At 37.9% G+C, this 72,089-nt stretch overlaps 1 protein-coding gene and 1 pseudogene across 2 annotated transcripts; one reads left to right on the forward strand and one right to left on the reverse strand.

Annotated features, from left to right (window-relative positions):
• Positions 1 to 668: 668 nt before the first annotated feature.
• LOC707196 (heterogeneous nuclear ribonucleoprotein K pseudogene) lies at positions 669 to 7,000 on the reverse strand (annotated as a pseudogene).
• Positions 7,001 to 7,008: 8 nt separating this feature from the next.
• PRRC1 (proline rich coiled-coil 1) lies at positions 7,009 to 40,127 on the forward strand. 2 transcript variants are annotated; one of them, XM_028849702.2, is made up of 9 exons: positions 7,009 to 7,152; positions 12,808 to 12,930; positions 13,885 to 14,274; positions 15,975 to 16,135; positions 19,658 to 19,760; positions 23,101 to 23,264; positions 28,911 to 29,014; positions 32,522 to 32,624; positions 36,778 to 40,127. In XM_028849702.2, the coding sequence occupies exons 2-9, from the start codon at positions 12,828 to 12,830 to the stop codon at positions 36,985 to 36,987; spliced, it is 1,338 nt and encodes a 445-aa protein (XP_028705535.2). In that variant the 5' UTR covers positions 7,009 to 7,152; positions 12,808 to 12,827; the 3' UTR covers positions 36,988 to 40,127. The 2 variants fall into 2 exon arrangements, with proteins under 2 accessions (XP_028705535.2, XP_077861265.1); XM_078005139.1 differs by lacking the exons at positions 28,911 to 29,014; positions 32,522 to 32,624; positions 36,778 to 40,127 and adding an exon at positions 27,646 to 28,034.
• Positions 40,128 to 72,089: the final 31,962 nt, after the last annotated feature.

A 72,089-nucleotide genomic window follows, 5' to 3' on the forward strand; every position in this document is an offset into this window, starting at 1 on the left:
GGTATATACTCATACCATTACTCAACTTGTAGTACTGCTCCCCACTTTAGTTCTTCACAACCACTAACATAGAAAATTGTTGAAAAGTAGGGGCAAGCATTTGCAAAATCAAACAAAAAATCGCCAGCTTATTGTAAGCATGAACATGTATGATGGAATTTCTTCCCAGCAGTAGGCTTTCAAACCATCAAGAAATCACCAGAACTAAGTTTGCCAAGTTATTTTGCCTATGTCCAAGAAGAGATGCACTTATATATCCAACAGAGAAGCTGAAAATCAAACTTAGTGTTCAGTTTCGGGGTGAGGTGGGAAATTCAGCCACAATTTTAAAATGACTGTCTTAAAAAAAATGACCACCAAAAATAGGTTCACTAAATTTATTTTAAAAATCATAAAATGTTTCTTTAAAAAGAGCATTACATCCTGCCCACTGCTCTGAACAGATGCCAGGGACATGTGAACTATTGTTACTTTTCCTCCCTGTCCCACTCCCAAATGTTACAGTGGCCACAAAACAAGGTGTTCGCAATAATTACATGGGGGAAATTTTTTAAAAATCACCAACAATAACAAAAAATAAAATCCATTCACTCTGCTGCTGTTTCAAAATTTCAAAGTTAGTTTTTGCACGCCCTTCCCCCCAACCCTATTTGTAAGGAACTAAAACATTACATCTGGTGAACAGCAAATATTTCACTACACCTCAAACGCAGAACACTGATGAAGCAGAGGAATGTTGGCTTTTTAAATAGAAGCAGATAAAAAAAAAAAAAGATGCAGGACTCCTTCAGTTCTTCACTAATCTGAGAAAACTTTCTGGAATACTGCTTCACATTGTTCTGCATCTAATACTGTGCATTCTGTATCTGGTCCTGTGTTCCTGTAATGGTAATGATCCAATTTTCGGATCCTTTTAAAGGCTCATCAGTTTTGATCATAGCTCCCAACTCATGACAGGTTTAATCTGCTGACCACTTTTGCCAATAATAGATCCAGTCAAATCTTTGGGAATAGTTACTTGTATAGTAATAATAGGTCCACCAAGATCACCATATGAGCCACGACCCCCTGCATGGGAATAATCATATCTGGAGCCATCCTGTGGTTCATAAGCATCTGCCATTCTGATGGGCTCCATGTATCTATTGTACAGTTCCAAGTTTCATCAGGACTGAAACCAACCATGCCATCGTAACAGTCTTTAGGTCTCCCTCTTCTGTCACAGGCCATTAGGTCTCCCCACTCTAGGTGGTGGTGGTGGAGGAAGAGGAAGATTCCAAGCTCTGCTACCACCCCGGCCATCTCATCCAGGAGGAGGAGGAGGTGATCCTCGACGAGGGCTCATATCTCTTCTAGATGGAGGCATGGGACGCCCACCCCGACCAGGAGGCATTCTGTCAAAACCACCTCTTCCCCACATCGGAAATCCCACTGGGCATCCAGGGTGGTCATCAAACATCATTGCAAAACCACCATAATCATAGGTTTCATTGTAAAAATTGGGATCATAAGGCTGTACAGGTCCTTTGATGGGAGACTCAGATATAAGATCAAGGATGACCTTTATGCACTCTACAACCCTATTCGGTTTTCCTCCAATAAGAACAACTCTGTCAGTGGGATGAGAACAGCATTCCTAGAAAGGTTTGATGGTTGTTTGAGTGTTCTCTCAAAGTTCTTTGATTTTAGCACCTTTGACCCCAACATTCCTCCTGCTAGACTCTGATGAATCAACAGCCTCAACTCGCAGTCAAAGTCACTTCCTTTATAGTGTTGGTAATTTAAGCACTCAACAGCATCAGAGTCCAGCGGGAGCTGGCTGGTTGCAGTGAGTAATGGCAACTTCATGTCCTCTTCCAAGTTAGGGATGATTTTCTTCAGAATTTCTCCAATTGTTTCAATATCAGCACTGATACTCAGTATGCACTCGGGGCCACTGCTGTCTGAGACTGAAACACTAGCATTGTAGTCCGTACAGAGAGCCTCGATATTCTTGCCTCCTTCTCCAATCACTGCCCCAGCAATCTTGCTCTGAAGCAGAATGCGTAATTCAACCATCTCATCAGTGTTTCTAGATCTTTCAATGCTTGGTCCTATTCCATATCTTCTGCAGGGCATTTACCAAATTCACCATTGGTTTCAGTGTTAGGGAAGGTTTCTTTTGGCTGTACAGTTTCCACTTGTATTAAAGGGACACACCAAGCTATAGGCCAAGAATAAGTGGGACACAGGCCGAGTTTGCTCCTTTAAGGAAAATTAAAATAGACTCTAGTGATGATTATGTGTGTGGGGGCAAAGGACAGGTATTGAAATTTTCACACTAAACTCGTGTAAAAATGAGTGACTTCTTGATATCTCTGTAATAGGATAACCCATAAGTTCTATTGTCCAAATCGTAACACTTTTTAGAATAAAAGGTGGGTACTTTAAAAAATAATGCTGGGACAACAATCCTAAAGTGGGAGTGTCCCAGACAAATTGAGAGGTAGGGTTCCACTATAGCTTATTAAATTTCCTTTAGTTGAAAGCAAACAAGCAAACAGACCTTGATTTGGAAATTACAATTCAGACTCAACCAAATAAAAGTCCTTTTGGTTTAAAATAGTTATCATGAGATGAATATTCAGGCAATTTTAAACTCAAAGAATAAGAGCTAACACTGTGAGTTAGGCACTGTGGTAAGCACTCCACACCTATTAAGTCATTTAATCTTCATACAAAAACTATGAGGTAGGTATTAATATGACTATTTGCCCCACTTTATAGCTGAAGAAATGGAGAGACTGTGTTTAGTGGAAGGTCCAAGGTTAACTGGTGACCCAGCAGAGCCAAGATTCCAATCCAGGTTTTTTGGTGCCAGCTGATGTCCTAGTCCATGCTACATTGCCTCTCACACTCTAAGCTTCAGCTCACTTGCCTCCTAAATTTGAATTTCAGATGAACAATCTTTTTTTTTTTTTTTTTTAGTACAAATGTGTCCTATGCAATGTTTGAGACAAGGCCCCTCCTTCTTCTTGGTTGCCAAAGGAGCTTACTTATCCTCAGCGTGGTTGAGTGCTGAGCGTGGGTGTGGGCTTCTGATCTCTATGTCTCAGCCAATACCCATGGCGCTGAAGTGTTCTTTTTGGTTGTATAACTCACAGCCTGTTCTCACAGCCTAGTCTTCCAGCAGAGCCCATCATTTCTCAAGCCAGAATCAGCTCTGCCTCTACTCCTGGTTATGCTGCAGATGCCTAGTCTCAGCCTCATCTCTTATCTGCCTAGAAATATTCATATGAATATTTTTGAATGTTTGCATATTCATATGAATATTATGAACATTAAGGACTATCTTAAGAATATTTAAGAATAGACCGGGTGCGGTGGCTCAGCCTGTAATCCCAGCACTTTTGGAGGCCAAGGTGGGTGGATCATGAGGTCAAGGGATCGAGACCATCCTGGCCAACATGGTGAACCCCCATCTCTATTAAAAATACAAAAATTAGCTGGGTGTAGTGGCGGGTGCCTGTAGTCCCAGTTACTCTGGAGGCTGAGGCAGGAGAATCGCTTGAACCTGGGAGGCGGGGGTTGCAGTGAGCTGAGACTGCACCACTGCACTCCAGCCTGGTGACAGAGCGAGACTCCATCTCAAAAATGAAAAGAACAAAAAACAAAAAACCAAGAATATTTAAGAATAGACCTAATAAACCTGATTTGGGCTAGAAGAAAAGCCTCAACTCAAATGAGAAAGAGTTTTTTGTTTGCCTATGTTTGTGAGTAAGTAAAGCAAAATTCCACCATAGCGCTTGCTCACTCATTATAGCTCACAAATGAATTCTATCATACGTTAGAGACGTCCTGTAAGGAAGAATTTGATGAGTTGTTAGCAATGACTGAAAAAATAACAAACTAAGCAGCTCGTCGTTCTGCTATAATTTTCCATTGACTCCCTTCATTGTCTGCCACCTAAGAAGAAATCTTCTTACCTTACCACCCACAAAGCAGGCAAGCAGCTGAGGTACAGCCTAAGGATTCTAGGTTCCAACTCCAGCTCTATGCACCATTTTCATAGCCTTAGTTTCCACGTTTCTAATACTGGAATAATAATACCTGCCACATAAAGTGTTTTTGAAGTTCAAATGAAAAGTGGTAAGTAAAACATAAAATATAGTAACTGTAAACCAAGGGTAACTTCAAAGTTCATCTTATACCTCATTGTCCATGTATGGGTTGAATAGTGCCCACCCCCTAAGAAAGATATGCCCACCTGGAACTTGCCACTTTGAACTTATTTAGAAACAGAATCTTCATAAAACCTACAAATATCTTGAGATGATATCATTCTGGATTTAGGGTGGGCCCTAAGCGGAATGAGTATGCACTTACAAGGAAGTATGCTTATAAGAGAAAAGCAGAAGGAGATTTGAGACACAGAGACACAGGGGAGAAGGCCATGTGGAGACAGAGGCAGAGATTGGAGGTATGCTGGCACAGGCCAAAGAACACCTAGAGTCACCAGAAGCTAGAAGGGGCAAGGAAGAATTCTCCACTCGAGCCTTTGGAGAGGCTCTGCTGACACCTTGATTTTGGACTTCTAGCCCCCAGAACTGTGAAGGAATCAATTTCTGCTGTTTTTAGCCAACGGAAACATTAGTTGCGGTAATTTGTTATGATAGTCTTAGGAAACTAATACAGCTTACTCCCAACCCATCAGTAAACCATGACAGCTCCATCTTCAAAATACATCCAGACCGTGTGCCACCTCTACCTCCATTAGGGACACTAAGCCACCATCATCTCGTTACTGGTCATCCTGCATTCATCCTCACATGCCCTGCAGTCACACAGCAATCAGAGTGTGATCAGAAATTGAAGTCAAATCTTGTCAGTCCTCTGCTCGAAACCCTCCACGTGCTTCTCATTTCTCTCAGAATGTAACCAAAGGCTTTCTCATGACCTACAAGGCTAGACACGATCTGGCCCCACTCCCTGTCATCTCTTCTTTATCACTCTCATAGTCCCGCTTCCTTGTTGCTCTGCGCACGTGCCGAGCACACTCCCTCCTTGAGTCTTTGCATGCTCTTCTTTCTGTCCGGATAAGCACAGGTCTGCTGCATTACACATCTTTGCTCACATCTCACCTCTTCAGAGAAGCCTTGCCCCTTCATCCTATCTGAAGTGGTCTACTCCAATTACTGTCAATATTACATCACTCTTTGTTGACTCCTCAAAGTGTACATCACAAACAGTACTTACTTTATTTTCCTGTTCCTACCCTCTCTCCTATTATAAAGAACACTCCCTAGGTATCAAGACCTTGTCTGTCTTGTTCATTACTGCATTTCCAGTACCAATGCTCAGCTCATTGCAGCCACTAATAAATATTTGCTGAAAAGATGGAGAAACCAACATACCTTATAGCTATTAAGGGTGTTCACCGGAGAGGATGAAGGTGGTATCTGTTTTTAGCACCACCCCAAACAGCACGTTCCAGACAATAACCTGGATCTCCACCTACACACAGTCTTAGAGGATAGGAGTCACCGCCGAAGAAAACCACCCATGGTAGTTGCACAGTGAGATCGGGAGTCAGAGTATTGCTACACAGTATTAACTTTTCAGTGAGGTGTTTTAGAATGCTTACAACTGTCAAGTTCAAGAGATAGATTAATGTTAAATCTATAAATGAGTTCCTGAAAAAAAATTGAGAACAACAAAAACAATTGTTTATATCTTTAATGAAAAACAGTTTAAAAAATGTTTTCCGACGGGTGCGGTGGCTCACGCCTCCCAGCACTTTGGGAGGCTGAGGCGGGCAGATCATGAGGTCAGGAGTTCGAGACCAGCCTGGCCAACATGGTGAAACCCCGTGTCTACTAAAAGTACAAAAATTAACTGGGTGTGGTGGCGTGCACCTGTAATCCCAGCTACTCGGGAGGCTAAGGCAGGATAATCGAGCTGAGATGGCACCATTGCACTCCAGCGTGGGCGACAGGGCGAGACTCCGTCTCAAAAAAAAAAAAAAGTTTAAGAAGTTCTCATATGTTCTATTTTATTTGACTCTGTCACCTGCCTGAGTCAGGGATGGTGGACAGTGTTACTCTTACTTTTCAGGTAGAAATATGGAGACTTATGGAGACTAAGTGACCTGTACAAGGTCAGACAACTGCACAACTGGCATTAAAGTAGTCTCGGACTCAAATCAAGACTTCTGATTTGAAGTTCCTTATTTTCCTCTATTGTACTCCATTAATTAATTTATTTAATGTACATTATTGAACACCAACTATTTCAGGTACTGTGTTAGGTGCAGCATATAATGATATGAAAGTTGATAATCTGTCTGCTATTTTGCAATTTAAAAAAAGTGCATACACGTACTTGGGGGAAAAATCAGTACAGTAACTGCTACTCTTCTCCCCTCTCCCTCTTCTCCTAATCCCTCTCTCCTGATATAATCACTGTTATCTGGAAATCTTTGGCTATACAGGCTAAGTCCCCTGTATCTGCAGCGAGGTCCTTCCTGGAGGTGCTGACTGGACTAGATGACCTTGGTTAGATGACGACCAACTAGATGACTTTGGCTAACTCATCTCTATCCCTTGGGCGGCTGTGACACAGGATGAGTGACCTACGCCTGGTAACAAGAGTGCCACTCTCGTGTAAGGGGGCTGCGAAGCAGAAAGGAGGTCAGCCCTTTGGAGAATGTCTCTACAGGGTGTGGGCAGAACCACATCTCGGTGGTTAGAAAGGTCTGGGTACCTAAGTTTAACTTGCCGCGGCCGGGCCAGGTTCACAGCGCGTGGAACAGGCGGGGCGTGGTGACGAGGGGCGGAGCGACGGGGCGCGGGCGGGGCGGGGCGGCGCGGGCGGGGCGGGGCGGCGCGGGCGGGGCGGGGCGGCGCGGGCGGGGCGGGGCGGCGCGGGCGGGGCGGGGCGGCGCGGGCGGGGCGGGGCGGCGCGGGCGGGGCGGGGCGGCGCGGGCGGGGCGGCGCAGCCGACGTGGCAGCCGCAGGAGCATGCGCCGCCAGTGGCCATCTTGTAGGCGGGGACGCGCCGAGGTGAGCTCCAGTGCGCACCTTCGCTGTCTGCTTCAAGCTGTAGTTCTCCGTCCCGACCTGCCTAACATACCCCACTCTTCAGCGACCACGCAGGCATTTTCCCGGTCCCCAGGTGAGCGCCAGGTGGCTGCGACGCGCGTGTATGAGGCGGGTGGCATGGCATGGCATGGCTTGCAGGCGCCAGAGCCAGACCCCGAGAGACGGTGTCCTTGGAAGGTGGGCGGGCCGGCCGGCGCCACTGGACGCCTATGTCGTTTCCGAGACCCCTAGTCGCGCGGTTCGGGCGCAGCCGTGGCGGCGTGCGGAGTGCAGCAGGCAGGAGTGCACGTCGCATGATGAGCAGTTAACGCTGGGGTGGCACGGTGGGCGCGTTTCTAGGGTCTCGCCCCGCGACACTTTGCTCCTCTCCAAGGACCAAGGCTGGAGCGCCTTGGCCCTCAGGCCCCACGTTCCAGTGCGCTGACTTCAGGAGAGACTGGCGGCGACCGCCGGCGGACCTTAGCCCGGCCTGTCTGGCCTGGAGACGTGGCAGAGCCTGAGGGGAGGCAGCTGTCTCCTGAAACAGGATTTCGGCCGCCCTGGCCCTGGAGAGGCCCAGGAGGCTCGAGAGTCATCACACCAGGACAGCGAATGAAAGGAAGCTTATTTTCCCTCAGGTTACCCCATCGGTGCTCAGCGCCACTTGGGAGGGGTTTTGCATTCTCTAGTTTCTTTGTTTGGTCTTGGGACCTGCTTCAGGCAAATTTGCAGGATAGCACGTTTCCTGGATTGACAGAATTTATAGCCAATAGTATTTTTGTCATTCGAAGTAGTTATTTTGAGAGACAACATGTGCATTTGTGCGATCGTGACACATCTTGGCATTCAGTTTAATTCAGTGAAAATTTATAAAATTTTATTTCGGGGTCAGATTAGACTCTAGCTAACGCTCATTGTGTGGTAGTAGAGGCAATCTTGTGGCACGAGTAGGTCAGCAATATTTGCTCTTAATGCTTTAAAGTTTATCAGAGCTTCACTATTCCATTTCTTGTAAACTTGTAAATAGCCATCCACTTTTTTTTTTTAACAGAAAAACCAAGGCACAAGCAAATTGGAACAACAGGGTCTAGCCAAACTGAGAGCTCAGTTTTCCAAATTGTTTTCTTCACTTTTTCTTTACTGTTGATACATAAATAGTACTTTTCGTGACAAGACTTGAGCCCTAAAACAGTTACTGACTCTGACACTTCAGTGGTGTTTTATCATGACAGGTTTTTTTAGTAGGAGGCACTATGTTTATGCATGTAAAATTTACCTTAGTATTGCCATTACGCCAGTTTTCATATTTTAAGCCATTAAAGACAAATAAATTATTGATTCCACTTAATGGCTTTGTAGTCATTGTACAGTTTCTTTTGCAGACACATTTGTTAATGTTAGGGATTCTCTTACAGTAGGACTTCTACTAGTCATTGTAAGGATTGGGGAGCGTCTGTAGTAGAAGGTTGAATGACCAGTAAAAAATTAAATGAAGAAAAGAGGTAGCCTTGGTTGAGGAGTGATAAAATCTCCAAAGGGGCATTTCTGTCTCAGGTTATCAACCTTCGATGTATAGGTACTGAATGAAAGGATTCAGCCTCCCTGTATCCCTGTTCTCTACTTAGTGCCATAGATATTTCCTATGTTCACAGCCAAACTTTTTGAAAGTGTTACGCGTGTTAGTCTCGCCTGCCACTACTCGATTCAGTTTACGCTGGAATCTTTCTTCACTCTTTACATGAAAACCACTCTCCCTAAATTCGTCTCCAGTTTGGCAAATCCATTGAACTTCTCAGACAGTGTCCTATTTGGCTTCTCTGCAGCATTTAATACTGCATTCATACTGCGAAACACGGGCTTTTGGACACCACAGTCTCCTGGTTTTCTTCCTTTCTTTTTGCTCATCTCTTATTCTCTGCAAGCTTGTCTTCCGTCTTACAAAACCAATAATTGGTTTTACATCATTTTCTCCTATCTCTTTCTTGCATAATCCCTCTCAAAACATGACATTAGACTATCAGTACACTGATGACACCCACATTTATATGGTTGCTAAGCTCCAGACCAGGTCAGTGTCTCTACTTAGATGTTTGTTTCAAGGAACTTAAACAGCATGTCAAAGACTAAACATTTTATGATTTCCCCCATCGGACTCCCCCAGAAAGAACATCAAACACATTGGCCTTTTGCAGTGTTTCCTATCTTTGTGCATGGCACCACCATCTATCTAGTTGTGCAAGTCATGCCTCCTTTCCCTGCCTCCATACCCAGTCAGTCACTGAATTTTGCCACCTAATCTTGTCTTGAACTTATTTACTTTTCCCCATCTCTACTATCACTTGAGTCTGGGTCGGAGTTTTTCAACTTTGGCACTATTGACTTTTGGGGCCACTTAATTCTTGCATGTAGGCTGTGCATTGGAGGATTTTTAGTAGTATTCCTAACCTCTTCCTGCTATATGCCAGTAGTAGCCCTCTCGTTGTAACAATAAAAAATGTCTTGGACATTGCCAAGTGACCCGTTGGGGGCATAATCAGCCCCTCCCACTATGAAAATCATTAGTCTAGCTTGTTATATACTTCCGTTGGAACTACTTCTATATCTTCCCTAATGGCCTGTCTGCATCTACTGTGTCTGCCCAGTGGCCTAGTCAACATACTTTGTTTAGATCTTTTCAAAAAATAAATATGAATTGCTAATGACTGGAATCAGCCTAAATGTCCTTCAACAGGTAAATGGATAAACTATGGTACATCTATACAATGGAATACTATTCAGCAATAAAAAGGAACCAACTTGATATTTGCAGCAGCTTGGATGAATCTCAAGAACATTATGTTGAGTGGAAAAAAGCCAACTTCAAAAGGTTATACGTTGTATGATTCGATTTATGTAACATTCATGGAACGAGAAAGTGATAGAAAACAGAGCAGTGTTTGCCAGGGCTTGTGGCTGATGTGAAGGTAGATAAAGGAACAGCCTGAGGAGTTTTCTTTTTAGTGATGGAATAGTTCTATATCCTAGTTGAGGTGGTGGTTATATGAGATTGTGCATATGGTGAAACTTCATAGAACTGTGCACATACACGGTAAATGTAAAAATGTGAAATACAAATAAAGTGTATAGCTAATAGTAATGTACCAATGTCAATTTCATGGTTTTGATCATTGTATTATAGTTATTTAAGATGCTGTTATTGAGAGAAGCTGGGTTTGGGGTACTCAAGAACTCTGCTGTTTTTACATCATTTTTGTGAATCTAAAATTGCTTCAAAACAGTTAAAACAAAAGACAGTTATGCTACCCTAAGCTTGAGTGCCTTACAGTTGTAGAATATAATAAATTTCTCTTCATAGGTTTTAGCCTGTAAATTGTTAAGTACAATGAGTTCTGAGATCTTCTCCAAAGAACCAATGTATCAGTATGTTCAGATCCCCTGTTCTTTGTTCTTCATTTTAAAGTTTAAATTTCTAGTTCTTTATGGCTCCTTGACCCTAGTTTCAGTAAACAACCCCCTTCTAGCCTCTATCAACTGCTCTGACCTTAGTCACCCTTGGTCACCTGCTCTGACCTTAGTAATCCTTGGTCACCTGCTCTGTTCTTAGTCATCCTGGGTCACCTGTTCTGTAACCATCCTTCTTGCCAAACTACTTATCCTGCTGCTCCGGCTCATACCCTTGCTGTCTTTAAAATAGCCAGTCGGAATTAGGTTAGACTGTGTGGTCCAACCCTAGCCCATAGGGGAAAGACACAGCAGTACGGACTAGCTGCATTAGGATAAGAACCCCTTCCCCTCCATTGTTCAGGTGTGCTCTTGACATTGCTCCATCTGTGAGATGCACCCGTCTATAGAAGTAAAATTGCCTTGCTGAGAAAGGCAAGCTGGAGTGCTGTTTATTTTGCGGCACTGAAAATTTATTTCTGATACAGTGACATTCTGTTCTTTAAAAATCCAAGTTTTTTAACCTGGTTTATAAGGCTGAACACCTTCTGGGCTTCTGTTTGTCCCTCCAGTCCTGATTCTTCCGTTCTCTCCCTTCACATGGATTTTCTTGACTGTATCTTGTTCTCCCCAGCTCAGTTGGTATATATATTTGCTATATGTTCACATTTTCTGGACTCTGCCTTTCTTCCCTTTCCCAATTAAGCTCTTATCCTTCAAATCTCGGTTTATCTTTGACTTCTTTGGGGAACCCTTTCCTTACCTCCAAGTCAAAAATCATATTCCTGTTCAAACAAAACTGTGTTCTTACCCTCAGAACACATAATTCAGCTACCATTCGTTGTAAATTGGTTTTATTATTTGATTGTTTCCTGTACTAGACTGAAGTATCCTATTTGTTTTTACTAATCATTGTTATTTCCAGAGGCACTAGTATAGTGCTCGTCAAGCAGTTGACCTTCGCTAAAAACTTATTAAATGAATAAAAATATTAAAAACAAATATAGCATATTTAGAAGTTGGTTCTGTACTTGAGATACACTTCAGGATTTGTAATTTTAAAGAAAGTTTTCTCATATTTTATAATCCATTGTCGTCTATTAGGACCCTGCTATCCGATGGCATTTTTGCTATAGTTAATTTTTCTAAAACCTCAGATATGCAGTTTATCTGTTACTGGATATGGTTTAAATGTGAACTAGGAAAATTGTGAATTAATGTTTTTATCAAATGAAGCACATTTTATTTTATTTTATTTTATTGAGACAAGGTCCTGCTTTGTTGCCCAGGCTGGAGTACAGTGGCATTCTCACTGCTCCCTGCAGCCTCAACCTCCTGGGATCAGGTTATCCTCTCACCTCAGCATTCTGAGTTGCTGGAACCATAGGCACATGTCACCCTGCCTGGCTAATTTTTTAATTTTTTGTAGAGATGGAGTCTTCCTATGGTGCCCAGGCTGGTCTCAAACTCTGGTCTCAAGGGATCCTCCCGCCCCTACCTCCCAAAGTGTAGGGTTACAGTCGTTAGCCACTGTGCCGGGCTTTGTTTTTTTTTTTTTATGTTAATGGGGATATCTTGTACACAGTCCTTTATGAGAGAAGAGGGTGGGCTTCAAAAATATGTTAAATAATTATTTATTTTTAGAGATGAGGTCTTGCTGTGTCACCCAGGCTGGAGTGCAGTGGTGCAGTAATAGCTCACTGCAGCCTTGAACTCCTGGGTTCAAGCCATCCTGCCACCACAGCCTCCCAGAGTCCTGGGATTTCAGGCCTGAGCCACCGTGTCCAGCCTCATTGTTATTTTAAATTTAATAATGACTGAAATTTATATTTATTTACTTGTTTTTGATTTTTAGAAATGAGATCTTGCTATGTTGCCCAGGCTTGTCTCTAACTCCTAGCCTCAAGTGATCCTCACGTCTTGACCTCCCAAAGTGCTGGGATTATAGGCATGAGACACCGCACCTGGCTCAGACAAAACCATCTCTAACATGCATTCATGTGGCAGAAATCAAATTAGTAATTTACTGTTTGAAATGTAGTAGATAATTAGTCGTGTTGTTATTATGAAATTATTTCCCAGTTATAAAGTATCTACATGGGAATGTTACAGATTGTTTGATATTAAATATTCTCATAGATTGCTTTCTTAGAAGTTTGGACAAACTCTTCATGTGGAAATAAGTTGTATTGTAAATAGTAAAGGTGGACGTCTATATCTTGATGATTTTTTTTTTAGTTCTCTATTCAAGCTTTAAAAATATACTTGTGGTTACTGTAATGTTTGTTACATTTTTATATTTTTACAGTATATCATAATTGAAGAAAAATGATGGAAGAGAGTGGAATAGAGACAACACCACCTGGGACTCCTCCACCAAATCCTGCAGGACTGGCTGCTACTGCTATGTCTTCTACCCCTGTTCCATTAGGTACACGTAGTTGTCTAACGTCTCATGTGTTTTGAGAATAGTGAAGATACTATCGTCTTTTCTCAGAGTCAATTAAGAAAAGAATACATATATTAAAACTTCTCTATTAATTTTTAGGATGAAAGGAAATAGCCTTTTTAATTTAAAGAATAGAAAGACTTTTATATTTAAAGTAAGAAAACATCAGTGTTTTGCTTTAGGTAGACTTTTGTTCTTTATGTTTATAATTTTACAAAACATCATTTATATTATGATAAAAGTATCCTAAAAATCATGTGTTAGCTTTGTCTACTGTTCTTTTTCTTTTTTTTTTTTTGAGACGGAGTTTCACTTGTCGCCCAGGCTGGAGTGTAGTGGTGCGATCTCATCTCACTGCAACCTCCGCCTCCCAGGTTCAAGTGATTCTCCTGCCTCAGCCCCCGGAGTAGCTGCGATTACAGGCAAACTTGCCACCATGCTCAGCTAATTTTTGTATTTTTGGTAGAAAGGGGGTTTCACCATTTTGGCCAGGCTGGTCTCAAACTCCTGACCTCAGGTGATACACCTGCCTCGGCCTCCCAAAGTCCTGGGATTATAGGTGTGAGCCACTGCACTTGGCCTACTGATCTATGACTTTGTGGTGATTAACCTATCTGAGGCTTCAGGGCATACGTTTATATGCTCAAACTAGGGATGAAAAATTGCTTTATTTTATTAAAAATACACCAAAACAACCCAAAAAGCAAAAGGGAACAATACCATAGGTTCATACAGCTGCTTCTTTTACTTATGGGGGTTGAAAGTCATTTACACTCAATTACATTTGTTGTATATTTTAAATTACACATTTTAAAAGAATTCTTATGATATGCTCTGGTAAGTTTAAAAATTTTGCAAGGAAATAATGAGATAGTTTGTAAACTAAATAAAAAACATTTCTAATTCTGTGGTTTTATCCTCTCCACTTTTTTCTAGCGGCAACCAGTTCTTTTTCTTCTCCAAATGTATCCTCTATGGAGTCCTTCCCGCCACTCGCATACTCTACTCCTCAGCCGCCCCTTCCTCCTATGAGGCCTTCAGCGCCATTACCTTTTGTGCCTCCTCCTGCAGTTCCTTCTGTCCCACCACTTGTTACTTCTATGCCACCTCCTGTTTCTCCATCAACTGCTGCTGCCTTTGGTAATCCTCCTATATCCCACTTCCCACCTTCAACTTCTGCTCCAAACGCTCTTTCACCTGCACCGCCTTCGGGTCCTCCTATATCAGGATTTTCTGTTGGTTCAACTTACGACATTACAAGGGGACATGCAGGGAGAGCTCCCCAGACACCCCTGATGCCATCATTTTCTGCACCTTCAGGAACAGGTAATTCTCTCTTATTAATACTTTGAAATACATGGCTATTAATTAATGTTTTATTCTTTTTAAAAATAATAGCTTTATTGAGATGTAATTTATGTACTCTACAGTTCACCCAATTTAAGCATACAGTTCCATTGTGAGTTTACATACAGAATTGTGCATCCCTTGTCACAATTTTATAACCTTTTCATAACTTTAAAAAAGAAACCCTATACTTTTTAGCAATCAGCCCCTACTGTCCCCCAAATCCTCACAGCTCTAGGCAACTACTAATCTACTTTTTATGTATATAGATTTGCTTATCCTGGTCATTTCATATAGATGGCATCATATAATACGTGGTCTTTTGTGACTGGCAACTTTCACTTAAATATTTTCACTTAACTATTTCACTTAAATATTTTCAAGGTTCATCCATGTTATAGCATTTGTCAGTACTTCATTCCTTCCTTTTCATGGAATAATATTCCAGTGTATGAATGTGTACACCACATTTCGTTTATTCAGTTAATCAGTTAATGTTGGGTTGTTTCCACTTTGTGGCTGTTTAGATAATGCTGCTATAAATATTTGTTTACAAATTTTTATATGGACATGTTTTTATTTTTCTTGGGTGTCTGCCTAGGCATGGAATTGCTGACTTACATGATAATTCTACACCAAACTGTTTTCTAAAGCAGGTGTACCATTTTACCTTTTTATCAGCATTGGGCGGGGTCCCACTTTCTCTGCATTAACGTTCTTCTCTTTATTCATTTCTTTGGTTTTCAGAGTTACCTGTCTCATGTTTTTGCCATTTAAATTATTAAAATAAGGCTGGTGTAATTTAGTATATGATTTCTTTATGTGATATACAACTCAGTAGATGATTAGTATGGGATGTCAGAAAATTCCAAAATTTTGTCCTAATATTTGTTCATTTATAGCGAAATTTGAAGGTGAAATCTGAGTTTTTTTAAGTTTTACTGAAAAAATTATCAGGACTGACTGTTCCAGGGAGTAGTGTTTTTTTAGCCAGGTAAAAATTCAGAAACAAACAAAACCTCATGTATGCCAAAAGGTTGTGATATCAGGTCATTTCCTTTCCTAGGTCAGTTACATCTACTTGTTTTGTGTCTTTGGAATAATTGTTGCAAACGAGTTATCAAAACTTTGTCCTTGTCATCCTCTGCCTGTTGTTTCTCATTTTAGGGAAAAGAAGCAACTTTGCTGTGATTTTTATTATCTGTCTTTCCCCGTCTACCTTTACAAATGAGACTTATTGCAGAGTACAAGTACTATATTTATGTCTATGTATATGTGAATTTTCTTTTTGAGTTAACATGAAGTATGTAGAGTACGTGTAAGAATTGCATGCTTTTTTGTGATGAACTTCAGTGCTCAATTAATTTTATGGATTAAAGAGACCTGAACTACAGCTGTTCATATCCAAGTGCTGAATAGGACAGACCTGAAGAACTTTTGGATATGTGCTTTTTGTCGATTTTCAGGATACTTGGTGTAAGACTATGTAAAGGGAAATACATTTCTCTTTGGAAATTCTGTTTAATTTGCATTTTATAAAGGTTTGTGTTAATCTTTGAGTTTATAACTCAGTCTTCAAATGCCTGAATATTAATATTAAAGTTGTTTGAGCTACTCCTTTTTATAGGAAAAAGTTTATGGAATAAATTATACATATTAAAATTTTTGCCTTTGACTAGGTCTTTTGCCAGCTCCTATTACTCAGCAAGCCAGTTTGACACCTCTGGCACAGGGAACTGGAACCACATCAGCCATTACTTTCCCAGAGGAGCAAGAAGACCCTAGAATTAATAGAGGTCAGGATGAAGCATCTGCTGGTGGAATCTGGGGTTTTATTAAGGTAAGAGGTATTTAAAAATTATGTTTAATTTTCTAATTTTAAAACTAATAGTTTTTGTTAGAGAAAATTTTGAAAATATAGAATGGCACAAGGAAAAATAAAATTCTTTTTTATTAGCAGTTTTCTGTAGCTGCTATCAGTCTCTTGCCTATGCATATCTGTGTAAACGTTCCTTTGAATTAAAATCAAATTGAAGTAGTGACTGGTCAGATGGATACTATTTCGTGTTTTCTGGTTTTTACTGAGCATATATCATGGACATCTTCCTGGCCATAAAATATTTTTTTCCGAAATGTATTTTGGGTTTTCTTATGGCTGCTTCACTATACACGCTGTTGCGTTTATTTCCCATGTTTTATTTTGCTATTCTGTCTATTGGCATTTTCTAATTGTAATTATTTTTCTAGATTAGTTGATTTATTTTAATTGACAAAAATTGTATGTGTTTATTATGTACAACATGATGTATATATGAAGTGTGTATACATTCTGGAATGGCTGAATTGAGCTAATTAACATATGCAATACCTCACATACTCACATTTTTTTGTGGTGAGAAAACTTACAAAACCTTAAATATAAGGTTTCATATTTCAAGAATATAATATGTTGTTCTTAACTATAGTCACCATGTTGTAGAAGAGATCTCTTCTAATTGTAATTCTTATCAATAAATCATCATAATGATTAGGTCTGGCATGGTGACTCATGCCTGTAATCTTAACACTTTGAGAAGCCCGGGCAGGGGAATTGCTTGAGCCCAGGAGTTCTATATGAGACCAGCCTGAGCAACATAATGAGACTCAGTCTCTACCAAAAACTTAAAACAATTATCCAGGCATTGTAGCGTGTACCTGTGGTCCCATCTACCCAGAGGCTGAGGTGGTAGGATTGTTTGAGCCCAGGAGGTCCAGGCTGCATGAGCTGTGATCATGATACTGCATTCCAGTCTGAGTGACAGAGTGAGACCCCGTCTCAAAAAAAAAAAAAAAAAAACACCAAAAAACTATGATGAGCACTATTGTATGTAAATCTTTATGGACATCTTTTTTTTCCTCTGAATTAATTCCTGATGAACATTTGAGTGAACATTTGAAAAAATTGATACATATTCCACTCTTGGAAGTTTATACCAAAATACACTGGTATAGCATTTTTCACTTGCCAGCAGTAGTTACTAATTTGGACTAGGATATTATCTGATTTGACAGGCAAAAAATAATACCACATTTTAATTTGCTTTCCTTTGCTACTGAATTTGAACATTTTCTCATATGATTTTTAGCCATTTGTATTTTTCTTTTGTGAAATATTGGTTATGTTCTTTGCCTAGTTTTAAATTGGGATGATTTTCTTTTGTTAATTTGTAAGAGTTCCTAATACAGTAAGAGTACTTTCCTGTTTGCGCTCATATGTTGCAGTTTTCTCAACTTTTAGTTTACATTTTAATGTTATTACCCTTTTTGACAAAAAAGTTCTTCAGTTTCAGGAGTCAGTTATATCAATCCCTTCCCTCCCCTCCCCTTCCCTCCCCTCCCCTCCCCTCCCCTCCCCTTCCTGCTCTTGTCACCTAGGCTGGAGTGCAATGGCGCGATATTGGCTTACTGCAACCTTGCCTCCTGGGTTCAAGCGATTCTGCTGCCTCAGCTTCCCAAGTAGCTGGGATTACAGGTGCCTGCCACCATGCCCGGCTAATTTTTTTGTATTTTCAGTAGAGACGGGGTTTCACCATTTTGGCCAGGCTGGTCTCGAACTCCTGACCTCAGGAGATCTACCCGCCTCGGCCTCCCAAAGTGCTGGGATTACAGGCATGAGCCACCGCAGGTGGCCTCTCTTTTTCTTTACATTTTTTTTTCTTTTTTAATGCTAAAAAAGACCTTTTCCCACTATGATACTGTGATAAATGTTTTTCTATGATCCCTTTCTAGTTCCCTTAACGTTTAATTTTTTAGACACTTAGCATTTAATATAGTTGATATTTCTTTACTATACGAGGGAGAGATCAAACTTAATTTTCTTCCAGCTACTCAATGGAGTCTTTCAATATCATATCCCCATTGATTTTTTATGACTCCTTTATCTTCCTTAGGAAATTGTGTGTTAAAATCAGCTTCTGGCCTCTGTATTGTAGTCCATTGCTGTTTCCCTGGTCTTGTAGTAGAGCACACTGTTTTAATTATTTACTTTGTGTTCATTGTACTAATATTTGCTGACGTGGGGATGTGGAGCATTCAGTGATAAGATAGAAAGGACAGTTCAAGTCTGCATTTATAAATGTATATCAGTATTTAGTTGTGTAAGTTGTGTAAGTGGCTGATTTCTCTTTTCTTCTGAATTTTTCTTTACTCATCTTTCCCAATATTTTTCTCCAATGAATTTTGAAATCATTCTGCCAAGTTCCAATATTCAGCTAAGGGTTTGTTTGCAATTTTATTATTATAACTTATTATTATATTAAAGATTTAAAATTGATAGATGGTTGACTGATTTATAGTATTTGAGCTTCATGTTTCAGGAATGTGGCATTTTTCTAAGCTTGTTTTTTTTTTAATACCCCTCTGTACTTTAAAAAAGTTTTTTTTGCATACAGACTACAACATTTTGTCTCTTGTTAGGAGCATGTGTCAGTGGGTTTGTCATGAATTGTAATACCCAGTTCAACTTTATAGGTCTTATAAATAGTAGTAAGTCATGATGTTTCAGCATATGGTTGGTTGGCAGTCTTAAATTTCAATTTTATGAACTAATCTTTTCCTGAGTCACCTTAGTTTAATGGCAGATTGGAAGATGGGGAATCATGGCAGGTTAGTCAGATGCCATCTCAGGAGGCACTGCTTCCTGGAGTGTCTTTTACCCTCTGTGAAATATCGCACAGGAAGGAATACTCAAGACTTGGTTCCTTCTGTCTAGTAATAATGGCTCTAAGAATCCAGAGAAATAGATCTGACTATAAATGGAGAGTTTGGGAATGTATAAAATGAGAAACAAAAAGTAGGAAAAAGAAGAAACTAGTAGAAGATAGCAAAATGTTGTGTGTTAAGGTAATAAGTAACTGTTCTGCCCCCAGATGAGAGGTGTTTTTACTCTTATTTATTTTTTATTAGGGAACAAGTGTGGACTTATGTAGACACCTGATTGGGACCTTTATTTGGGACCCTAAGGGACAAGTTTTGCCCAATCTTTTATATAAATAGGTAGAAATGAAATTATATATATGTAATAAATATATGTATATAAACACATATATATGTATATATATAGTATAGCATCCTTTCCATACCCGTGTTACTCAAAGCGTGGTCTGTAGATTGCTGCTGGTCTGCACACTGCTATGAGTCAGGAAGAAAAATTGAGAGTATCATTTAGAAACTTAATAGCCATTTGATATTGTCATGACCTTATATGTCTTACAGAAGTACTGGTTTAGGGTGCATTGGAAACTTAAAAAAGTTTTCTTCACAATCATGGTCATGGTGTTCCTCACTTAGAGTAAATACTTACATATTAATTTGTTTTATGCAGGGTGTGGCTGGGAATCCTATGGTGAAGTCTGTGCTTGATAAGACAAAACATTCAGTAGAAAGCATGATTACAACGCTGGACCCTGGCATGGCTCCCTATATCAGTATGTACTTAAGTTAGACCAGTGTCTGCCATTTTTTTAAAAGTGTATATACATGTCAGCCACTAATTGTAATTTTCTGTTTCCACTGATTGTGTAATCAGTGGAAATTCCTGTTATGTTCTTGCATTAATTTGATTGTCAGTCTTAGTTTTTGGTGTTACTAATTCATCTTTTTTAAAAGTCATCATTAAGTAACTTTTGAAAATCCCACAGAATGATCTTAGAAGGAGTAAAAGCCGTGAGTTATTAGTATGCTTGCTGATTTTAATTTTAAATACAGGTTAACATAGCTTTATATGAATTTTACTTTATTCACTACTGACATTTGAAGTAATGCTTGTTTCATACTTTTTTTTTTACATTTCTCCTGTTATCTGTTTTAATTAAATGTGTTTATGTAATTGAGGAATAATATTTTTGGAGTAAGCAAATCTAGTTAATAATATCTGATGACTGGGTATATTGGGAAAGCTATTTTTAACCACCTCTGAACACTAATCATCCAGAATCTTCCAGACAGTTGATAGATACTGTCTGCTATTTAATTTTTATGTGCATGTCCAATATGTGAAAAAATACCACTTACAAGTCTCAGTGACCAATTATTAGTAATTCTGTAAAAGATAACTTTTAAGTCAAAATTGTGCAGCAGGTACCTGAACAGAGATTTCAGTGGCAATAAAAAGCCAATAGCTTTCACAAGTCTTGACTAGTTGGTAGTTTACTGTCTAGTAAATATCAAAGGAGAAGGCCTAGCAATGGTTAAGTGTCTTTATTGAATGCTTCTGCCAGACACTTTCTCATAAGAGCTCTGCAAGGTAGGTATTTTCCTCAAGTTTTGCATGAGGAACCTAGGTTTATAGGGATGTAAGTTATCACCCTAGATCACACAACTTGCTGAAGCTGTATTGAACTTATGTTCAAATTTTTTACAGTTAGCCACTTTGCTTCCCTTGTAGTAGAAAATTGAATCGAGCATTAAATCAGCTGAGTTGTTCTTTGTGTTTGTAACTGTCCAAAGGATTCAAAATTGGACTCTGCCATATATGTTCTTTTCTTTGCAAGTACATGTTTTGAATGAAGGAAACAGTATTTTTGGAGCTTTTGCTGTTTTAATGGCTGTACTATGTTAGACTGTGAAAGCAATTACCTTATTTAATCCTTAGAGCAAACCCTATGAGGTGCCAGGTGTTTTTCTTCTTTTCTTTTTTTTTGAGACAGGGTCTCACTCTGTCACTCAGACTGGAGTGCAGTGGCAAGATCTCAGCTCATTACAACCTCTGCCTCCTGGGTTCAGGCTATTCGTGTGTCTCAGTCTTCTGAGTAGCTGGGACCACAGTCATGTGCCACCACGTCCAGCTAATTTTTGTATTTTTAGTAAAGATGGGGTTTCTCCATGTTGGCCAGGCTGGATGGCAAGTATTTTTCTACAAAGAAACAAGCTCAGTGACTTCCCCAAGGTGAAGAAGCTAGTAAATGATAAAAGCAGAGCTCATACCCAAGGAAGTTTCTCAGACCACTAGTCTTCATGACACCAAGAAAAATGTGTAACACTGAGGGGAAAAAAGAAAGGTACAGAAATGAAATTTCTATTATTAGCAAATGTCATAACTTAATCAGCTTTAAAAAGTAATAAAATTGAATTCAAAAAAGCTGACACTTTTACTGACAGCAGAGCATCACCATTCTTACCTAACAAAACAACTCAAAGTAAATCTTAAGGTTTTTTAGTTTTTGTTTTTGTTTTTTTTTTTTTTGAGATGGAGTCTCACTCTATCGCCAGGCTGGAGTGCAGTGGCGAGATCTCGGCTCACTGCAACCTCCAGCTCCCGGGTTCAAGCGATTCTCCTGCCTCAGCCTCCCGAATAGCTGGAACTAAAGGTGCATGCCACCACGCCCAGCTAATTTTTGTAGTTTTAGTAGAGACGGGGTTTCACCATGTTGGCCAGGATGGTCTCGATTTCTTGACTTTGTGATCCTCCCATCTCGGCCTCCCAAAGTGCTGGGATTACAGACGTGAGCCACCGTGCCCAGCCATCTTAAGGTATTTTTATACAGATATTCTAGGAATCACTTGATGTAACAATTTCAAATGTGTCAAGAAACGCAGAAAGTATTAGAAATGGCAGGACTACTCATCACAAGCTGAAAAGCCATTTTGAGCTGAAGCTTAATGGAGCAGTACTTAGCTAAGATCAAGAGATGTGTCCCATGTGGAGAAAAAAAGTGAAAAAAAAAGTATATTCTTCCTTTCTTTTGTGTTCTAGTAGCTTCTGACGTTTCCAGTAAAGATGTAATCTGTGAAACATGTCAGTCAGGAAAAAGAGATCCATTGTTTTTATTTTTTTTATTTTTATTTTTTTTGAGACGGAGTCTCGCTCTGTCGCCCAGGCTGGAGTGCTGTGGCCGGATCTCAGCTCACTGCAAGCTCCGCCTCCCGGGTTCCCGCCATTCTCCTGCCTCAGCCTACCGAGTAGCTGGGACTACAGGCGCCCGCCACTTCGCCCGGCTAGTTTTTTGTATTTTTTAGTAGAGACGGGGTTTCACCATGTTAGCCAGGATGGTCTCGATCTCCTGACCTCGTGATCCGCCCGTCTCGGCCTCCCAAAGTGCTGGGATTACAGGCTTGAGCCACCGCGCCCGGCCTAGATCCATTGTTTTTAAAACCCAAATATTTGAAAATACCTCTCACTATTCCACATGATATTTATTAGGGAAAAACAGCCTGGTTTCTAGGGCACAATGTTTTACATTATAAACAATTTTCATGAAAAATCTTTTTTGCTATTAATGCCAAATACCAGAATGTGCCGTGTTTAGAACCAGGGCTTTGAATTCATTGTATCAGAAACGTTAAGATTTCTATTTGTGGTATATGCTCAGAACATTGTGGGGATATTTAATAAAAAGCTTGATGACCCCATATTTAAACTATTTTCTAGGTAAAAAGTATATTTCATGGTAGTCCTTGTTTAGTGCGTAACTTCTATGCAGCTCTTTGACAAATCACTTACTATCAGTAAGTCTTTATTTTAATTTTCCATAAATAGAGTATACTAAATGTGTAACTTACACTTAACAAGCCAGATACGTAATTTCTGGCTTGTGATATGTAATGTCAGTTTTAAGTCCTGACATTAGTACTATGTAGATAAGTTACCTTGGTCAAAACTTTGTTGGTCTCAGTTTTCTCAACCATATAAAAAAGATAATGATCTATAGCTTGCATGGTTTTATGAAACTGGTAATAATTATGTAAATTAGATGTCAGCACCTGGTATGATAGTAATTATGAAAATTTCATTAATTTGAAATTTAAATTTTCCTCTGGTCTTTGTAGAATCTGGAGGTGAATTGGATATTGTTGTGACCTCAAATAAAGAAGTAAAAGTTGCTGCTGTCCGAGATGCCTTCCAGGAGGTCTTTGGTTTAGCTGTGGTTGTAGGGGAAGCTGGACAGTCCAATATTGCCCCACAACCAGTGGGCTATGCAGCTGGATTGAAAGTGAGTAATAGAACACCATTTTCAGGACATAGAAACTGGCATTTAATTTTTTCATAATTCAGATAATCTGTTGTCTCTATGGAGCTAATAGGCTTTTCCATACTGAAATAGCGATGAACTTTGGTTTTAGTGGACAGCCCTATTGTATTATGAAGATATAGTGGAGTTTTAATTTAAAGAAATCTAAGATAGGTTTTGATTATTGTGGGAGCGAAAGAAACATTGAGAGAGCACAAAAAGAGAGTAGTTAGTCCTAAACGAGATCTTCTTAATCCAGCATTAACATTCAAATCAATTACTGAGATGATAATATCCCTTGAATCCCATAAACTTTTTGTTATCCCTATTGATAATGCTTAAAAATGTGTAAGTTCTAAGAATTCCATCCTCTCTTTCATACTTTATTTTCCTCTCTTTGTATTATTACCAGCATACAGTCATACAAGAACAAATGAACAGTTCATTGGCATACAAACATCTTTCCCACCTTGAAAAAAAAAGAAAAAACCAAAGGAAACCCCAACAAATCTTTGACCTCCCTTCCTCTGTAACTTAATGACCTATTTTGCTTCCTTTTGCAGCTAAACTCCAAAGAGTTGCCAGCACTTTTCTTGTATCCTTTTCACATTCAGTTAATTCTGCCTCAGTTAGGCTTTCACGTCCAGCACTCCACTGATAGTGCTCTCAAGCTCATGCTAATGTTCTCCATCTTATTTGACTTATCAGAGGCTTTTGAGACAGTTGATCATGCACTTCTCTTTAATGCTTTTTTCACTTGACTTCCAGGATACCACACTTTAGTTTTTCCCTCCTTCATTGATTGCTCGCTCCTTCTGTACTTCCTTTGCTGATTCCTCCTCTTTCCAGTCTTCTGACGGTCACCTTCTCCTTATCAGTTAACTCTCAGACTATCCCATGGCTTTAAATACCATCTCTGTGCTGACAGTACCAAATTTAAATCTCCACCTGAGACCTTTCTGTAGATTCTTGATTTATATATAAGTTGGCTTTTTGACAACTTTTCTTGAATATCTCAAACTTAATATGTCTAGAACTTTACTTCTTTCCTCCACATTTGCTCCTTCTAGCCTTCTCCAACTTAATTGATGGCAGTTCTATCCTTCCGTTTTCTCAGGCAAGAAACCTTGGAGTCAGCCCTGACTTCTCTCATTACCCACTTCTCATCCATCAAGAAATCTTATTTGTAAGACAGACAGTTCTTGTTTTTCAACATAATTATGTTCTATAACGTTGCTACACACTGAATTCATGAATATTGAGCCATTGCTCCCAGGGGAAATATGATGGTTAGGTACCTGTGGGCCTCTGGTCACATTTTGGCCAACCTGTCAATACGTAACTTTGTTTTATGCTTCTTTCTGTTTAAATACATTTTTATACACATACATGCACATATTTTTGATTCATTAATATTGAACTCTCACAATCAGCAGTACTATAACTCATGCTTGAATGCAGCTTATTTAACACACTTGTTTTCTCAGTAAGGCATATCATAATCTTCTGCTTAGGAACACTACAGCGCTCCAGCACTACACTTGGGGGCCATTTGAAAACAGCAGTTAACATCAACAAACACAAATATGCAAAAAAGAGGTGCTAAATAGACCCCAAAAAGGATACCTGTTTACATTATGTCAGCTGAAAGAAGAAGACAGGGCACTGCCTTGTTCAACCTCAGCTAGGAGTGTATGCATCAGGCAACTCAAATTTCTCATAGCTCTGTGCATGTCCGATTTTGAGGTTGTAAATAAATTTCAGTGTGTAGTCAACTTTACAATTACGTAGAATCCACAAAAATAATAGGATCAACTGTATTTATGTTTAAGGATAAATGCATTTTCATATATGACATTCTGTTACTTAAAGGAGCTTATAATAGCCTGCATTTATAGAGAACATCCCATGAGCCAGGCACATAGACCCTTTACCTGCATTCATTTAATGCCTGTAAAGCATTGGAATGAGGTAATTGACATAGCATATTTCACTGGGGAAAAAGTCTGTTGCATTAATTATAATTAGTCACTAAACACAAACCCACACTGACACTAGATTAATTTTTAATTCTACTAGGTAGTGCTACATAAGTTTGAGGTGCTCTTTGAGTTGTATTTAGTACTTTATTTAAATAGAATATGAAGTCCTTTTACACATATGCGTACTCACTGCCAAACCACTTTTCTGTATTAGGGGCTATTAGGCAGTAGTTATACTCTATCTAAATGTAATGCATTGTATATAATATGAATTAAATTACATGTTTTCTGCCTTTTCACCTTTCACAGTGGTCTGTCCTTACACACACAGCAGAGCTGCCAAAAGCACATGCACTTTGAAATGCTTCTTTTCTGTAGTAGGTTTCTCTTGAATTCGAGCCTTAGTGTACATTGCCAATAAGATTTTCTTTGGTCATAGGTGTTTAGACTTAATAAAATTTAGCAAAACTAACTGATGGCTGTAGGGTTTGAATTTAATCTAGAAATGAAAAAAAAAAGTACAGTAAATGGGTAAAATAAGTATGTATACATAATAATTGTACATTAAACCAGTTATATATATATACAGACACATATATACACAGACATATATATGACAAACCATAAGCATTTATATGGGTGAGTTTTAGTTGAAAGACTAGAACATGTCACATACTTAGATTGAGAATGTATTTCAAGATTTCCCAGGAGGTTTTGCAAGTTGGAAAGAGTTTATAGGTCTAAGAAGGAAGACTTTTCAAGATTTAGTTGCAGAGCGTAAACTGAAAAAAATCCTAAATAGAAATAGGTTATTAGACAAAATGGTGAGTTCATTTCACTGAAATTAGAGACTAAAATGAGGGTTTTCTCTAAATTGTGAAGCATTATATAAATGTGATATGGAAGTTGGTAACCTTATTTGATGGAAATTATTGTAGTTGCATTTATCTTGTTATAATAGCATTTGACAGATTATTTTACTGCTGATTTTTATCCTTCAAATTTACACATATGAATTTTTCCCACAATTTTCAGTACAAGCTCAAAACTAAAATTCATTGAAACTAATATATCAGAAAGTGATTTGTAAATTTGTCGTTTTTTTTTTTTTTCCCAGAAACAGTAGAGGGAGCTAATGAGAAGAAAAATAATGTAGAATCTTAGAGTATAAAATTTTAACCTTTTTTCTCCCCAATCAGATTTTATTTGAAGTAAATGGGTTTTCTGAACTAAACTTAAGTTGCCTTTTAGAAATAGGAAATTATTTAAGGAAGTAAATCAGTCCAGCTAAAATTAAAGTTAGGAAGCTTCTAGAACTTTTATGCTGAATATTAACTTTATTGAAAAGCCAGTTGTAGTTATGACTACTGTTTTATATAGTTTTATATTCAACAAATATAGTATCTATAAGCATTTATGAAAATATATAAAATTTTAACTATTCACTGAACCAAGTTGCTTAGTATAAGCTCTTATAGTATTGTTCTTCAGTTCTGAAATGATTATTTTAATATGGTCTCTAAACTACCTGATTCTTGATCTCTTATATTGCTAAAAAATAAAATTTCATTCTCAAAACATTGGTAGGGACTAATATTAAAATGTCTGTATTTGGAACTCCAAAAGAGGCCACATTTAATTAATGTAGTGGTCAGAGGAAAAAGAAAGGCCAGATATAACCCCGTTTTCATTTTCTTACGGATTTTATAAAAAAAAAAAAACAACAAAAAAAAACTTGTCTACCTAGCTTATTATCCTGTTTCTTGCAGGAACTAATTAATTTTAATTGTTTTGTGAATCCTGTGAAATATAAAGCTCTGTGCTGTAGGATAGTGAAAAATGAACAAACTGAGTCTCTGTTCCCTGGAAGCATAAAATCTAGGAATATTTTGTTGTAGTGCATAGCTGAGATATCACTTTCAAAGGGTTTGGGGATGAATCTCTTTACATCTTACTAATCCCTTAATAGTTTTTACTGAATTAACGTTTACTTAAGCTTTTTAAAAATCAAACTTTAGCCATAACTGCCTCATGGGAGGAGTGAATTAAGCAAATTTGTAACATCCAGTATAAATAATTAAGTACATCTTATCTGTTACATTGCTTTCAAAATCAACAGCTGCCTCTTTAAGTGTTATTAGATTTGGTGATGCCATGTTTACACTATTTGTATTCTTAACATTGACCACATAGGCCTTCAGAAGCCTTTATTTTTTTCTTTGTTCAGTTTTTTTATGTGGTAAGTTCTTAGTGAGAACACCTATTAAGTTAGGCACTTTGCTGGAAACTAGAGGTAGAAGAGTGAGCAAAAATATACAGTCTTGGTTTTATTGTACTTTAAATCCTATCATCTTCATCATTTTTTTTCTTTTTTTTTTGAGACGGAGTCTCGCTCTGTTGCCCAGGCTGGAGTGCAGTGGCCGGATCTCAGCTCACTGCAAGCTCTGCCTCCTGGATTTACGCCATTCTCCTGCCTCAGCCTCCCGAGTAGCTGGGACTACAGGCGCCTGCCACCTCGCCCGGCTAGTTTTTTGTATTTTTAGTAGAGACGGGGTTTCACCATGTTAGCCAGGATGGTCTCGATCTCCTGACCTTGTGATCCGCCCGTCTCGGCCTCCCAAAGTGCTGGGATTACAGGCTTGAGCCACCGCGCCCGGCCTCATCTTCATCTTTACAAGCTAATATCTTAAATTGTCTTACACATTCTCGTACAGTTGTCACTTTCTCTTCTTTATTTCAGTTGTCTCTGAAATAAATTGAGTTTTCTCGAGATGTGTCCTAGCCTTCTTAATTTTCATTTGCATGAGAATTGACCATTTAATCTGATATTGTCTGTTTAACTCTGCTGTCCTTATAAGAATTATCAATGGCTACTTTTGTTCAGACTTTTTATCTTGTGTTTTGAACACATGTTCATCACATTGTTCGTGGTTAGCTTTTATGAAATGGTTCAGATAAAAGCAAAAAACAGAAACCTTTTCCCTGAGTAATCCAGCTTTTAATTTTCTATTACATATAATCAGTTCATGATTTTGAGTTATCTGTACAGTGTTCTCAACCATTCAGTTTTGCTTCTTTAATGGTAATTATTTTGTTGAATAAGCTGTGGTGTAATGTATACAGTGTATACATTTGCAGCTTTTTATTTTAAGTAACTGGCCATTTTGGTGCATGTATATTTAAAAGGAATCAGAAGAAAGAGAAAAACGTATTTATTATTGATATGATTGTCTACCTGAAAATTTCAAGAGCGAGTTAACTGCAAAACTGCTGGAGCTGATAAAAACTTTGTATGTAATAAGATGGCCTCTTGCCAGATCAACATTAAAAAAATACAGTTTTCTTAAATTATTTAATAGTAACAATCAATAAGAAAATATAATATAAAAATAATCCACTTCACAATAGCAACCAACGTCATAATGCATATGGAATAATTTGGAAGGTGTACCCCAGACTGTTGATACTGAGGAAATATAATTGTACTTTGTTGTTTTTTACTCTATATTTTTGTATTGTTTGAATGTTTACAGTGAGTATATATGTGTTTGCCTATAAATGTATGCATGTGTTGTGTAATCATAAATTAGTATATTTAATATTTAGTAATTTGAAATGGTTTCTAACCTCTGCCATTGTTGTTTAGGGTGCCCAGGAACGGATAGATAGCTTGCGTCGAACTGGGGTGATCCATGAAAAACAGACAGCTGTGTCAGTAGAAAACTTCATTGCAGAATTGCTGCCTGACAAGTAAGAAGGTTATTATGTTTCTCTTGGAAGCAAAATATAATTGAGTCTGGGAGTTGACACTGAATACTTAGCAAAAAGTGTCTCCTGTTTTATGACCAGAGAGAAAAGTATATTTTGATGCTGGCTTATATCACTTAACTAGCTGTGTGTCTTGCATGACTTAGCTGGCATTTCTATCCTTGTGTCTCTTTTAATTCTAAAATGGAGATGGTCATGCCTGCTTTCTGATATCATGCTAATAGTTACTTATTAAAATGGCACTAAGTATAACATGATAGAGTTTGTGTGGATATAACTGACCATGAGTAGCAAACACAATTATTCACATAGTTATTCAAAGTCATGGAATGTATGGGCAAGAAGGCCTGATGGCATTCACTAGGTTTGAGTTTCTAGTGAGCACTGTCTCTCCTGTACTCATAATAGTTTAGAAAAACCTCCAGACAGCATAATTCATCATCGTTTTTGAGGGCTATGCATTTTTAATAGGTGGCTTTTTATGGGAAAAATTTTTAATTTGCTTAATTGATTTATGTTAAAATAACTTCCCTTTGTTGAAATTTACCTTCTTTGGTAAATGCATTGTGGTTTTGTTGTTTTTATTTTTTATTTGTTTGTTCAGTGTTGAATAACAATGGGCATAGCATTTTGTGGCTTGTAATATGCAAAATATATCCTCCAACTTTGAGGCATATTATAGGCCAGTGGGAGAGAAGATATATGTAGTACACAGATGAGCAGTTTTAAGTAATTATATAAAGAGAAACATAATTTTTTGCTGACAGGAAATATGTAAAATTTCAGTGGAGGTAACCGTGGAGATAGTGTCAGGTGAAATTCATGAATAATTAGGGCTTGAACCGGATTTTGAAGAAGAGGTGAAACTTGGCCAAATGGAGCTCTGAATTCTAGGTTGATAAGTTTCAACTTTCTATGTAAGCACTGAGAAACCATCCAGTGATTATTGTGTCACCTTTTCTGTTAACCTGTTGTTGTTCATTTAATAATTAACATTAGAAATTACAATATGCCTTTTTGATGTATTATAATAAAAATTTTAACTTGTGATAATACTACTATTAATACTATTCACTCCCTTTTCACCTTTTGCGGTGTCATTGTTAAGTATTTTAATTCTGCATATATTTTAAGCTCTTAAAACATAACTGGTAGTGTTCTTTGTAGTCAGTATTTGTTTATTCTCTGAATTCTTTCCTGTGTTTCTGTTTTTCTGTCTGGGGTCATTTTTCTTCTAAAGGAAGCCTAAAATACTTAAACCTTTGATAATACATTACAGTTCAGAGCTGCTCACTACCAGTTCTCTCAGCTTTTGTTTACCGGAAAGTGCTTTAATTCACCTTTATTTTTGCTGGATGTAGAAGTCTAGGTCGGCAGTTTATTTTCTTTCAGCACTTTAAAAATGTCATGATACTGTTTTCTGGCTTCTGTCATTTCTGTTAAAAAGTCTTCTTTCCATCTTCTTGTGTATTATCTCTGTGAAGATAATATGTTGTTTTCTCTGGCTGCTTTTAGGGTTTTCTCTGTTGTTTTGTTTTTTGCAGTTTTAGCGTGGTATGATTATATGTATTAGCTTGCTTACTTGCTCTCATAATTATTTTTTGTGGATTCGCTGAGCTTCTTGATTCTGTGGATTAGTATCTTCAGTTTTGGAAATTCTTTACAATTATGTCTTCAAAACTTGCTTCTGGCCCATTCCTCCCTCTTCTCTTTGTAGGACCTTAATTACATGCCCATTCACCTTTGACAGTGTCTCACATTGTCAGATTTTTTTTCCCACTCTTTTTTCTCTCTGTTCTTGAGTTTTGACATTTTCTATTCACCTGTCTTCAGGTTCACTAATCCTGCCTTCTGCTGTTTCCAGAGTGTTGTTAAACTCTTACATAGAGTTGTTACCTTTTAAAACATAGATTCAATTTATCTCTTGAGTGCCTATATCTTTTAATCTAGTTGGACTACCTTTACCTCTCTTTTCTTGAATATGTGAACCATAGTTACTTTTAAATCCTTATTTACTAATTCCAATATCAGAGTCACTTGGGGGTCTGTTTTAGTCTCCTTTTTCCTTTTGGTTTGAATATATGGTGCTGTCTCTCTGAATGCATAGTAATCTTTGAAAACCCTTGTTTAGAAAACAAAACAAAACTCTAGAGTCTTTAGGCGATCTTGAGAAGTTTCATCCTTTCTTCTATAATAATAAACACAATTGTAGGGGTGTGAGGAAGGGAGGGTAATGTAGTGTACTTCAGTCACAGTCTGAGCTGAGTCAAGGCTAGGTCGTTGTTCTTAGATATATTCACTGGCATCATAGAAAAAACTCTCCTCATACCTTCAGTAACACTTTTTAGGATGTCCACACCTGAAAGCTTGGTTAGTATGTTATTCATCATAGACATTACGGTCTGCAAATTATGCAAAATAAAGCAAAATAAAATTTAGTTAAACTTGACTTTATGGAGGCTTCACAAATACATTATCTTCATTGAGAAAGTTGTTGTTGTAAAATACAAAATATCTATTAGTCTACCAAATAAAATAAATGTCATTATTTAATGTTTTTAATTTTAAACAGTTTTAGGATACGAACACTATAGACACTATAAAGTGCCATCTTAGTATTCAGTAAAGTTACTTATGTTACTCTATAGTTTACTTGGTTGTTTTTTTGAATGTGTAAATGCAAGTCTACTAATCCATTTTATATTTCATTGCATTTTATTAGATTTACAATAAAAAATAGATATGAAACATTTTCCTGCTTTATATCCTTTTATTGTTTAAATTCATGTTTTGAGGGTATCTGGTGGTTTCATGATTTGGGTTAGCTAAAACTTGGGTGGTACTACAATTGTTTTCACTTAAGTCATTTTAAAAATTTATCATTTTGTATAATATGTAAGTCTTTTCAAAAGAAGAGAAGTGTCCTGAATTTCATGAGGCTGTTTTCAAAGACTGACTCATTGTGAACAATTCAGAAATTGTGATTAGAAGGATTTATTAGTAATGAAGAGAGTATTTGTTAGTATTTCCTCTGAGTGAACTTATTTTTTAATTTGTTATTAACTTAGTTGGGTATATATTCATGACAGAGTTGGTATTATAAAATTTCCCATATTTTAGCAAGTGACAATTGAAAAATATTACTCATTATAAGCAGTTTGCATATACAATGTATGTAAATTTACCTGTTGCATATTTGAGTACCCTTACTTTGATTATTCTCCCTTCCCATGGAAAGGAAGCTTTCCATGATAAGTGTTTTAAAATTATTTTTTCTTTGTGGTTATTGTCTATTTTTTCCTCTTAGAATTAATACAGAGTAATTTTTTCTGTTGTTTTTATGAGTTGTCCTTTTGCAAGTTGATAAGAAAAAGATTTCCTTTTTGAAATCTGTTCTATCTGAATAATAGTACTTGTTTTCTCTTTTTGTCTATTCACGATAAGTTTTATTTGGCATGTAAACCGTCTGAACTCGTATTTCTGTTGCAGATGGTTTGACATTGGTTGTTTGGTGGTTGAAGATCCTGTCCATGGCATTCATCTAGAAACATTTACACAAGCCACACCAGTGCCTTTGGAATTTGTACAGCAGGTTGGTTTTCTCCTTTGCTTTTTCATGATGCTCCAGAGAAACTTGCAATATTGTTTTCGAAATAAAAATTCGTGTTCATTTTTTTGTTAGAAATATGTTCTTGATTTTGTTTCAGTCATTTTTCTTTAGTATTTTTCTTTGCTTTTTAATTTCCTGGTTCTTCCATGTTGTTTTGGTACCTTCCTCCTTTTGTTTTCCAGGTGTCTTTGAAAGGCAATACATTACATGGTTAATCATTATTTCTCTCATTTTTTTCTTTGTTTTTACTCTACGTTCAGGAAAAGATTTACCTTTTCTAGTTGTTTTATGTCCACCTTTCGTTTGCTTTCCCTTTTATCTCACATTTCATTTCCACTGTTATCTCCATTTCCTTTTCCTTGATTTGATTGTCCTCCTGTTCATCTTTAGTGTCTTTAGTGAGGTCAGCATTGGAAACCTTATAGGCACGTGTCTTTAGGTTTTTGGCTGAAAAATGGACCTAATAGTGTACCTATCCACACGGTTTCCAGGAGAATGTAAGTATAAATGATAATCCTTATTCCTCTTTTTTTTTTTTTTTTTTGGTATGTTTTCTCTAATCCTTTCGTGAACAAAATGGAATATAAATATATACTTGCATTGGAATCTCTGTGATCTTAAGTGGTATTCTATTAACTTTTTTCTGTCATTAATTTCATAAAATTTTTGTTACAGTTGTACTTTGTACATTGTTAAATATCATTTCAAAACTGCCTTTCAAACTTATTTGGGACATGAAGGCATTTGAGAATCTAAGAAAACTATTGGGCTGTCTCCCAAGAAAAATGCATGTGTGTGTACTTTCATGGAAATTTGGCATATGTGTTCATATAATCCCTAAAAGTAACCTCTGGTCTACTTAGACATTTACAGTTTAGAAAGGGGGCTAAGAATTGATGCTTAGAATTTGAAATTTTACTGAAACCTTTATTCCATATTTTCATTGCAGAAGTTCAAGAAAACCTTTTTATAGATATTAACATTAAACTCATTTCACTATGAAGGTGATTAAAGAACTGTAAGTGAATACTATGTATACTGTTATGCCAGTAAATTAGAAAAATTAGGTGAAAGAGTGGATTTTCTAGGAAAATAGAAATTTTGCCGTAGTTAAGAGTATTAGGTTGAACCAGATGACATTGTTGCCTTTGAGGGTCAGAAATAGTTAATATTATTGTCAGTTTCATATGATTCCACTTAATTGAAGCATTAAAATGGAAGAACTTTATGTAACTTAAAAAAAAAACACTGAGTACCGATGGTGTTATAAGTGAGTTCTATAAAATATTCAGAGATGATTCTCTTGCTGTATGAGGTATCAAAAATAGAGTTAGAGAGTTTTCCAGTTAATTCTGTGAGACTAGCCTCTTTTAACTTCAAATGAAATTATAGTCCGAAGAACTAAATGTCAAAGCCATTGGTAAAATTAATAAATAAAATTCAGAAATGTATAAGAACATTGTATCCTGGCCGGGCGCGGTGGCTCACGCCTGTAATCCCAGCACTTTGGGAGGCCGAGACGGGCGGATCACGAGGTCAGGAGATCGAGACCATCCTGGCTAACACGGTGAAACCCGTGTTACTAAACCCGTCTCTACTAAAAGTACAAAAAACTAGCCGGGCGGGGTGGCGGGCGCCTGTAGTCCCAGCTACTCGGGAGGCTGAGGCAGGAGAATGGCGTGAACCCGGGAGGCGGAGCTTGCAGTGAGCTGAGATCCGGCCACCGCACTCCAGCCTGGGTGACAGAGCGAGACTCCGTCTCAAAAAAAAAAAAAAAAAAAAAAAAAGAACATTGTATCCTGACCATGAAAGATTTGTCCCAAGAACAACAGAATGGTTCAACAATAGTAAATTTATGTAATTCAATATGTGAGCATCTGCATTGAAAGGAGAAAAAAGATTTTGATAAAGTTGAAGGTATTTGCTAGAAATAATCATACTAATAGCTCTTAGCTAACTAGTATTAGACGGGTATGTGTGTACTGCAAAATCAAAGCAAACTTCAGATCTAATAAATAAAACACTGGAAACATTATAATTATGAGGATGCTCCCATCACTGCCACTGTTAACATTGCTGTAGACCTGGGGTCAGCAAACAGCGGCTCACAGCCAAACCTGGCCTGCCATCTGTTTTTGTAAGTAAATTTATTGGAACACGCCCATGCCAGTTTGCTTACTTATTGTTTGTAGCTGCTTTTGTACTATAGCAGCAGAACTGAGTAGTTACAACAGAGAATGTCTGGCCCACAAAGCCTAAAATATTTACCATCTGGCTCTTTTCAGAAGAAGTTTGCTGACTCCTGTGTTAGAAGTCTGACCATTGCAAAGGACAATTTTTATCTTGTTTTTAGGAATATATACTGGAAAGAAGTAGACATGAAAGAATGAAGTGGACTTGTGTGTACCAGTACCAAAAGATAGCTATTACATATTGCTGAGTAAAAGTCAAAAACAGCACATCTAGTATGATCCCATTTACTAGCAGGGGGGTGTATGTGTGTGCTTTAAAATTTTAGTAAGAATAGGGAAAAAGGCCTCAAAAGATACAGAGCAAACTGTTAATAGTGGTTAATTCTGAATAATGGTCTTTAGGGTGTTATTTGCTTTTTACTTTGCTTTTTATTCTGTTTGTTTTATTTTGTGTCATTTGGTTTTAAAATTTAGAAGATACAAAACTGTGTGCATTGAAATGTCTTCTTTTTATCCTCAGCTATTGAACTCTCCTCCCTGTTTCTTTTTATTCATTCTGAAATGTTTTACACTTTTTTGTTGGAATTTTTTAATTTAAGGGAATAGAAGTCAGCCCTTCAGGTAATTAGAATTATCAGTATATTTTAGTAAAAATCTGGAAATAAATTTCATACAATTTGTACTTGGTTAAACTTAAGTATAAATGATGCTGCACCCCCGTAGAAAACCCCAGCTGTTCTGGATTTTTGCCAATAATATCAAATACCTTGTTTCTAAAAAATGTGGTCCTTGACCTAACATCACAAGTATCACCTAGGAATTTGTTAAAATGCAAATTCTCGGGTCCTAACACAGGACTAGTGAATCAGGAGCTGCATTTTAACAAGATATTCAGGGGATTCATATGCATGCCATAGTTTGAGAAGCACAGTTTTACTGGTGTCTCTGAGGACCTTAGTAGTATATCTGCTGTTTATCTTCTTTGAAATATAGTGAAATACTGATACTGTGGTATACACGTTGGAAAAGAGTACTTAGAGCAGGGGTTCCCAAGTGCTGGACTGTTTGCATAAGATTTACTTGGAAACTATTTTATGTATGTAATACTGTACTGTTTCTCTTGGAACCAGCTGTAGAGTTTCCAATTCCGTTATCTTGGTGTCTCAGTTATCTATCTTAGTGGGATGTGAGAAACTGGATATTGTTAAAAAAAAAGAAAAGAAAAGAAAAACAAGAAACGAGCTCTTCAGGTGATTGTAATACATGGCACATTTGGTAGTCATATAACTGTATAGATCTGTTCTAGATGTGGCTGTACTCCTCTGGACTATACCTAACACCCTAAAACAGAAAAACCACATCATTCTTGGATATCAAGCAATGAGTTTATTCTTCTTTCATTCCTTTGTAGATGAATAAATGATATGATTAGGAGCAAATACAAGTTGAGTCAATTAGGAATGTTGCATCAGTGGTTTATGTTGTCCTGGACTGGATATTATTTGATACATATTAAGTGAATTACATTTCCAAAGATAATTTCCATAATTGAGCAACTCTTTTCTGAATGGATTTAAGCCTTAATTTGCAGTTTTCCTCTTTCAGGTTGAAATTTCATTACTATAAAAGATAACTTTAGCACTGATTTTAGTACCAATCTTACTATTAACCTGAAGTGACACTTAATTTAGAATAAGAACTTAGACCTTCCAACTGTTAGCCCCATTAATGGGGATATTTTTTAAAAAGTAGATGTGTGTAATATTATATTGATTGTGTTCTAGCATTGTAACTTGATATAATTGGCAGCCTAGCTGTATTTCTCAGAGTTTGTCATAATCTATATTTAAAATAACATGAAATACTTTGAAATATCACTTATAGCTAGTTCCAATGATATTTTTAAACGTATTATAAGTAATATCAATTTCATCTTTCCATAGGCTCAAAGTCTAACTCCCCAGGACTACAATCTGAGGTGGTCAGGCCTTTTGGTGACAGTGGGTGAAGTCCTGGAAAAGAGTTTACTGAATGTCAGCCGGACTGATTGGCACATGGCATTTACTGGGATGTCTCGTCGGCAGATGATCTACAGTGCAGCCAGAGCAATAGCAGGCATGTATAAACAGCGCCTGCCACCCAGGACAGTGTGAGAGGAGACTTACTTAGGAGACTGAGATTTTCCCCCCACTTTTAGCTTGATGTTAAAGAAGCGGTTGTACCTTCCTAAATTGAATAGCCTAAATGAGTCCAGTAGTTTTTATCGTTTTCCTGTAGGCTGCAATTTTTCTTTTTCTAGAAAGGCATTGTGTCATTCCAGTAGACAAAAAGAAACAAATCCTTTTTATAGTCATATCATTTCACCTATCGTAGTTCTCAAAAAAGAAAATATACAAATATATTTACAGCACAATTTAACATACCAAATTTATAAGTTGGAAATTCATGTGCAAAGACATTTAACTTAATGCCATGTACTTGATTATTTTGTTCTTAAAGAAGACATTATTAAAGAACATGTTGGTTGAATGTTTATAAAAGCATGATTTCTTTTGGCTTCATCTCTTTTCCTGTCAGTCTTTGATGCCTTTTGTATGTGCACACGATCTCAGGGCTGGTGCTGAGCAGCCTGCTCAACAGTCACTATAAGACACCTACTTGTAGGGAGATGTTCCACATTTCCATGCATGTTTTCAGTAATATGGGCCAAAATAATGGAATTGATCATTTTCTTTTTTGGCCATCATGTACACATATAATCTGGAAAATCATACCTTTTTCAATTTTAAACATAACTTTTGGCATTCCCAGATTTATACTATGAACATTGGGGTAATACATTTTATTTTTTCATTGCTATATGACAGCTAAAGGGCAAATGATTCAAGTATATTTTAAATCAGAAGTATTCAAGTTATTTTTGTATAATGCTGTTCAGTATTTCCAAGAATAAACTCTGACAACAGCCATTGTTTCTGCTTCCACTCATACTCTCTAAACATTTTAATAGAGAAATTTTTGAGACGGGGTTACTTTATTGCTTATGGGATAGTATGTCTCTTACTTTAATTAAGGTTACTTACTTGGTTTGCCTTAAGCATTACTTTTTTAACTTTGTGCCATTTGGCCTTTACTTTTTATGGATGTTTTCAAAGAAACTTATTTTATATTCAGTCTAGTTTATTTGGTCTATTGTGTTTCTATTTAGTGGAAGCCTTTTCCCCTCAAATAATATATTTTATCATTTTTGGACTTATAAATCATAATTAATTTTTTTTCTTAATACTGTTGAACTTTGTATATACAAGTTCAAATAACTTTTTTGAAGATAGTTTCTTATATAAATGTAATTTAATTTTTTTACTCTTCTATACAGTTCTTTAGATGTAAAAGAATTAGCACAGTCTCTGGCAGTTTTATAAAAGCTGTTGAAGTTCTTGTCCTGCACTGTTTTTAGGTATCAGGTTTGCTTTGTATTAATGCCACTTCAAGTCATTATTTGGTTTCTGCTATTTTTTTACCTGAGGATAAGAAGAATGAATATTAAATTTGAATATTAAATATATGTTACTTTCCAAGCACTGTATAATGACTGTTCAGTGAATATCAGACTTCTGTGTCATTAAAAGTCATGAGAGACAGCAGAGAGAGGTTACAGGTTGCCTTGGTGCACTTTTGTCCAGGAGTAACAGGGACAGAATAGTTTCTTTTCCTTCCTTCAAGTACATTTCTTTACCATTTGCTTCTATGCTATCCTTTTCTAGTAGTATTTTATCATGGCAATGGCATGATGACAAAACAGTCTTTCATTACAAACTGAAGGGAAGCATGTCCTTACTTAAAATAGTTCTGCTTTCCCTCCTATCGTAAGGAAATTTTACAGATTCTAAAAATATCTTAGTTTTTCTTTGATTTTTATTTTACCAAGTCACAAATGTCTTTTTGATGTTTTGAGAATTGTTCTCATAGAATCACAAACATTGACATTTCATTAGATGATTATTTTCCTAGAATCCCCAAAGAGCAGTGGCAGAGTTATTCCATGGCTTGATTGAAGCTAGATAATTTTCCTGCCCGTGGTGGCTTGGTAGGCCTTCTGCTCGGAACAGTGTGAGTGGGTGAGGAAGATGAGAGATGGGCAGATGGAAGAGAGAAATACATGAACCTCTCTGGTTCTGTTTGTGGCCCAGAGTTTTTGAAAAGCAGCAGAGCATGACTGACTTCACATGCTCAGCTTTCTCAGCCTTTTGTTTTTTTTGTTGTCCTTAGATTTCCCTGTTGTAAAAGGGGCAAGAAAAGTAACTCATTTTCTCTAACACACCATGGCAGCTTAGCCAGATAGTCTTAGTGGTGGTGTTTAGGCATAAGATATGCTGATCATCAATCTGAGGCCAGTTTTCTTCACTCATCATCCAGCCCAAGTGTTCTGTTCTCTTCCTGCCCGTTTCCTTGTAACTCCTGCTCTAGCCTTGGCGGAGCAGGAGTGCTATTTGCTTTTGTTCTCCCTCTGTCTTAGGAAAAGCCATCTTTAATATAGTTCTTCACCACTGTTGGGGTTGTTTTGTGATTTTTTTTTTCTTCCGAAGAGCTCTTGTATTTCATATTTTGTATATAAAATTTTGTATTTTAATCCAAATTATTGCATTTTATAAGCTTGTACACATATATTTAATTAGTGTGAAAGGAAACAGAACGCAGGAAAAGTAATTTAATATCAACCTTAGTTGACAAGGTGCTCAGATTATTCAATTCGGGATCTTCCTTTTGTTAGGTTTTTGAGACAACCCTAGACCTAAACTGTGTCACAGACTGCTGAATGTTTAGGCAGTGCTAGTAGTTTCCTTGTCCGATTCTGTTGTTATTACTTTCCTGTTCTTTGTTCCTCTTTTTTCTGAAGATTAATGAAGTTGAAAATTGAGGTGGATAAATACAGACAAAAAGATAGTGTGATAGTATAAGTAAAAATGCAGATGAAAGTGTGTTGTATACATCCATTCAAAATTATGCAAGTTAGTAATTACTCAGGGTTAACTAAATTACTTTAATATGCTGTTGAATCTACTCTGTTCCTTGGCTAGAAAAAATTATAAATAGGACTTTGTAATTTGTGAAGCCAAATTGATAATATTCTATGTTCTAAAAGTTGTTGAGCTATACATAAATTATTAAGAAATATGGATTTTTATTCCTTGGATATGGTGTTCATTTTATGATATTACACAGGATGATGTATTGGGTGAAATCAGTTTTGTAAGTATGTAAATATGTCATAAATAAATAATGCTTTGACTTATTTCCCAAGTTGTATAGTGATTTTTTTTAATGCTAGTTTATATTGAAAGGACACGTATTTGTTTTTTATCTAAATTTGTTACTGGCTGCCAAGAATTCTTATACAACAGCAACTTAACCACCATATTTCTAGTGGAACTGTAACATTCACATATACCAGAGTTGTTAACTTCAGGGTCCAAGAACTCAAAATATTTAAAGGAGAGGACACATTGGAGATAAACGTAATAGGCAAGAAGTTAAGGCCTATGGTCATGAGGACACTTCTTACTGGGTTTTCGAGTAGTTTTATTTCTTAGAATAGTTTCAGTGCACAGCAGAATTAATTAAAAGGAGGGAAAGTACAGAGATTTCCCATATATCCCTTTCCCCTGCATATGCAGAGTTCTTCCCCCATTATCAACACACCCCACCAGAGTGATCCATAATCAATGAACAATAAACAATCGATGAATCTGTATTGACCTGTCATCTCCTATAATCCATTGTTTACCTTAGGCTTCACTCTTAGTGTTGTACATTCTTGTGGGTTTAGTCAAGTGTATAATGACATGTATCCATCATTATAATATTGTAGGAGATTTTCACTGTCCTAAAATGTTTTTCTGTCCCCAAACCCCTGGCAACCACTAATCTTTTAACTGTCTCTATAGTGTTGCCTTTTCCAGAATGTTATATAGTCGAATAATACAGTATGTAACCTTTTCAGATTGGCTTCTTACATTTAGTAATACATATTTAAGATTCTTCCACGTCTTGTCATGGCTTGGTAATTTATTTCTTTTTAGTGCTGGATAATATTCTATCGTCCAGATGTTCCACAGATTACTTACCTGTTTGCCTACTGAAGGATGTCTTGGTTGTGTCAAGTTTCGACAATTTTGAGTAAAGCTGCTACAAACGTCTGTGTGCAGGTTTTTGTATGGACTATTTTTAGCTCATTTGGTTAGTAAATACCAAGGAGTGCCGTTGCTGGATGTATGATAAGAGAATGCTTAGTTTTGTAAGAAGCCACCAAACTGTCTTGTATAGTGGCTGTATTGTTTCCCCGCCCCACCCCCCCAGTTTATTTTGTACTATATTTGGTATTTTGAGTTTATGATCTCAGGACAAGAGATTTTTGTCTTGATTTGGCCAAATTTGGGGCAGGGGAGCAGGAGATACCAGAAAACAACAGAATATTGATTGGGGGAAGGGGCTGCTGGGTGGGGTTTCTTGGTTAGTTGTCGGAAGACAATAATATTGTTTTAAATAGACCGGAAGAATACCAGTTCAGGACCTGGGAAAGACCCTGTTTCTTTATATTTAATTTCAGAATTAACTGGAGGAAAAAAAAATACGTTGGCAATAGAAACAAAATTGGCAAAACGATATCAAGGAAGTTTAAAAATTTACAGAGGAAAGAAATCTTATAAATTATGCTAAAGTGAGCTTATTTTAAGAAAAAGCTCACATTTTCTTAAGAATAGTGGTAACACTCGTTTTTAATAATTTTTTTTTTAATTTTCTTTAAAAAAAGCTGTAAGGAGTGAGGAACAAACACGTAAGTTTGTATTAGGCACTGGAGTAGAAACTTAAACCAACATTATGTTATCGAGCCTGTAGATATTTTTACTCCTGTTTTTATAGATAAGGTAAGTGAAACTTAGATTAAACTAGTTGCCCAATATCACAAAACAGATGAATCACAGAGAATTTAAACAGTACGTGACTTGCCGAACCAGTCTCTTCCCACCATCCTGATTACTTCAGGAAGTTATGGGTATATAATTAATCCTATATTTGTTGATTGTAAGTGAATTCAAATAATGGCATGAGGACTTTTCCTTAGTTTATTTTTAATCTTACACTATTATGTTTAGTGAAAACTATTTCTACTCCATATTTTTCTTTTGAGTTTGACAGGGCTGTTTTGGGCTTTCCTGCTGGTATGAAACTATGTTCTTGACATTTGGATATCCTCCCCAATTTGAGAAACCATTAACTAGGTTTGAGTATCATTTTTAGGATAAAAGCCACAAATGTTTTCTAGTGACATCAGGAAGGTATTTGAAGAAAATTTCTTGTTAAACTAGTCTTCAAGCAAGGTACTGAACACGTCTTTTAAAATATTTAAAAATTACTTTTGTTATTGACATGTACATGTAGGAAACTACATAAATCACAAATGAATTATCACAACATGGATACACTCAGGTAACAACTGCTCCAATAAAAAAAAAATAGACCAGCATCCCAGAGCACCGTTAGACCTCCTGAAATCACAGTCCCCGCCTTCCCTGCTGAGATAACCAATACCTTGAATTCTAACAGTCTTCCTGGTTGTTGAATTCAATATAAATGGAATCCTCAGATACATTCTTTTACCTCTGACTTCTTTTCTTCAGCATTACGTTTGCATAAATCATTTGTGTTGTATATAGTGGTATTTGCTTATTTGTCTTGCATAGTGTTATGCAAGTTATAGTGTTCTGTTGTCTGAATATACCACAATGTATTTATCTTTTGTTGCTGAACAATTGGGTTGTTTCCAGTTTTTTTGGTTGTAATGAATACAGCCCTGGTTATCTTGTACAATTCTTTTGATCCACATATGTGACATTTGTGTTGGAAATATAGATAAGATGAATTGCGGGGGTATAAAGTATGCATATGTCAATTTTAGTAGTATGGCCAAAATATTTTCTAACTATGCCTAAATTTACCCTCCCATCATTACTATGATGTTATTTCTACTTACTGTATATCCTTGTAAACACTGTATCCTTGTCAAAAGACTTGAAGTCTCTTAAAATTAATTATATTGTGGTTTTAATTTGCTTTTCACTGACATTAGGGAGAAAGTTGAGCAACTTTTCATGCATTTACCATTTGTATGTCCTTCGTGAGGCATCAGGTTTCCTGCCCATTTTTCCCTTGAGTTTTCTCTATTTCTTAACTGATTTTTAGACGTTCTTTGTATACTCTAGGTACTATGAGTTGCTGATATCTCCACTTTTTATTTCTGTAGTGGTAACGTTCAGCGAGCAAAAGTTTAAAATCATAACATACAGGTGGTATCGCTCTCTTTTTTTATGGTTACTGCAATTTGTCCTGTTTTAAAAACACCTTTTCTTACCCCAAGTTCTTAAAGACATTCTATGTCGACTTATAAAAATTTTTATTATGTTTTAGTTTTCACAGGTGAGATGGGAAGTCTCCTGGAATTATTTTGTATGCCTGTGCGTGGTGTGAAATAAGGGTTCAGTTAAAAGTGTTCCCCTCCAAAGTGGATATCCTGTTGTCTTGACATCATTTATTGAAAGGACCATCCTTGGATTTATTGGGCACATTAACTGAGTTGACAATCTTCTACCATGTGTGTTCCCTCCTCACCCTTCTCTAAACAATTCTAAATGTATTTAAAAGTCTCAGTATACATCAACATTGATTTATATTTCCCTACATTTTACGCTTCCCATTGCTCTCTATTCCTGTATTTCTCAGCTTCCTCTTGTGATTACTTTCCCTTTACCCTGAAGAAAACCTCTTTATAACGTCCTTTACTGTAGATCTTATGGTGATGAACATCCTTGCTTTCTGGTTTCATTTGACAATGTTTTTATTTCACACTCATTTTTGAATGATATTTTCACTGGATATAGAGTTCTAGTTCATTATAGCCTATCAATATCTGTTTTTGTTTTTGAGATGGAGTTTTGCCTTTGTTGTCCAGGGTGGAGTGCAGTGGTGGGATCTCAGTTCACTGCAACTTCTGCCTCCCGGGTTCAGGTGATTCTACTGCCTCAGCCTCCCGAGTAGCTGGGATTACACGTGCCCGCCACCACGCCCGGCTAATTTTTTGTATTTTTAGTAGAGACGGGGTTCACCATGTTGGCCAGGCTGATCTTGAAATCCTGACCTCAAGTAATCTTCCCGCCTTGGCCTCTCAAAGTTCTGGGATTACAGGCGCGAGCCACTGCGCCTGGCCACCTATCAATATCTGTCTTCTATTGTTTCTCTTCATGAACCAATGATCAGTCTTATTGTTGCTTAGAAGGTGATACACCTTTTTTCTCTGACTGCTTTTCAGATTTTCTGTCTATGCCTTTGGATTTCATCAGTAGTGCTGTGATGTAATTAGAATGTTCAACTGCTAAATTCTGTATCACCTCTCTTGAGACTGTAATTATACATATGCTAGACGTTTTCCCTTTTTCCCATATGCCTCTTTTCTGTTTCTATCCTTTTGGTTTTGAACTTCAGTCTGAGTATTTTCTTTCAGTTTCTCCTCTGCTTCACAAGTTCTAGCTTCACCTGTGTCTACTTTCCCATTAAACTCATCTGTTGAATTCTTGGTCTATTTTTCAGTTCTAGAATTTATTTCCATTGGATTTTTTAATAGTTTCCACGCTTTGATGAAATTCTCCATTTTTGTTTCTTAATTCCTTGAAAATGTTAATTCTAGTTATTGTAAAGCCCATGTTTGATAACTGTATCTTCCGAATCTCTTGTGGCCCAGTTTCCGTTACTTGTTCTCATCTCTTGGTTTCTGGTGAAAACTTGTCTTCCTGTAATGGTAATGGCTGAGGATTTTGGGGTTTTTTGTTTCCTTTTAGAGACAGGATCTCACTCTATTGCCCACCCAGGCTAGAATGCAGTGACACAATGGTAGCTCACTGCAGCCTCAAACTCCTGGGCTCAAGCAATCCTCCCACCTCAGCCTCCTGAGTAGCTAGGACTCCAGGTGCATACCACCATGCCAGCTAATTTTTAAAAAAAATTTTGTAGAGACAGGATCTCCCTGTGTTGGCCAGGCTGGGCTGGTTATTTTTTGTTGAGGGCCAGACATTGTATATGAACAGCTGTTGAGGTAATTTGAGGCTCTGACATTATTTTTCTTCAGTGAGCATGCATTTTTGCCTCTGGCAATCAACTAGGTTAGGGGTATATTTGTTTAATCTCATTAGACATCAAAACAAGGTGTTTTTAGTCTTTTTGAGGACTGGACTGCTTTGTTTTTGGTGTACTCTTACTCTTGGTTTGTACCTGAAACCCTGAAACCTGGGGCAGGCCCTGCACTCTAGTTTCTATCTCCATAGTCCTATGAATCTCAAAATCTCTTCTCGATTTCTTACCATCTCAGCCACTGTTTTCATTTCTCACAGTATTCCTAGGGGGCAAAATGGTGCCATGCGTACGCCCTTTGTTGTCTCTCTTCTCCTGGACCTTAGTCACACAAATTCTCATTTATTTGGTAGCTTTTTGATGATTTTAAACAGACATTTTTTATATGATATTGATCTGGCTTTTTCATTTGTTTCTGGTGGGAGAGTTGAATCTAAAAAACCTAGTTCGCCCTTGCTAGAAGTGAAACTTACTTTGTTTTTTAAAGGATGGCTGTTGGGCTTTTAAACATACCAGGGGCTGGGAGGGTGGGATGTATAGGATTTATGATTTAATAGAACTTTAGAAATGAATAGTTCTTTGTAGAAATCTGTTACATTCCAAGGAAGTTCATTTACAAGGTAATGTGTCAGAACAAGTGCGACTGTAGAGGAATTAGCTTTTATTTGCAGCCAGGTCACACCTCAGCCTGTGTACCTGCACACCTCTGAGGCTTTCATTGGGGAGGAGGGAGTCACAGGTGGGTGAATAATTGTTGACTGCTGATGGCGGCTTTTGTGCTGGAGCAGCTACTTACTTTACAATCTCCTTGCCTCTTCTGCTTCTGTGTGATTAGTATTATTGTATCAATTCAATAACAACTGCTAACAGTCAAATGGTTTCTGTGTGACACCTTACTATATATGTATTCCAAATTTATTTTTGTAGTCCTTTAAAATAGGTAATAATAATTTTGTTTCACACATTTGACAAAAGGTTGTACCACTATAATATAAGCCCGCTGAGCACCGGAACCATGTTGTCATGTCTACCACTACACCTCAGTGCCTCGCACAATGATAAATATTAATAAATTAAAAACTAATATGTTTCAAATAAAGGAACTCAAGTCTCTTTGACCCCATAGGCCATATTCTTCATGTACTATGCAGTGTAATTGTTAATAAATGTTTTAATTTTTTTAATAAAAACACTTAAAAATACTACATGCAAGTCTGACTTTAAAGGACTTTGAATCACATAATGTTGTAGAAAGGGGTTAAAATTGATCTAAAGAAGACAGCCCAATAGACCTGCTCAACTTCTGGCAGGAAACTACTGAAGGATGGAAGAGCTAAAGGTTTAGAAACCTTGGATTTGAAACTTGTGCTCACCATTTGGCAGGAATAAAATTTCAAGCAAGTTTTTCATCCCTTTCAGCCTCAGTTTCTTCATCAGTAAAACAGAGGTGTTGATACCACAGGCACAAGAATGTTGTGAGAAATAAATGAAGCAATACATATACTTAGTTCCTCTGAGTCTATTTATTATGAACATCTCCCCACACTGAGTGTGCTTCTGATGTTTAAAAACAGGGATTTTTCATGAAATATAGCCCCTAAATGCTAGCCAACTGCTTACAATTGCCTGTTTTAATGCTAGATAATTAACTTTTGGGTTTACCATGAGACATGCCAACCTCTACTCGAGGTCCTTCTTATGGAGTGAAGGTCTTAGTTTTTCAATAGTACTTTCGACCATATTATAATTTGACAGACATATTTCTGAAAACCTTTGCTTCCTGTAGAATTTTGTGCTAGAGATAACAGAAGTTTTGGGGAAAGATGGGATTAGGGACAGATCAATAAAAACCTGTATAACTTTGAAACCAGGCACTAACAAAACTGGTAATGACCTCAATTAGAATGTTAGCACAAATTTTACAGCACTTTATGTTTCTAATACACCAAAATAAGAGGCCTTTACCTAATGAACAAAAAAGGTGAAGGTAGATTGATGGACAGGGAAGGCAGTGATAAAGGATTGAGCATGCTGAGCTATGGAAAAAGAGCAAAATACAGAAGGATCAGGGAGAACGGTGCAATGAGCACTTCCAGACAAAGCCGGAGGCTCCTCTAAGCCAGAAAGAAGAACATGGGCTTGAGTGTTTGTGATTTTGCATTTAGGTGCTGCTATTTAGTTACATAAACCAAAAAGACTTCTAGGTTATGCAAACAACATTCACCCATTTACCAATTTTATTTAAGCTAATTGTTACAGAAACGTGAGCTGTAGCAGAGCAGACTGAACTTGCTATTTATCTTACTCATAACCATTAGAAACTACCACCATACACAGAAGCCCTTTGTAAACCACCGTGTAAAAGTCAAAGGCCTGTAGGGGTCAGGCAAGCAATAGAAGTGAGTGAGCAGGAAGACACACAGATTTCTCTGAAGAGGCATACCCCATCTACAGGGGAGAGGCATGCTCCGTTTCAGCCAACTGTTGCCATGTGGGATGGAGGACTTGGATATGGCCAGATCACTTGATTTTTTCCCAGAGAATTCAGATATCTGGATTTTTTGATAAAATCACCCAATTCTTAAAACCCTGACCAAAGAAGGTAGGATAGGGGGTTGGGATTCACTTTGGGCTCCCAGTTGTGACCTTCAGAAAATAACAGACTGTACAAACTTATGGATACCTGTTCAATCCCCAGGGAGCTTTAAAACATGAGCATTGTGATGGTTGTAGGTGGCATGGCCTCAAGGGCTGGGATTGCATGGGAGGCTACTTAATGTGTATTCTAGATATTGAAAATAGAGTTAAATTCAGTTGTCTGTCAAGTAGGTTACCCAATGTTTTTTGTTGCTTCCCTATAATTGGGCTGTTTCAGTTGTGCTTTCTCCCAAAGAGTGAAACAAACTAGTTTCCTTTTGCGTTTGCAGAGTTGGTTTGTCCAGGATACATGCAAACACTTGGTGGAAAATTAGAACCTAATGCAATCGCTTCAAACTCTTCCTATAATTTCCCCTTATCACTATGTTATTTAACATGAAAACGATGTGTAGAAAAATGTTCAAATGTTTCTAATAAACATAGCGAATTGGATTCTCAAGTCTCTTCTGTGACATAAAAACTGAAATAGTTTTGAAGCTGAAGCACCAGTTAATAGGACTAGTCATGGAAAGAACACTTACAGCAGCAAAACTGAATACTAAAATCTTTAGATTTGCGTAATGGTTTGTTGGCGAGCCAAGTCTTTTTCGCCTGTTTCTTTTGCTTATGTTAAATGCTCTAAAAGGGCGGAGGCAAGTATTCTTGTCAGCAGAGACTTGGCAACTAATGTCTCCTTCCTGGTCCCCTGTGCCTTGCTTCAGCCTCAAGACAGCCAGCCACCCAGGCAATGTTTTATGAATCTGATGCTATGGAAAGGAGGGCAGTAAATTAGGGAAGCTGGAATTCGCCTGTCTGTTTCAGAACACCCCATTTGGGGTATATGAAATGTGTGCTGCCAGCGGGAGTTTCTGAGACAAGATGATGAAGTGGCAGTTTGTTATATGATTTTATTTTTTCAGCTGACTTGGCCCCAGTGGATATATAGGAGGTGAGAGGGGAAAAAATGATTAAATTACCTAGTAGTAAAAACACACTTTCCCCCTGCTTTTAAGTAGGAAAGTAGGGAATGGTTGACGAATATTTCCATGAAGTAATAATTGATCCCTGAATAGGCTTCCATTAGTTAAAAAAAATCAGTTTATGCCATATGCAAGTGAATGTGGATGAAATCATGGTGGAAAGGAGAGATACATTCAATATGAGATCAGAGAAATGAACTGGATTGTCTGTTTCCATGGTTCCTGCAGGAATCTACTCTATCATGTTGTATCTGCCATACTGCATGTGTATGTTTATAGTCATCCCTCAGTATTTGTGGGATATGGGTTCCAGGATTCCCCGTGGAACCAAAATCCACAGCCTCATTATTCCATGGTCTTCCAGAGGGCAGAGGAATTGTGTGAATTTTGGAGTATAGCTGTATTACCTGAGGTGGCCTTTAAAAACTCAGCTCCCATACTAGGGAAGTTCTCAGAGATACAAGGTAGAAAATGTCCTTTCTCCAAAAGAAAAGTGAAACTTCAAAAGCATTTAAGAACCCTTATCTTAGAGACCAAAGGATGCCTGCTGAGATTTGCCTTCTGAATTACAGAGAGACAGACAACTTCTGGCCTCCCAGCTTCTCCCCTTTCTCTCCCCTTCTCATAAATCTGGGATTGGTTAAGTTAGGAAGAATGGCTTTCTTTAGCTTCAGTGACTGAACACTGTTCACCCTGTCACTAGAGGGCACCAGTTGCGCATCAAATGTCTAATACGTAGGCGTCAATGCCCACAAACATTCTTCAAATACAGCAAAATGTCAAATGGAAATGGCTTGTAATAAGGTGGTTCCCCTAGTGTCCCTGTTCTTATTTACCCCATTTCTGCTGCTGAAAGGAGCATTCTAAATTTGACTTTCTAGTGCTTCCAGAATTTTCATTCCATTCAGAGCTCTAATTAAAGTTGCAGATAGGAAGAATAAATCTTGTTTTTCACAAGATTACATGATGGCACTCACTTTGCTACCATTTATCTGGCTCTTGCCCTGTGCTGAGTAATATGTAAAACCTTATAGGAATTTTTTCACATGGTTTTATTTCAGATCCTGCAACAAATGAAAATGGTTGTTATCAACAGGAAGTCTCCCCCGTAAGCTAAAATATCCCATTCAATGTAGAGTATAGGTATGTCTCTAGAAAACCTACAAGTTGAGTTTTTCTCTTGAAATTTTACAAAGAAAACCTGCCCGGGAATTTAGTTTATGTTACTCTTCTCTTCATGGGATTGCACAAAGTGTTATAAGGAAGCTGCCAACAGTCTGGTATCTACTGACTTTGCCTCAGGGGACTGACCCGCTGTGCCAGCCCTTGCTTGGGTTTACACCGGGAAGACCGGGCTCATTGTTTCTCATCTGTGATGCTTCCCCCAACCCATAGTTATGTTTTGGCAAAGGAAAAAAAGGAGGAAGTGAACATTCAGCCCAGACCATTTGATTCTGTTGATTGCTGACAGGTGCTATGTTCTGAATAGAATCAGAGACTCTGTGCACCTCAGACATACCCAATATCAGGTCAGGTATAATTTGTCCCTGTTGAGAGGTCACAACGTTTTGGCCTTGGGAAAAAGGCATGTTCCTGACTGTGTGGCGGCAGTTGCTGTGTGTTGTCCAGTAAGATCTTCAGTCATAGTGGGCTTTGCAATGGACACCCTAAAAATGGAAATGAACCCAGCGTCTCCTTACAAACTATGAGTCCTGACGATGAGCTTCCTGACCCCAGGCGAAAGGAATCGGCCCAAATAGAAGGTCCAAGGACGATTAAGAAGTATACATTCCAGTTGCTCTTGGAATCTGTGCGTCTTCTCCAGAACTGAGGCAAGTGAGTCGGAGGGGCACTCCCCATGTGAGGTGGGGCTGGCTGGAGGAAAACAATTCAGCATCCCATATTGACAAGCCCCTACATGTCTGCCCCATCATCTCAACAATCTGATGTAGAACCCTTATTTCTGTCCTATAGAGGAAGAAATGAAGGCTATTCTAGATTTTAAAATTTTCCCAAGGCTATGCTGCTTATTATAAAAGGTAACAGGATAACAAATATCAGTCACTACTGATTATGCACATATCCTGTACCAAGAACCATCATTATCTCTGATGCAACACCACAAGGGAGGCATCACCATACCCACTTTGTCCTGAGGCTGGGAGAGGTTAAATCACCTACCCAAGTGCACCACCATCCTCCCCTCCCCTCTCTCAGCGTTGTCACCACCCTTTGGTGACAACCCTTCCCTTCCACACGGTGTTCCCAGATCTGCTGCTTCCTTCTAGAATAGGAAAAAAAAAAAGTCTGATAAACTAATTCACTTGCATACCCTGGAAAAATTGTGACTGCCAAGACCAGCATCTCCCAGAGGATGTATGGGAGAACAATAACCCTCTGCTTCTATCCAAACAAAGGATCCCTTCATCAAATACATCTAGAAAATTTCGAGTGCATAGGAAAAGGCTCTGAGAAATTCTGGAAAACAGAAGAGACTTTCTTAATCCAGGACACCCCCTTTAATTTGCACTGTTGAGGCACAGAAAACAGTACCACAAAATACGGTAAGTTTGCATGCTGAATGCTTTGAAGGAAAGGAAATGGAAAGGTCTCAGAAATAAGCCTCAGAACCAACGTCTCTCTTTGTCCTTCCTCCTCACACCTGTTTCTCTTATCCTCTCTTTTCCCAAGCACCGTAAGGGACTCTGTCCCAAATTTCCTTATCTGGCTAAGGAAGCTTTTTTTCCAAAAGAAATGCAATTGTCTTAAGACTCTGTCCTTAGGAGTCCCATCAGATAACCAGGAAAGATTAACAACAGGAGAAGAGACTGGGAGTTGTCACCATACCCAGACAAACTTTTCATCTATTCTTCTGAAGGCAGCTACTAAGATTACCTGGGAGACTTTATCTGTATAATAAGACAAGCTTTGTTCACAATGAAGGTCCACCTTCCTGCCACCTCCCCAGAGCCCAGAGCCCAGAGCCCAGAGCCCAGAGGAACATGGTCTCAGACCATTTTTCTTTGGCCTCATTCATTTCCATAGAAAATCGGTTACTCCTTCATCACCATCTCCCCTTCCCCTTTGAAGGAGGGTATGAAAGCATCTGGGCCTCATTGAGTTATTGGGTAATCACTCTACTGTGGTTTCCCCTGGACACTTTAAATACATTTTGTATGCCTTTTTCTTGTATTAATCTGCCTTTCATCCATTCATTTTCAGTAATCCTTCAGTGGGCAAAGAGGAAGATTTCTCTCCACCCGACAGCAAGAAACACCTGTGTTATGAGTATTTGACTTTGAGCCCCATTTTCATCTGTAAAATGAGTTAATATATGTAAAAGCATTTAGAATAGTGTATGACAGTTAAATTCAGTATAAGCAGTAACTATGGGGCCCTAATAAATCAATAAGTTAAAAGGAACTGGGAAGGAGCCACACTGGTAGAACACGGACTGGACCTAACCCGGGACCTAACCCCACTTGCAACCCTTTTGTGTGAAAAACCACAGCCAATATCTTGCAACTCCAGAAACGGAAGGCATACGGGTTGCAAAATGGCTAAGAACATCATAGCATTTCCCTTGGGCACCTGGAGAGGAAAGGGCTGACAGTTAAAAATTACCCCAACATAGTCTTAGCATATAGCATAGCACAAGCTTACTTGCACACAGCCCTCTTCAGCACAACTTACAAAACTTCCCTCCAGCCCCTGCATCTTTGCAGGTAGGCCCTTCTCTGCTGTGCTGCTTGCTGCATCTTTGCAACATATCTGCATACTTTCTCTAATAAATCTGCCTTTCTTTACCTATGACTGTCTTGTAAATGAGCCCAAAGAAAAATGGCCTGAGAACATGATCTTCTGGGCTCTAGGGGAGGTGGCGGGAAGGTGAACTTTCATTATGAACACCACCAGCCAGCCGTCACATCTCCGACAGCAACAATTATTATTACTATCATCACCACCTGTAAACAAGGCACTACGGAGCCCTTGTGGGGCTGAATTCAAGGATGTGGGGCACATGTGTGCAGATGTTTATTGACAGAGCAACCTTTCGGAGTCTGCTCGGCACATGTGAAAAGTGTGGCTTAAGGGAAAGATATGGATTTTTGATCAGATAGATATGGGCCATGCTCTAGCTCCACTGTTTACCACCAGTGCAACCTTAAAGAGTTATATGACCTCTCTGTGCTTCCTTATCATAAAATGAGGATAAAATAGTACCTTCCTCTTATTTTTTGTGAATATTAAGGGCAAATAACTCAACAGTTGTGGATTGTTATTACCATTAAAAAGCCAGTGGAGAACACCTGTTGAGCATGAGGGTGTATGCCTCCCAGCCGAATGTTAATTTCCCCAACTGCATCTTAGAAGCTATTTTGGCAAAGAGTAAAACTGTCTTCACTTTAAAGTTTATTTGGCCAAAAGCATATTTGAAGCTTAATCTTCTCAATATGATAAAAAAGTGGAAGAAAGTATGATAAAGCAATAGAGAAAGAGATTGATAGGTATGAAAAAGCATATGGAGAAGAGTGAGTAAAATCTCTGGAAAAGAATGCAGACCTCTCCTTCTGCTTTGGATGAGTAAGTCTGTGTAGCCACATCAGATCTCACCCATTGGAAGACCATAAGCTGCCCATGGGCACGAGGCAATGAAGGGCAGGGGTGTCATCGTGGATGGGTATGACATAAGAGAAAGAGAAAGTGAAAGAAGAGGGGAAGGAGGAGGAGAGAGAGACACACACAGGACAACCAATAAAACCTTGCATACACATCACAGAACCAAAAGAAAGAGTAGGTTTTTTGTGTGTTTTTATATCAAAGACAAATTGTATGCTCTCTAGATCACACAGGTAGGGCAGCTGTCTATACATTGAGTATGTTTAAGGACTTGGACATCTTAAAACAATACACTTAATCAAGTGCCTTTGCTACGTTAAAAAGAGAAATCTCAATGGAAAATGGATTGATTGGAAGCATGACAGAATATTTCAGATTAATCCAATGGAAAGAATCCTATGGTTGCTGTACTGATGAATAAAATAATACTTGGAAACCACTTACCACCAAAGTGGGTGCTCAATAGATCTCTTTCGTTCCCCTTCTGTCATAAAAAAGGCAGGGAAAAAACAAAACAAAAAAACAAAGGCACACAGGAGGGAGGAAAAAAATGAGGGAAAGGAAGTAAGTCGAAAGAAAAGAAGTTAAAAAAAGAAGGAATAAAATTTCCCCCAAAAGACTTTATGCCAGCTAAGACATGAGAGAAGTTTGTCAATTTAAATGTTGATGATATTTGTGGACATTGCAAGAAGTTCTCCATACAATGTCTTATGAGTGAGTAAAATCCCATAGTATAAGAGGCTTTTTTTGATTAGATGTAACAGTCAATTCACTAGATAATACAAATTATATATCTTAAAGAGATACTACCACCAATCAGATTTGACATTTTCTCTTATGCTTGTTTCATATCTCTAAGGGTTGATTTTAAAGGGGAGAATAACACTTTTGACAATAGTTATGCAATGTACCTTTAAAAACTAACCTGTGAAATCAGGCTGTGATCAACTAGTTGACCTTGGTTGGACCATATGATTCTCTTGGAGTCCAAAGATGTGAATAGATCTCTTTGTGTGCTCAGCCCTCATCCAAGCCAAGCCGGCCTGGGTTTTGTTTTGTCATGTCCACAAGAACACCATAGACAAGTAGGTTTTGATTTACAGATACATGTAAATAGATGTGATTTCCTTCTCAGGAAAAGGGCACAATGAGCTAATACAGTTTAATTTATACACATGAGGCTGTTTTAGAAGCTTGCATTGTAGTTAGGTCTTGGTTAAAGTCAGTCCTTCAGCAGGATGCACTGCTCCCAAATGTTTGCTGGTAGACAGTAAATCTGGGAAAATATCAAGGCCAGGAGGTGACAGGGGAAGACCAGGAGGAGAATTTTCAGCTGAAACATCTCACTGTAAAGGTTTAATAAATTTCACATGCATCCCCTTATTTTTCCATATTTTGTTTTTATTTTTGTTTTAGCTGTTTTCTGTGTTTCAGGCACTAGTGATCCTTTTGCCTAGAAACACTAACTACTGTTTTTTTTCTGATGGATAAGATTTCCCTAATAAATAAGGTTGATTTGGTTCGGTCAGCTTCATGTCAATTTTCTAGTTGTGTAGGTGGTTCCTTTTAATCATAAACAAAAGCTATAACTTAGCCATTTCCAAAGCTCAATGACATTTACAGGAGGCCCGGAATAATAACTTTTTGGTTAAGGCAACTTTAGTAAGTTTAATGATAAACAGGTAGTACCCTTTCAAGCTCTAGGACTCTCCTCCTCTAGGAGGCCCCTCAGCCAATTTGATGATAGTGGTAAGGAGGTCAAGGCTGAGGCTGCTTCAGTTCCCACCAGCTGACTTTGAACAGAGAAAACTCATTGCACGGCCACAGGTTGAACCCCAAGTCTAAGGAAATGGCTGTGTTGTTCAGAGGAGGTATTAATAAACAGCATCCTTTGCACTTTTTCCAGCCCTATTCTACACATTTGTCCTTTGTTCCTTCACAACCCAAAGAGACAAAGAATGCTTCTGTCCTTTGTTGAGATGGCCTCTCCTTTGCAGAGCTTTCTGTTCCCTTCCATTTCCTATAGTACATCAAGACTGTTCCTATGACCGGAAGGCAATAAAAGAAATACATTTCAAGTACTAAAAACAAGCATCCAGGAAGAAGCTTTCTATCAGGTTAAAACAAATGAAAAAGCCTGGCATCCTGTTTCCCAATCTAGATCTGGAACAGACAAGAGAGAATATTAGAAACACCTGATGCTGCAGGGGTGCGAGGACACATTTCCAGAGCAGCTGCCCTGTCCGCTATTTGGACAGCTCTTGCTTCCCATTGTCTCACTTCAGTTTTTTTTTGTTTGTTTGTTTTTTTGCTTTTCAAAAATTTTTTAAACTGTCACTTTCTCACTCTTTCTGTACTTTTCATTTTGTTCCCCTCTGCTCAAAACTTTTGACTCCCTCTGTCACCTCCCATCCACCCAGCAAATCCCCTCAGCTCCTGCTCTAGAGTGAGCTCCTCTCTGTATGTCATGGCAGTCATAATAATAATAACCTCTAGGTTAGTGAGGGCTTTTCATGAGCTTTTTATCTCATTTAAGTGTTTTAGCAATCTTAGAGGTGGTACGTTAATCAGGACAGGCTAATTGTTATAACAAGTAGCATCAGTATTGCTATGAGACCATATATTTGTTTTTCTCATGCAGAGTCTGATGTGCATGCTCCTGGCTGGGTAGCTGTCTTGGGCAGATCATCTCCAAGCAGGTCGGCACTCCTTTTATGATGTGGCTAAATTATCCTGGAGTCTTTTGCAGAGAGGGGAGAGAGTATGTGAAGGATTACATGGATGTTTTAGGGGCCAAGTCTCTGAGTGACATCTCGCCACCTCCCCCACATTCTATTGACTGTAAATCTGAGACACGGTCCTTCCTAGTTGCAAGGTAACCAGGAAACGTATTTTTCTCTTGTGTCCAGGATGAAAATGAAACCACATGGTGTATGCAGCATTGCCTCTACCATGGTGGGTGGGGTGGGGGCGGGATGGGCTTTCAACACCACCAGGTGAGGGAATTGGGGCACAAAGATTTGAAATCATTAGCTAATACGTGGCAGAACAAGATTCAACCCTATAAATATGACTCTAGAATTATACTCTTGACATTGTGTCCTGCTTTCTGTCTTTAAATAAAAATAGCTATTCCCTCTTGTGCTCATGGTTTTCCTTTTTCACAAGTCTTTACTTCAGTGCTTATCACACTGTTGCACCTGTTACACAAGACTGTGATATACAAGGGAGAAGAAAACCCCCTTTATATCCATATGAGCAGCAAGTGCCTGGGACACAGTGGGGCTCAATAAAAGTTTGATGACTGAAGAATAGCTGTGATCTGTGTGGTGGTTCATGAAAAGGCAACTTGAGGCACTGCATCATGATTATATCACTGAACAGCTTTCCTAGATTAAAGTCAAGGATGTCTAAATTACTATAACAATCATCTCCATGTAGCTGCTTTCAACCCATCCACAAGATGGAGCCTTTACAAATATAAGTAAGAAATGATGTCAACAAGGTGGTAGAATAGAAACATTCCACCATCATTCCCCTACAGAAAAATCCATTCTGACAAATACCCACAGTTAAGAGTACCTTTGTTGGAGTCTAGGAGTGCAGCTGAGAAGTTCCAGTACACCACTGAAGCAAAAATCCAAGAATAAGTGCATTGAAGAGTGTGGAAGAACAGTTTCATGTTATCTGCCTCACCCCTTTCACAAGGTGGCACAGCTCAGTGCCAAGAGAGACCTTATCGGGCCATGATTTCTCCCATGAGGAAAAATGAAAGTCTAGTGAGGGGGTACCTGGCTTCCCCGGTCACATTGGATGCTGCCCAAGAGGCCTGCTTCTTTCTTAACCCACCCAGAACACTGAGATGATTGGAATAAATAAGTGGTTGGAAGATGCTGGGAGCAGGGAAGAAAGGCTGTCATGGACCTTACTAACCGCTCTGCCTACTCCATCAGGAAGCAGACCCATAAACCACTTGAGGCACCTCAGCTATGGACCCCATACCCACTGCCCCTTGGGCACTCCAAATTTTCTATGTGCCTCACCTTCTCACCACAACAAGGCTGGCTCTCTGAGTGCATGCCTGCTGACAGCAATAGCAAGCACAAAAATCTCATGGGGACAGCTGACTTGACTCTGCAGGATTGGAATGAGGCATACAAATTCAAGCTATTCAAGGTGCCATCATAGCAAAAACAAACAGGAGGCTCTTAGCACCCATTTTGGCTTTATGGGGTCATGATAAGCCATACAATCTTAAGAATTCTCCCCCCACGAAGAGGAAATAAGGTGGACAGAGTAGGCACATTGATAGAAAAGGTCTGAGAGAGCCTCAGAATCTCTAGCTGGGCTGTTCGGTTAAAGCATTTTTCTCTTAAAGCCAGTCAGTAAAGATGGGAGGAAATGATTACTTCTTCAAGTGAAAACACAATGACACAAAACTTTAAGGAATATGAAAAATCAAGAAAACATGACACCACCAAAGGAATAAAATATTCCACTAACCAACTCAAAAAAATTAAAGATCTATAGATTGCCTGACAAAAAATTTGAAATTATATATATATAAAATAAAAAAAATATAGAATAAAAATATAATATATATAAAATATATATAAATATATATAAAATATATATAATATATATAATATATATATAATATATATAAAATATATATATATATAAATATTTTTTGTTTTTCAGAGACAGGATCTTGCTCTGTCACCCAGATTGGAGTACAGTGGCATGATCATAATTCATCACATCCTTGGACTCCTGGGCTCCAGAAATCCTCTTGCCTCAGCATCCTGAGTAGCTAGGACTATAGGCATGTCCCACCCTTCACAGATAAATTGTAGGGACAGCATCTCACTATATTGCCCAGGCTGGTCTTTAAATCCTGGCCTCAAGCAATCCCCCCATCTCAACCTCTCAAAATGCTAGAATTACAGACATGAAGCACTGCATCCAGCCAAAAATGATTATTTTAAGGAAGCTCAGTGAGCTATAAGACAGCACAGACAGACAATTCAGTGAAATCAGAAAAACAATACATGAACAAAATCAGAAGTTCAATAAAGACACAAAAATCATAAAGCTGTGTATGGTGGCACATTCCTGTAGTCCTAGCTACACAGGAGGTTGAGGTAAGACCACTTGAGCTCAGGAGTTCAAGACAAGCCTGGGCAACATAGCAAGACTCTACTTCTTAAAAATTTATTTTAAAAGAGATACAAATTATAAAAAACTAAACATACATTATGAAGCTGAAGAATACAGTGAATGAAATGAAAAATGCAATAAAGAGCATCAGCAGCAGACTCAATCAAGGAGAAGAATCTATAAATACAAAGACAGGTCATCTGAAAATATCCAGTCAGAGAAAAAACATAAAATGAATGAAGAGGAATGATGAAAGTCTGCAAAATTTATGTGGCACAGTTAAGAGTGCTAACAGTTGCATTATAGGAATTTAAGAAGGTGAAAAGAGAAAGAGGCAGGAAGATTGCTTTTTAAAAACAGCTGAAAGCTCCCCAAATCTGGGGAAACATACAGACATCCAGGTACGTGGCATTTAAACGTCTCTGATAAGTTTTAACCTGAAAAAGAGATAACCAAGACACACTATAATCAACTGTCAAAAATCAAAATCAAGGAGTCTTAAAAGCAGCAGAAAGAGGCTTATCTCATACAAGGTAATCCACATAAGGCTATCAGATTTCTCATCAGGCTATCAGAATATTTCTCAGCAGAAACCTTATAGGCTAGGAGAGAGTAGAAGGGTATATTCAAAGCGCTGAGAAAAAAAGAAAAAAAAAAAAGCCAAGGATATGTAAACCTGACAAAGTCGCTTTCATAAATGAAAGAGAGTTTCCCAGACAAACAAAAGCTGAGGGAGCTCATCACCACTAGACTTGTCTTATAAGAAATGCTTAAGGGAGTTCTTCAAACTGAAATAAAAGCATACTAATTAGTAACATGAGAACATGTGAAAGTGTAAAACTAATTGGTAAATCTAAGTACACAGTCATATTTAGAGTAAAATTATAGTAGTGATGTGTAAATCACTTATAACTCTAGTATAGAGGTTAAAAGACAAAATATTAAAAATAACTACAACTACAATAATTTGTTGCTGAACACACAATATTAAAAGATATAACTGGGATATCAAAAGCAAATTATGGGGATGGGGTAAAAGTGTAGAGTTTTTGTATGAAATTGAAGGTAAGATGTTCTCCGCTTAAAACAGACTGTTATAACTGTAAGATGTCTTATGGTAGCCACAAAGCAAAACCCTATGTAGATACACAGAAGATAATGAGGCAAAATCAAAACACACCACTGCAGAAAATAATCGAATCACAAAGAAAGACAGCAAGAGAAGAAAGGAACAAAGGATTTACAAAACAGCCGGCAGACAATTAAAAAGATGGCAATAGTAAGTCCTTACCTTGCAATAATTACTTTAATATAAATGGATTATATTCTCCAATCAAAAAACATAGAGTGAGTAAATGTATAAAAACGCATGACCCAACTGTATCCCATGTACAAGAAACTCACTTTAGCTTTAAGAACACACATAGAAAGTGAATGGAAAAAGGTATCCATGCAAGTGGAAACGAAAAGTGAGCACGAGTAATTTTACTTATATCATACAAAAGAGACTTTAAGTCAAAAACTGTAACAAGATACAAAGCAGATCATTATATAATGACAATTCATCAGGAGGCTATAACAATTATAAATATATATGCACTAAACATTGGAAAAACTAAATATATAAAGCAAGTATTAACAGAACTGAATCGAGAAATAGATAGCAATCTAATAGTAGATTCAAAACTCCACTTTTACAATGGATAAATAATCCAGACAGAAAATCAATAAGGAAACATCAGAGTCAAACTGGGCTTTAAGCCAAATGGATCAAACAGACATATAGAGAATGTTCCATCCAACAGCAGCTGGCCATACATTTTTCTCAAGTATACACAGAACACTTTCCAAGATGGGTCATATGTTAGGCCACAAAGTAAGTCTTAAAAAATTTAACATGACTGAAATCATGTCACACAACTTTTCTAAACAAAATATGAAACTAGAAATTAACAACAGAAGAAATACTGGAAAATTCACAAATAGGTGGAAATTAAACAATATGTTCCTGAACAATGAATGAGTCAAAGAAGAAATCAAAAGAGAAGTTAAAAAATATCTTGAGACAAACAAAAATAGAAACACAACAGACCAAAACTTATGGGGTGCAGCAGAAGCTAATCCTAAGAGGAAAGTTTAGAGTAATGCATACCTACATGAAAAAGGAAGATCTCAAATAAACCAGCTAATCTTACACTTCAAATAACTAGAAAGGAAGAAAAACTAAACCTAAAGTTAGTAGGAGGAAGGAAATAATAAAAATCAGGAATAAACAAATAGAATAGAGGCTAGAAAAACAAAGCAAAGAACTATGAAATGAAGAGCTGATTTTTTTAAAAAAGGTAAGTAAAATTGACAGACTTTCAGCTAGAATAAGAGGAAAAGAGAGATGACTCAATTAAAAATGAAAGAAAATCAGAAATGAAAGAGACCTTACATCTAATACCACAGAAATACAAAGGATTATTAAACTGCTATGAAAAATTATAAGCCATCAAACAGGATGACCTAGAGGAAACATGTATTTGTAGAAACATACAACCTATCAACACTAACTCATGAAAAAAATCTAAGCAGAATAATAACAGCTGAGGAGACTGAATTAGCAATCAAAAATCTCCCATCAAACTGCCCACGTCCTTATTGCTTCCGTGGTGAATTCTATCCAACCTTTACAGAAGAACTAATACCAATTCTCAATTCTTGAAAAAAATAGAAGAGAAGGGAACATTTCCAAATTCATTTTGTAAGGCCAACTTTCCCCTGATACCAAACTCAAACGAGAACACTATAAGAAGAGAAAGCTATAGGAGAGTGTCACTGATAAACATAGATGCACAAATCCAAAATAAAATACTAGCAAACTGAATTCAGTGTTAAAAGGATAATACACCATAATCATGTGGGATTCATTCCTGGGATGCAAGGATAGTTCAACATATGTCAATCAATAAATGTTATACATTACATTAACAGAGTGAAGGACAAAAAACATATGATAATCTCAATATATGCAGAAAAGACATTCAACAAAATTAAACACCCTTTCATGATATGATTAAAAAAACAACAAATGTGGTATAGAAGGAATGTACCTCAACACAATAAAGGCCATATATGACAAGCCCCTAAGTAGCATTATACCCAATGGTGAAAAGTTGAAGGACTTTATTTAAGATCTGGAACAAGATAAGTTTGCTCACTCTCATCACTTCTCTTCAACATAATAGAAGTTCTAGAGTAATTAGGCAAGAAATAGAAATAAAAGATATCCAGATGTGAAGGAAGAAGTAAAATTGCCTCTGTTTACAGATGATACGATCTTATACACAGAAAATCCTAAACACTCCACCAAAAACTGTTAGAACTAATGATGAATTGGGCAGGTGCAGTGGCTCATGCCTATAATCCCAGCACTTTGGGAGGCCTCAAGATCAGCCTGGCCAATATGGGGAAACCCTTTCTCTACTAAAATACAAAAATTAGCTGGGGCATTGTTGTGCATACCTGTAGTTTTAGCTACTGTGGAGGATGAGGTGGGAGGATCACTTGAACCTGGGAAGCGAAGCAGAGTTTGCAGTGAGCCAAGATCACATCACTGCTCTCCAGCCTGGGTGACAGAGTGAGACTCTGTCACAAAAAAAAAAAAAAAAAAAAAAAAAAACAACCAAAAAACAAAAAAATAAAGAACAACCAACTAATGACGAATTCAGTAAAGTTGCAAGATACAGAATCAATGTACAAAAATTGCTTGTTTCTCTATAAACTAACCATAAACTATCTGACAAAAGAAAGAAAACAATCACATTTATAATGGCATCAAAAAGAATTGAATACTTAGGCATAAATGTAATAAGGCAGTGAAAGACATCTGCAATAAAAACTATAAAACATTGACAAAACAAATGAAAGAAGATACAAAGAAACAGAAAGGTGTTCTGTATTCATGTACCAAAGAATCAATATTGTTAAATGTCCATACCAAAGTGTTCTGCAGAGTCAATGCAATTCCTATCAAAATTCCACTGGCACTTTTCACAGAAAGAAAAAAACTATCCTGAAATTCATATTGAGCGACAAAAGACCCTGAATAGCCAAAGCCATCTTGAGTAACAACAAAGCTGGAAGCGTCATACTTCTTGATTTCAAATTATATACAAAGGTATAGTAATCAAAACCATATAGTGCTTGAGGCCAGGAGTTTGAGACCAGCCTGGGCAACACAGACCTCATCTCTCCAAAAAGAAAGAAAGAAAAAAAAAAAAAACCCAACACCTAAAAAACTAAACTAGCTGTGGTGGTGTATGCCTGTAGTCTCCAGCTACCTGGGAGGCCGAGGTGAGAAGGTTGCATGAGCCCAGGAGTTTGAAGCTGCAGTGAGTGAGCTAGGATTATACCACTACACTGGATGACAGAGTGAGACCCTGTCTCTTAAAAACACAACAACTATAAACTATGTGGTACTGGCATAAAAACAGGCACATACAGCAATGGAACAGATCAAAAATTCAAAAAGAAACCCACACATATAAGGTCAATTAATCATTGATAAAGCTGCCAATAATGTGCAATGGGGAAAGGATAGTCTCTTGAATAAATCATGTTGGTAAAACTGGATATCCACATGTGGAAGAATGAAATTATATTTTATCTCATACCATATACAAAAAAAAGTTCAAAGTGGATTAAAAACTTAAATGTTCATCAAAGGAAGCATAAAGGAAAAGCTCCCTGACATTAGTTTGGCAATGATTTTTTGTATGTGACACCAAGAGCACAGGCAATCACAAATAAACAAGAGAGACTACATCAAACTAAAAACTTTCTGCAGAGCAGAAGAAATAATCAACAAAATGACAAGGCAGCTTATGGAATGAAAGAAAATATTTCCAAACCATATATCTGGTAAAAAGTTAATATACAAAATATATAAGGAACTCATGCAACTCAATAGCAAAAAACCAAATAACCCAATTTTAAAAATGGGCAAAGACGTGAATAGACATTTTTCCAAAGAGGATACATGAATAGCCAACAGGTATGTGAAAAGGTGCTCAACATCACTAATCATCAGATAAACACAAATCGAAATCACAATGAGGTATTACCTCACACCTGTTAGGATGGCTATGATCAAAAAGTCAAAGGATGATGAGGATTGGTGAGGACATGAAGAAAAGGAAGTCTTACACATTGTTGGTAGGACTGTAAGTTGGTATAGCTGTTATGAAAAACAGTATGGAATTTCCTCAAAAAAATAAAAATAGAAGTACCATATGATTCAGCAATTCCATTTCTAGATATATAGTGCAAGAAAATTAAGTAACTATCCTGAAGAGATGTCTGCACTCTCATGTTCATTGCAGTATTCTTCACAATAGCCAAGATAAGGAACCAACCTAAGCGTCTGTTAACAGATAAATGGATAAAGAAAATGTGACATGCACACACAGAGGAATATTATTCAACCTTAAACAACAAATAAATTCTGGCATTGGTGACAACATGAATAATGTACCTGGAGGACATTATGCTAAATGAACTAAGCCAGACACACAAAGACAAATATTGCATGATCTCATTTACAATTGGAATCTTTAAAAGATAAACTCATAGAAATAGAGAATAGAAAGATGGTTACCAGAGGTGAGAGGGTGGGGAAATGAGGAGGTGTTGGTGAAAGGGTACAAACTTTCAGTTATAGGGTGAATAAGTTCAGTATCGTGTATAGTATGGTGTCTGTAGTTAATATAATATATACTTGAAATTTGCTAAGAGAGTAGATCTTAAATCTTACCACAAAGTAAAAAGGTAACTATGTGAGGTAATGTATAATGCTAATTCGCTTCATTGTGGTAATCATCTCACAGTGTATACATAAAACATCATGTTGCACACCTTAAATATATGCAATTTTATTTGTCAATTATACCTCAATAAAGTTGGGGGAAAAAGGAATGAAGTACTGATTCATACTATAATAATATAGATAAACTTGGAAAACAATATGTTAAGTGAAAAAAGCCAATCAAGTTATGTACTATATAATTCCATTTATATAAAATGTCCAGAATTAAACAAGGCCACAAAAAAAGAGAGCACAGATCAGTAATTGCCAAGATATAAGGAAAGATAAATTAAGAATGATTGCTAATTTCTTTTTAGGGGGATGAATATGTTCTGGAATTTACAAGAAAACCATTGGTCTGCACACTCTAAAAGAGTGAATTGCATAGCATGTGAATTTCATCTCAAAGAGCACAAAATCAAAAAAAAGTCAAAGTAAGTGGAAACAACTCAAATGTCCATTAACTGATAAATGTGGTACAAATTTATTATGGGTGATGAAAATGTTCTAAATTGATTATGGTGATGTTTGCAAAACTCTGTGAATATACTAGAAACCACTGAATTACACTTCAAGTGAACAAATTTTATGGTATGCGAATATACCTCAATAAATCTGCAATGCATTAAAAAAAAAGTCTCAAAAACCCAAGTTGGAGTGTTTCTCTCTTTTGCTCAAATCTCTTCAATGACCTGCACTCAGATCTCCTTCCCTTCCCTTCCTTTCTCTTTTTTTTTTCTTTTTTCTTTTTTCTTTCTGTGTCACCCAGGCTGGAGTACAGTGGTGTGATCATAGCTTACTGTACCCTCTACCTCTCCAGGCTCAATTGATCCTCTTACCTTAGCCTCCTAAGTAGCTGGTACTCCCAAGTAGCTGGGACTATGGGTGCACAGCACCATGCCCAGCTAATTTTTTTTTTTTTTTTTTTTTTTTTCGGTAGAGACATGATTTTGTCAAGTTGCCCTGGCTGGTCTTAAACTCCTGGGCTCAAGCGATCTGCCCACGTCAGCCTCCCAAAGTGCTAGGATTACAGGTGTGAACCACCACACCAGGCCTCCAGATCTTGGTTCCCTGATACCACGTTCCAATAAAATAAACCAGGGCTCCTTGGAGAAATGGCTGAATCCAAGGCGAGGGCAGAGAACACAGAAGATGAGCCTGGGGCATCTTATAGTACCAGGAGATGGAGCATACATTAAAAACAAGATTTAACAAAACGTTCATCTCAAATGGATGCAGGAGCTAATCTGAAACAATTCCCAATATCCAAAACCAGAACAAATGGGGAAAAAAACAAGTAATGATAATATTAGAGTGTAACTCAAAAAATAATTATCTGTGAGTCTATACTGATATAAATCAACAAATAAGGGGGAAGGTGTAAACCTTCCTTAGAAATATTAAACATAGAAGGAATGAAGGAAATAAAAAATCACCAGTATAACACCACTGGCTACAGTTGGGATCCTTTGATGGATACTAAAATTTAGTGGGAACAATTTTAAGGGGAAGCAGGACATTTTCACAGCTTCAAGGTACCTCTTCTAAAAATACTCATTAATTACTGTGGCAATTTTAATCGATGTTCACAAATTATTTGATACTCCTCTCTCTAAAAGATAAAGTTTAATTCTCTTCCTTTTGAGTGTGGGCTGGATTCCTAGAAGTGAGTCCTACTTCTATGTACAAAGCATGGAAATGAAAAAATAGTAACTACTGTGGAGAAACCTGGCAAGATGTCATCTTAACCTAGTGGTGAAAGCCAACATCACCAGTGGTAAGCCATGGTGATATCATGTACCCCACGACAAGATGTAATGAGAAGGGCACTTCCTCAGTGTAATTGTGAGAAAACATCAACCACATTGACATTAAGGGACATTCTACAAATACTTGCTCAGTCCTCTTCAAAAGTGTCAAGGTCATGAAAAGCAGGAGAAGAACGAGGAACTGTCACAGATTGGAGGAGAGTAAAGAGACATGAAAACTAAGTGCAGCGGGATCTCCTGGATTGGATCCTGAGACAGGGAAAGGACATCAGTGGAAAAACCAGTGGCACCTGAATAAAGTCTGTATAGTTTTATACCAGTGTTTATATCTTACTTTTGATAAACGCGCCATGGTTACATAAGACGTCAGCATTAGAAGAAGCTGGGTAAAAGGGATATGGGAACTCTAGGTTATTGCAACTCTTCCAAAATCACTTTAAAGTAAAATGTTTCTAAAAATACTGAGAAGAAAAACCCCTCAATCTCATGCTGAGTAAAATCCAAAGTCATTCTTAATTGCCTTCTAAGCCTGATGCGATGCTCACCATTTCTTCTCTGCCCTTGTCTTGTCTCGTTCCTTCCCTCCTGCAGATGACTTTGGCTACCTGTCTCCTTCCTGTTCTTTCATTACTCCTGGTATGATTTTTTCTGGGCTCTTGGCAGTTACTGTTCCTTTTGCCTGGAAAACTCCCCATGAAGAAAGTTTCATGGCTAGTTCCCTTACCTCTTAGAGATCTTTACTCTGATGTCCCTTAATCATGAGGCCTTCTCTGACCGACCCGTATAAAACCACACATAGTATGTCCTGTCATGCCTCACACCCTGGCTTGCTTTATTTCTTCATTGCTCTTATCACCACCTGTCATTCATTGTATTTTGCTTATTTTTTCCTTATCTATTTCCCTTGTGGAAGGCAGCATAATGGCCCCCAAAGATGTTCATGTCCTAATGCCTGGCATTGGTGACTATGTTATACATGGCAAAGGGGAATTAATATTGTTAATCAGCTGACCTTGAGATGGGGAGATTATACTGGATTATGTGGTACGCCCAGTATAATCACAAGGGACCTGAAAAGCAGAGAGAAAGCAGAAAATACAGTAGAGTGATTCCATGTGAGAATAACTCAACTTCCCATTGCTGGCTTTGGAGATGGAAGGGAACCATGAGCCAAAGGCTGTGGGCCGCCTCTAGAAGCTGAAAAACATGAAACAGATTCTTCCCTGGAGCCTCCAAAAGAAACACAGCCCAACTGACACCTTGATTTTAGCCCAGTGAGACCTGTGTCAGACTTCTTTACATAAATGTAAGAAGATACATTTATGTTGTTTAAGCAAAACAACACAAGACAACATTCTTTTCCTGCTTTTCCTGTAATAAATTTGTGATAATTTGTTACAGCAGCAGTAGAAAACTCATTCATATCATGAACAAAATCCCATTGCTAATGTCCCTGTGGGATCTCAGGTCTGACGGGTATGGGAACTCATATGTAACACAAGGACTATTTTTTCGTAAATTTCTCCAGTGGTGATGGACAAGCCTGTGAGCACAGTGAGTGTCTCAGGGTATGTGTGAGCACGTGTGAGTGAGGGATTGTGTCTGTTGTGTAAAGTGTTCCTGCCATATACTCAGAGACCTCACAGGCACTGTTCCTATCCTTGGGTTAAATGCTAAGAGGTAAGGCTGTTATCATTTCCACTGTTTTTTTAATTTTATTTTTTGTTTTTGTAGAGACAGGGTCCCTCTCTGTCACCCAGGCTGGAGCACAGTGGTATAATCACAGCTAACTGCAGCCTCAAACTCCTGGGCTCAAGCAATCCTCCCACTTCAGCCTCCCAAGTAGCTAGGACAACAGGTATAAGGCACCATGCTCGTCTCTCCCATTTCTAGTGTTCAAGATTGAGAATCTTTACACGGACTTGGAAGACATTTCTGAATACTTTGGCTAAGAACCCTGTACTACCCTGTCTGTTCTAGACAGGAGATAAAACAGTGGCCTCAGCATTCTGGAGTTTTATGTTTAAAACTGACTCTCAGACATTAAATAAATCTTACTAGAAGAAATTGATTTATGAAGGCAGTGCAAATGCGTCTTTTGTTTTTATTTGGGAACTTCTCATCTAGATTCAGACCTTTGAGGGGTGATAGATTGATGGGTGAATTTACTTGTGTTCATTATGTAAAATAACAGAAGAGCCAGAAGCAATATAACCAAAATACAAAAGAGTTTTATAAACAAAATAGGAGTAATAGATACTTGAAAGATAATGTCCCCAAGCACTTTAGAATGTCTGAAGTATCTTAGAAATTTTTAGATGAATGGCTCTAAATTCATTTTGGAATGGGCTTTAGTTGTTAAATTTTCTTTTCTAAATAACCCAGAAAAAGTTTTCACTAGATATAAAATACAAATTGAACACCGAGAGCTTTTGCCATAAAATGTTCATTGATGTATTTAATATAGCTGTAATCACGATGTGTCAGTAGAAGACTGTGGTTTGTACATGACAAAAAACCCCTGACAACCTGGCTTAAACAAGAATGGGAATTCACTGGCTTACATAACCATAAAACCCCAAGAGAGGGTGGGTTTCTGCAAAATTGATTCAGATGTTTAGAATGCATCAACAAAGTTGATTCAAATGCTTACAATACAATTCAAATGTTTTCTGCAGTTCTCTCACTCCTACTCTCCGAAGTTTGTTGGCTTTTTTCTTGGACTGGCTTCTCTCACTTCTTCTGGCTCCCAGAGGGGTCAGCTTGCTCACATTTGACAAACAGGGCCACCCTGGAAATGCTATTCTAATCATCACATGGCTAGGAAAGTCAGGGTTGATGATATTAGAGCAGAAGTCAGCAAACCAGGGCCTGCAGGTGAAATCCAGCAAGCTTCCTATTTTTGTAAATAAAGTATTATTGAACCTCAGTCGTGTCCATTCATTTGCATATTGCTTATGGCTGCTTTTGCACTATAATGGCAAAGTTGAGCAGTCACAATACGAACCTTACATCATGCAAAGCCCAAAATATTTACTATCTGGCCCTTGACAGAAAAAGTTTGCTGAACTCTGTAGTAGATTAATAGAGAATAACTCTTTGAGGTAACACTCAGCCCAGAAGCCATTGTCTTCTCACCAAAAGCAGTTAGTTAATTCATGCTATGGCTCTTTTTTCTTTTTTCCGCCAAAGCACAGAAAGATTTTTCTTAGGCAATTACAGCAAGCAGTTTTTAAAAGTCAAGAGTTAGGCTTCCGATGTTTTAGGATTTACATGGGTCTTCTAAATGGCTAATCGTTAGTTATAGCTAAGGAAATAGAATGGAGGACTGTACTGCCAATTCATACAAACAGCACACACTAGAGGCCAGATTCTGCATAAACACTTTACATGTATTAATCTCTCACAAAATCATGTGAGGGGTGTTCCGTGATTATTCCTACTTTATAGATGAGGCACCAAGAGCTTAAGAAATTTCTTCAGTTTACACAGCTGGTAAGTGGAGCATCTGTAATTGAAAGCCAGATTGTGGGACTCCAGCATCCACGCTGTTAATCAGTAACAAGAGGTTGCTTGAGCAAATGCAAAAAGAGGCTAAGAATTATCTGCAGTTTGTGATGTGGTTCAAAACTGAAGATGAAAAAATGTGAGACACGCAATGAAAGAGCAGAGGACTTTCACACAGCCAGGAGACAAGACACAGATCAAATCAGAAGCAGAAAATCAACATTTATCACTGGGGACTCCAAAAGAGTGTGGGAAGTGTTGAAAAATTGCCTTTTGGGTACAATGTTCACTATCTGGGTAGTGGGTACATTAGAAGCCCAAACCCCACCAGTGTACAATATACCCATGTAACAAATAAGTATATATACCCCCTGTATCTAAAAAAAAATTAAGTAAATAAATAGAAAGAAAATAAACCTTCCCTCCAGCTGTCCCTTGCTAAGGGGCTGGAGCAAGACCCTGATGAGGAGGGTGCTGGAAGATAACACCTTACCTATACCAGTGTCAGCCAGAATGAGCTCCTTAGAACATGAGTACTGGAAATTTCTGTGTAGAAAATTGGTCCTGTGGCCAGCTTAGTTGGAGAAATAGTGCACACACTAACCCACTCAGAGGTATTCCCAGTGCAAATGTCAGAGACTCTGAGAAATGCTAGACTAGAGAAACTGGTTTGCTTAATCTCGTATTTACTGAATTTGTAAGACCACTGAACATTCTTTGTGAATGTGTATGACATCTATAAATGTCCCAAAGAACAAAATTTCCATGCATTTTATTGTATAATTTAAATGCATCATTTGAATGCCTAGTAGTATAATTTAGTTCATAGCCCGTAGTGTGAAACCATTGCTTCTTAAGTTATCTTTCTTGGTTGTTTTTTTACTTTTTTTTTATTATTGTCTTTTTACAATCTTAATAAGAGCCCTTCCAAGGTAATTAAACTGGAATTCTGAAGCAGATGGATCTCTGGAAGCCAGATGGACTGGCCATTTGAACCAGGTGAGCTTCCTTGCCAAAGGGTGCTGGCAAGGCCCCCTCCTGGGAGGACCTGCCACCTAAGTTTACCCACTACAATGGCAGCATCAAAATAGTATTGTCATACTGATATACTAAAGGACTAAATTGTATGGAACAACTATGAAGTGTATCAGAGCACAGATAAATAGCTGCAAATAGTGTAAGCAATAAATTCACAGGAACTTAAAGATTGTAGTTATGGGCATGGTATGGACTATTGCCAACAGGAAAGGGTGCACAGGAGGAGGAGATGCCTGAGTTGGACCTTCTGAGGTCTAGTGGATGTGGAGAGAAGTTGCGGGGGGTAGGGTGGAGGGTTTCAGACCAACAGGAACAGATAGGGCCTGAATGTGCACAGGGCTGAGAGCAGTCTCTGTGGTAGGGCAGGGGGTAACATTGGGCCTGGATTAGGCAGTGGTGTCAGCTGTGGTTGGTGAGTTCTGAGAGGTGAAGTGGGCTAGATTATGGACCACCTTGATAACCTGGCCGAGGAGTGTGGTTTTAATTCAGCTGATAACAAGGAAATATTGCAGGTTTGTGAGCATGGTCAAAGTGTGTGTTGTTTGACATAGATCTAGAGAACGGCAGTATGAAAATGGATCAGTAGGGAGAAAGCTAGAAGAGTAAATAGAATTCCTTTGTTACAGGGAATACAAGAAGCACCAGGAAGAACAAGTGATTACAGAGTTGGAATTTTCATCCCCACTCACAGACCTCCAGGATGAGAAGAGTAGGAAGAGAAATGTATAGACTATTTAACAGTTTCATGCTACCAAGAAAGCTGACTTCCAAATTACCAAAGTCAAAGTCATTGATTCTTCTAAGAAACATCCAGAGAGACTGATTGTATAAGCAACTGTAAGTGGCCAGACCCGTTGTTTACCACTATTATAATTAAGAAGATGATTTGCTTTCTTTCTTTTAAAGTAACACATGTGTATGTCAAGGGACTGTAACCATTGGGAAAATACACTCTGTTTTTCTACATCCTCACACAACACTTCTGACACCAGATGTGCAAGGGTTTTCCACACCAAGCAATTCTTCAACTCTCCAAACACCAGTTGGGTATTCCACAACTTAATTAGATTCTGACACTATCTGGAGTCAGCTCAATCTCACAAGACTGCCTCCACTTGCCAATCACAAGTCCAGGTCTCTAATATTTCTGACTGACCAACTGTAAATCCGAGGTACCCACAACCCCCTCCTCATGTTCAATAATTTGCCACAATGTCTCACAGAACTTAGGGAAGCATTTTACTTATGTTTACTGGTTTATTACAAAGAATACAACTTAGGAACAACCAAATCAACAGATGTATTGGGCAAGATATGGAGGTGGGACTCAGAGCTTCCAGCCCTTTCAGAGTGCCCCTCCCACCCAGCACTTTCACTTGCTCGGCCACCCAGAACCTCATCAAATCTGTTTGTTCAAGAGTTTTTATAGAGCTTAATCTCCAGTCACCCCCAATTCCCCAGCATCCTGGAGGTCTGTGAATGGGGATGAAAATTCCAACCCTGTAATCACTTGATAT

This window comes from Macaca mulatta, chromosome 6 (genome assembly GCF_049350105.2).
Source record: "Macaca mulatta isolate MMU2019108-1 chromosome 6, T2T-MMU8v2.0, whole genome shotgun sequence".
NCBI lineage: Eukaryota > Metazoa > Chordata > Mammalia > Primates > Cercopithecidae > Macaca > Macaca mulatta.

Coding starts and splice junctions, on each gene's coding strand:
- PRRC1 (XM_028849702.2), top strand. CDS start 12,828: ATGATGGAAGAGAGTGGAATAGAGACAACACCACCTGGGACTCCTCCA. Junction 29,015..32,521: donor GCAGAATTGCTGCCTGACAA/GTAAGAAGGTTA, acceptor TTTCTGTTGCAG/ATGGTTTGACATTGGTTGTT. Junction 32,625..36,777: donor CTTTGGAATTTGTACAGCAG/GTTGGTTTTCTC, acceptor ATCTTTCCATAG/GCTCAAAGTCTAACTCCCCA.